This window comes from Rhinolophus sinicus, chromosome 17 (genome assembly GCF_057876585.1).
Source record: "Rhinolophus sinicus isolate RSI-liver-muscle chromosome 17, RSI-T2T, whole genome shotgun sequence".
Taxonomy (NCBI): Eukaryota; Metazoa; Chordata; class Mammalia; order Chiroptera; family Rhinolophidae; genus Rhinolophus; species Rhinolophus sinicus.
The window spans coordinates 208,462,847-208,534,935 of record NC_142517.1 but is presented as its reverse complement, the minus strand read 5'-3'; the positions used below and the strand labels follow the sequence as shown (position 1 = coordinate 208,534,935).

At 43.2% G+C, this 72,089-nt stretch overlaps 1 long non-coding RNA gene across 1 annotated transcript; it reads left to right on the top strand.

The window, feature by feature from the left end:
• Positions 1 to 36,887: 36,887 nt before the first annotated feature.
• Positions 36,888 to 60,748, top strand: LOC141568508 (uncharacterized). The gene is made up of 3 exons (XR_012491670.2): positions 36,888 to 37,017; positions 59,066 to 59,179; positions 60,131 to 60,748. It is a non-coding gene; the product is annotated as an uncharacterized LOC141568508 (long non-coding RNA).
• The last annotated feature ends 11,341 nt before the right edge of the window (positions 60,749 to 72,089 follow it).

Sequence of the window (72,089 nt, the reverse complement as noted above, 5' to 3'; positions counted from 1 at the left end):
TACAGCCTGGCCACCGGGCACAGGAACAGACTCCCAAGTCAGTCACCCGGAAGTGCCAGCTCTGCAGGGAACCTCCTGCCTATGATTTAAGCATGCCTGCTTTCCCTTCCAGGACTACAGACTATCTCAGTTATGAAAACAGGCACTAGCTTAAAAAATTATAATTAGTGGGATGAAAGGAATGGAGCCTACACTTAGACAAGCTTGGTTTTTGTTTCCAATTCAGAAGCTTCTAAGTCTGTGACCTCAAAACACTGTCAGCCTCCGTTTTCTCAACTGTAAAATGGGTATTCTTTTTATACTAGTTGCTCCTCTTGTTGTTGTAAGGATTAAGTGACATAAACCTGTAAACTCTTCTACCTAGCGCCTATCACACAATAAATGTTTAATAAATGTAAATGACTGTATATGTGTTGCACATATACTATATATGTGACGCATAGTAGGTGCGAAACAAGTGCTTATTTCTATGTAGTTATGAGTAAGGTAACACTCATACTCTTTTAGGGAGATACCACAAACCAGAATCCTCCCCCAGTTGCCTTACTGATAAGTTTACACATCAAAAATTCCGTTTGTTTTTGGGGGATATTTTTGTGCCTATAATATATGCATGGATGAAACGACCCTTTCTACATTTTCCCTTAGGACGCCAGAATTTAAATTGATGTTATGTTTACTTACTCTGTTGTTTATAGCATCCCCTGCATAACGGACAATTGCATTGCGCGATGACAAACCGGGGTCACAGCACTGAAGAGCATTGGGAACCAGCCTGTCCCACTGAACGCCTGCGGCGGGAAGCTGGTGTCTCTGGTTGGCAGGCTTTTCCAGAGGCAGGGGGAGGAGCCTGGACTTCTCTTTGTTTTGTGATTGATGTTTGGGGCTATTTGCAGGACACGGGGAGTAGTTAATGGGTAAAGGAAGGCTTAATGTTCTCAGTGAGAGCTTATTTTAAGCAGCTTGAAGAGGCCCTTTATTGTTCTTTGTTTTGTTTGCTCCCAGTGCTTTAAAGCTGGAGGGTTTTTCTTGGGAACACAAGAGGAGGTTACTAGAGCACAAAACAGTTGAAGGGAGGATGAAAATAGTGAGTAGACAGTGATCCTTGCTTATTGAGCGGCAGTTAGGGAGGGAGGAAGGGAAAAAAATAAACAATTGGTGTTGTACTTACAGTAAGAGATGTTATCTGACACGTTCACAGACTTGGTAAAGAAAAAGATGGTTTGTACCTCTGGAACCAAACCATCTCACACCTTCCTGAGCAAAAAACAATCACCTAGGGGGCTTGTTTAAAAGGCCCATTCCCAGGACCCACCCCAGGGGAAATGCTCCTTCCTGGGTCTGTAAGAATCTGCATTTTAACGGGACTACCCTTGACAAGTCTTAACTGATACGTTTGAGGACGTCAGGTCCTGGGGCACCGCGGCTGCCTGGCCACAGGCAGGTCACTGTCTATGTACAGCTTTGGGCTCCTAATCCCGGAAGCCCTCTGAGAAATGCTTGCCCTGGTTAAAGGGAGTTTGCACAAAGGAGGATTAAATTAAAAACGAAGAGCCAAACCCTGGGTCCATCCTTTCTGGAAAAATAGCTCCAAGCACAGGGGGCCGAGTAGCTAGCTGGCTGAGGTCAGGTGTGCAATGTGAGCCTTGGGAAGAGGAAATGGCATCGGTCCTCACAGGTAAATGACTCAGGCCAATGGCCTCAGGACTGAGGGGCACTAATAGTCCCGATGAGCCTGCAGGGCAGCAGATGGAAATACTCCTCCAAGAACAGCTCTGCGCAGCCCCAGGACCTTACCTGAGGAGTCAGGTAGGGTGCACACCGTACAGGTGTCCCTGAGAAACAAGAGTTCAGAGTCGAGAATAACTGGAAAGACTCATGGTTTATGAAAACAACAAAAGCAGAGACTGGCTGAACATAGATACTGTGAGGTCATATCTACATACAGATTGCACCATAAACGCAGTCACAATTATAAATAACGTCAAGTAATGGACATGAGGCTTTGCTATAATTTTCAATTCATAACTCACTGATGGAACGGTGCAGATTTTCTCTGAGAAGTAAGGGTCGTATGTTTTTCTAAGTGTTTTGCAGACCTAATGTTGTTAGACAAGAAAAGAATTATACGATAAAATGCCTAGAAAACTCTGGGTTAAACTAAAGTGAAATATGTTTTTTTATTGTAAGACTTCTCTTTGTTCATCACACGTCTGTGGATTTGACCACTAGACCCCTTTGGCAAAGATCATCTTTCAAAATTAGTGTCTCTTGGATAGGTTCTGGGAACACTGGACCACAAGACTCCAGGGGTCCCCTCCGGCTCTTACAACCACCAGCTTAGAAGCGAGAAGGTGAAAGGTACACAAATGCCCCTGTTTGTGCCACAGAATGATAGACGGCTGTCCGAAAGCCTGCAAGCAGTTATTGACATAAAACACTAAAGGTTGAAAAAGAAATCCATACATACCACTGCAAAATAATTGCCTCTCCAGAGCACACACAATGTAGAGAAGAAAACTGCTATTGTGTGTCCTCAGGAATCAAAATAAAAACCAGCCCAACTCATATTTGTGGTACAAATTACAAGAAGAAATTGCACTGCCATAAGAAAAAAAAGAACCCTTTTCGATAAATGGCAAGTCTTATTGGGAAAAAAATAGAAAAACAAAAAACCCACAGTGACCTTCTGTGACTTCCAAGTTCTACTGTCCTGAGTCTCAAGAAATCAGATGCAGTAATACCAGCAGCGATCAGATCCCAGACAGCAAGGTGGCCACTCCTCAGAAGAGTGCAAACCGCACCCCTTCACCCTCAAACGCAGGAGCACTGGGCATTCCAGGGCTGGAGAAGGGAGCCCAGAATGGGCACAGACGAGAATGCCTTGTACTTTCCTTGTGTGTTCTTTTTCTTTTCCATTTTTCTTATGTCTTTGTAGGCAATGACTTGAGAAACTCAGAATCCCGGTCAATAAATGATGACAAGTAGCCATCATTACATGACAAATTTAGTAAAAATAAAATCGAGAAAAGACAGTTTTAATGAAAGTGGAATTACTGCAAGGTTAAGTTAAATTGGAGAGAAAAAGAGCCATGCAGACCTCATTTTCTCAGGAGATGAGAGTTTTAGTTCCAGCTTGAACATAGGCAAATAACTTCATTTAGCAGAGCCCCTGATTTCTTCTTTGCATTGTAATGTCATCAAGAAACAGAAATTCAACAACTAGGGTGCCTTAAATATGAAATACTATTTTACTGTGAGGGAGAAAGACTATTTTCTTTAAAGAACACAATATCAATCTCAAAGCAATGATTAACATTACACTTATGCTGAAACGCTCTAGAAAGACCCATTAAAGATAAGACCAGGAAAGGATGCCCAGTATCAGCACCTTTTTAAAACATTGTTCTAGAAATGTAGCCAATGCAGTAAGACATGTGAAAGAAATAGTTTAAAAAAGAGAAATTGCTTGGGGCGGCTGGTTCGCTCAGTTGGCTAGAGTGCGGTGCTCCTAACAACAAGGTTGCCGGTTGGATCCCCACATGAGCCACTGTGGGCTGCACCCTCCACAAGTAGATTGAAACAGCTATTTGATTTGGAGCTGATGGGTCCTGGAAAAACCACACTTAAATAAATTTTTAAAAGTTAAAAAAAATAGAGAGAGAAGTTGCTGATTGCCTGCAGACTATATAATTATCTAGAAATCCCAAGATAACCAACCAAAATTAGAATTGTAACTTAAATAAATAAGTAAAACTCAGAAAGGCATATCTGATAAAGAACTGTTATCCCAAAGAATTCGTAAAGTACAAAGTAAGAAAACAAACAACCTGATTTAAAAATGGGCTAAAGACCTTAACAGACATCTCACCAAAAAAGATATACAGGTACCTAGCAAATAAACATATAAAAACATTCTTCACATCGTATGTCATTAGAGAAATGTAAATGAAAGCAACAATGAGATACTGCTACACACTGATTGAAATGGCCAAAATCTAAAACAGTGACAACACCAAATGCTAGCAAGGACGTAGAGCAACAGGAAGTCTCATGGCTTTCTGGTGAGAACGCAGAACATATGGCCACTTTGGAAGACAGTCTGATGGTTTCTTACAAAACAATTCTTATCAGACAATCCAGCAATCATGCTCTTTGGTGCTTATCCAAAGGTGTTGAAAACTTATGGTCACACAGAAATCCGCACACATGTGTTTATAGTGACTTTTTCATAATTGCCAAAATTTAGAAGCAACCAAAATGTCCTTCTGTAGGTGAATGGATAAACTGTGGTCCATCCAGACAAGGGAATATTATCAGTGCTAAAAAGAAATGAGCTATCAAAGCCACAAAAACACACGGAGGAAGTTTAAATGCATATTACTAAGTGAAAGAAGCCAATCTGAAAATGTCGCATACCGTCGGATTCCACTGTATCACAGTCTGGAACAGGCAAAAACATGGAGACCGTGAAGAGATCAGTGGTGTCAGGGATGGCAGGGGTGGGGCGGGGTGTGTGGAGAGGTGGGGGGTGGAGAGACACAAAGGGAGAGCAGAGAGGATTTTTCGGGCAACAGCACTGTTCTATAGAGGACTATGATGGTGGAGACATGTCACTATAAATCTGTCCAAACCCATAGAATGTACAATGTGAAGAATTGACTCTAATGTAAACTCTGGGTTTGGGGTAAAATAATATGTCCAGTGGGTTCATAGGTTAGAATGCCTGCGCCACGTTGCTGGGGGTTATTGATAATGGGGATGCCTGGGCGTGTGTTGGGGCAGGAATGTGTAGAAAACTCTGTGCTTTTTGCTCAACATTGCTGTAAACCTAAAACTACTAAAAAAATAAAAAATAAATTGTAAAAAAATAAGGTAGTTTGTGACACGTAACTAAATAAATTTGAACAAATTATTTACCTCCTTATTATGATAATACTTAGTGGGAGAAAGATCCACTGTGTATACGTGTGTACCTATGTGCCTATGTATATATGTATGTATACATATGTATATACAAGTGTCTATTTTATGTATATATGGACAAATACATACAACATATATCCAGGAATAAACTTAACAAAAAAATGTAAGAACCCATTCAAGAAAAAAAAAAAGAAAATTATAAAAGACATCTAAAGATGAAGAGACTTGGAGAAACTTATTATGTTCCTGGATGGAAAACTTACCAACATTGAAAATATGGCATTTTTACCCAGAGTTAATTATAGGTTTAATATAAGACCATTAAATTTCTATTGGGATTTTTTTAATATTGAAAAAGTGATTCTAAAGTTAATCTGAAAAAAATAAATAGGCAGAAGAGCTAATAATTTCTTGAAAAAATGAGTAATGATGAAGCCCTTAAAACATTTAATCTTAGAGTAATTAAAATATAAACACATCTAAATAAAGAAGACTGCTCAGTCATAGACAGAAATGTATAAAGACTTACCATTTGAAATTAGTGAGGAAAGAAGAATTATTTAATAACAGTGCTAAGAACATGGTTAGCAACCTAAAAAAATTTTTTTTAATTTTATTGGGGAAGGAGAACAGGACTTTATTGGGGAACAGTGTGTACTTCCAGGACTTTTTTCCAAGTCAAGTTGTTGTCCTTTCAGTCTTAGTTGTGGAGGGCGCAGCTCAGCTCCAGGTCCAGTTACCATTGTTAGTTGCAGGGGGCGCAGCCCACCATCCCTTGCAGGAGTTGAACTGGCAACCTTGTGGTTGAGAGCCCACTGGCCCATGTGGGAATCAAACCAGCAGCCTTCAGAGTTAGGAGCATGGAGCTCCAACCACCTGAGCCACCGGGCTGGCCCCTAAAAATTTTTTTTAAAAAGAAAGAAATTTAACCCTTACCTTATGTAGTCTAAAATCAACTGTAATTAAAGTAACAAAAAGTTTTAAAAGTACATATTGTAATATTTTCTTGATCTTCAGTTAGGAGAAACTTTCTAGGAACAAATGCAATGCAAGGATTTACAAATGTAAAGATGAATACATTTAGAATCAGAAAAAGTTAAAATGGCAAATTTTAAAAAATGAGAATGCTGAGAATGAAACTTACAGGCTGGATCTAATGTTACTCAGGATCAAATTTGTACCTGAAATTGTTTTAATATTAACTGAATAAATAATTAAAAGAAAGACACTAAGCATTTAGGAAAAGATGTTAGAGCAAAATTCAGGGAAAACAAATGTGAGAAAATAGTAGAAAGGAACTAATAAGCAAATGAACATATTAATAAATTAAGGGAAAATTTGACAAATAAATTATTTGTGGAACAATTAACAACGTAAATGACACTGGATTGTGTTTGCCTCAGGAAGGTAGGAATTCTGCCCATTTTGTGAGTCCTGGCATCCTGAACACATAAAATGTTGCCTAGAATTTAGTAGTTCATCAATAAATTACTTTTGAAGGAATGAAAATAAACAACTTGAAAACATTAAGAAAAGATGTCAGAAAACATAATCATACAAAATTGAGAAGAAAAATGTAGAGATACCATGATGGGGGGGGGGGTGTAAAATTAAAATCTTTCCTTAAACTTGAAAACCTTATGAAATAGAAAAATGTTTGTCAAAATAAAGTCAACAAGTAAAAAAATCCTAAACTAATATCCGAGGGAAACTTGTTTCAGTGATTTCCAAATAAGAATCTAAGGCTAGGCATTCAACCCGTGAGTATTATTTTAAAACTGGAAAAACCTGTAATATCCCTGCAAAGTAAACTATTCCAAAGTACATTTTTAAAAAGTGCCTGTGGGGGACGGGAGAGGGAAGGAGAACTTATGCTGTAAAAGTGATCAGGTCTGCATTTACGGCATTATAAATATTAGCTGTCTCATATCTTGTGCTTTAAATGTTTTGATGACCAAAAAAAAAAAAAAAAAAAAAAAAAATGTTTTGACGACCATCAACTTGTGTCAAGAAATGCCATCAAGAGTGAGTGAAGTAACAAACGTGGAAGATATTGGCCGTGCCAATAGACAATTAGGGACGAGGACAGTGGCTGGCTTTATTAAGGTCTAAATATACTCCTGATCCCGTGTCTCAGCTCACTGAGAGAATAAACATGACAAAAGAAGAGATGCAGCTCATTATAAACATATTGTTTAACGTCAACATCACTAGAACTTACGACATATTAGTTTAAGAGCAAGACCAAATTTGTAAATGTGAAAATAAAAGATAATACTACTCAACGCTGACCAGTGGTGGGAAATAGGACTCCCAGTTCCAGCAAGGTAAATTTGAACAACTTTTGTCGAGGGCAATTTGGCAACATGCCTTGTGGGCCTTGGTAAGGTTCACATCTGTTGACCCCCAAGTTCCACGTTTTGCAACAATGCCTTTTATCCAGTAATACCTCCTGGGGTAACCAGGTGCACCCAAATGTACCCCAAAGACGTTCCTGCAACATCATTTGTACTCACGACCCTAGGGCCGTGCCTGGCATTTTGTTGATATGTTTCAAAATATTTCACTCACATGTTCTCATTGAATTCTCATAAAATATCTTAGTGATATGTTTATTATGCCCATTCCCTTACCCTTTTGTTTCTAGAGCACAGGCTGGACGGGAATAAGCAGCACGTGGAGGCCATTGGTCCAGATAGACACAGGTCAGACTCATGGAGCCGAAACCTGCCTGCTCCTGGCCAAGGATGCTCCACCTACACAACGGTCATAATAGCGGGTTGTCTTCAGTGCTTTGTGAAGAGAGCCTCTTGATTTCGAGGTAAGTGAGAGAAGAGGGAACGGGGATCATGACCTGACTGCATTGGAAGTATTTCACCCGTGGAGGGCAGATTATTTAATCCCTGGAATAAAATGAACATGGTCTACAGACATGCTCCCTCCCTTAATTGGGTGTGGACTGAAACTGGTTTCTATTCCACTCTCACATCACGACTCGAATGCTGAGAGAGCAGGAGATGGAGCGACGTAATGGGAAGAGGGCATAAATGTGGCCTCAAAAAGTCCAGGCCGTGCCCTGGCTCTGTCATTTCCTGAGCGTGGGACAGCCCCAGACCCACCCGCCCTAGAAACTGCATCCTGGAAACTGGGGGCTCTAACTCCTGCTTCACTGGGTGACTAGAGATGAAATGAGGGTTATGTTTGTAAAGTAATCAGATTCAACCTTTTGTAAATTAGAATCCATTTTGGAGTTAGAGCCAAGAAGACTTGCTGAGGCATTGGAGGGCGGGGGGCAGCGAAGGAAAGAGGCAAAGGCTGCTCATGGTGCTGGCCCTGAGTAAAGGGCGATTGGTAGAAACGTCAAATGAACCAGAGACACAGGAGGGCAGACGTGGGGGTCCTGTGATTGCACAGGTACAAGAGGACAATGCTTCCTCCAGACGTCGCTGCCCAACGCCTATGTCACTTCACTTCTCCATAGCTCCTGTGTGTGTTTGCACCCCTTTTTCTGCCTCTGAGGGTTTTCTCTCCATCTATTCTGAACACTGGGCTTTGTCTGTTCTGTGGAATGTTCTGGGGTCATCCTGCCTTTAGGCCTCCCTGTGGGGTCAGCTGAGACCTCCCCAAGGCTGAGGTCTGCATTGCAGCTTCTTCCTCCACTGCTTGCTGACCCCAGGAGGCTCCCCCATTCACCCTCTGTGGTGGGTCTCCTGGGGGAACAGGTGGGTGGGCTTATGATAAGCAAATCCTTAGGCTACAAACACCCCAGGAAGGGGTCTCAGTATGATTAAAGTTGCAGAGACCATTGATTAACTTATTTACACTGAGAAACAAGCTCTCAAGTGGTCTGGAATATGAAGCTGGCTGTTTAACAAACTGTCACCTTTGTCCTCAGGGATGAAGGTGTTATCAGGTCACAGGGGGAGGAGGGAGGCCTGGTCCCAGTTGTCCTGATGGACAATGAAGCTGAGACAGCCCTCAGGCCTTCTCCTGACTTCTGGTTCTACTGCAAGCCCACAGTGTAAAACAAAACAACAAAACATAAAAAAGCACAAACACAAAACAGAACAAAACACTTGTCCAAGATATAAAACAAAAAAATCCAAAACACTACTGTCCATGAATGAATGAATATATGCCTTTTATTTATAGACAGTTAATTTCTTGATGTGACATAGAAAACATCCCAGTCTCATGAGCAATTTATCTGAGAGATAATTTCCTAGAAATATGACTAATGGCTGATTTGGGTGTGATCCATGTTTTCCTGGCCACACGACCATGGGGAAAACCAGGGTCAAGGTACTGGTCATAGCAGTTTTTCTAGGACTCCGTTGACACCCACTATTCTGGGAACTTCGTTCGCTCCTTCTAGATGTCTCTGTTCCCAACTCTTTTAAGAGGATGGCAGAGCATCTCAGCCTCCATCAGCAATACTGGAGGCGCCCCTCCCTCGTAGGTCCTCGGCTGTGAACTGTCACTGGGGCCACAAAGCAGAGCGAGGACGCTGCAGCTGCAGGCGGGCCCCAAGGGATTCTGTCTGCCAGTGCAGGCCAGGCCTGGGCTGAGGCTGCCACGACCAGTGTCAGGGACTTGGGACTGCCCAAAGACCCAGCCTTCTGGGGTGGGGTGGGGTGGGGGCGATGATGCCATCACTGAGGGACACCAGGTAAGCTCCCTCTCCACAGGAGCGCTTATATCCCTGGGTCTTTCTGCCTTTGGATTGGACCCCCACCCAATCTGACTCTTTGGGAGTCCTAAATACCCTCTTGTCCTAGAATGTTCTTTAGGAAGTATATAGCACCAAACCATAAAACCAGTCTAAAACCAGTCTAAGGAAGTCCAATGTAAGGAGTCTCTCTCTTTTTTCCATAACGGTGACTTCAATGCTTTTATGAAAATATCAGTTACCAACATCTTTCAATCCCATTGTTTTCCGCAGGCCTGCTTGGCTGGTGCTCTGAGCATGGGTTTCTCAGGTAATCAGCTCCACACACATTGAGTTCACGCTAAGACCCTCGTCAGATTCCTAAGCCCTTGTACACTGTTTTTGAGTTGTCCCCGACTTCGGTGGTACGCCTGGAGCCAGCACATGATGCCATGATCTTTTTATGTGATATTTTGATTTGTGTGTTTGAAAAGGGAACAAAGCCGTGTTCTAAAAAAATCCATGAAAACTGAGCAGCATAAAATAAAGTTAGGCCTCGATGGGCACCTCTGCTTCTGGTCCTTCTCTCTCCCCAGTGTGAACACATCACCAGTTTCCCGTGAATCCCCGCAGACGTGTAGTTCCGTGCACACAGGTGAGCCTACTCAGAGTTATATGCTCCATAAAGCATGTGGGGCACTTCCTGTGTTGACCTGGGCCCAAAGAGGCAGAGAGCTAACTGCCTTCTTGGACCAGACTCAAGGATACGAGAGACATCAGTGCCCTGTGTCACTGAATTACAACAGCAGATTTAAGTCGCCTATAATTTTGCCTCACAGTCCCACTCAACAATTGCTTCCTGTTTTTTCTTGTTTTCTATTTAAATTTGTAACTGAAAAATTAGGAGTATATGCTCTATATTGTTCTTAGTCTCTCTCTCTCTCTCTCTCTCTCTCTCTCTCTCTCTCTCTCTCTCTCTCGTTATCATTTCAACATTTCCCAGTGCCATTTCAGAGGCTCTGAAAAGATGATTTTCACAAATGTCATATCCTACATTATAGATGGCAATGCATGGTCTCAGTGCCTCAAAATCACTGACAAAAAATTAGAGCTCTCAGCATTTGCCAGGAATTAAACTCTTCTTCTTAATCTGAGTTGTTTAGAAATGTGCTTAAAGTTTTGCAATTATTTTTGTTTTGTTTTGCTTAAATTTTAACTATAATTCTAGTTTAATTGTATAGTTCATACAATATAACCACTTTTGTAATTCAAGGTTTTCCTATGCACTATTTACAGTCATTTTATAAATACCATTGGTGTTTGAAAAGAAGGTACATTTTTGTTTTGAGTCTCTATATTTTAATCACTATCCCTTATTCAGCTATTTTATTATCCAATTTTTCTATGCTTCTAAAAATTTTATATCCATTTCTTGACTTTCAAAGGAAACCTTATCTTGGTTTATTAAAGTCTCCTACTTCTTCCTTTTTTTTTTTTTTTGTAGTGAATTTCTTCTTAGATTTTTAACAGTCTTTGCTTTAAATATATCAGTGCTATCTTATTTGGCACATAAAGATTCATGATGATTGTAGTTTCATCACAATCATATCATTTATTATTTCAACCTGAAATAATCTTTCCTATTTAATGGTTTTCCCTTGCATATTATTTTGTCTGATATCATTTTTTAAAACACTGTTTTATTTTATTTGTTCCTAATATATTTTTTTCACTTAAAATAAAAATCTCTTCTGTTTTTTTGTTTTAGGTCAGTCTCCTATCAACAGCATACAAATTTTCTTTTTGATCCAGTCTTAGAGTCTGAAAAAGAGACTTTATTTCGTTAATTGTCTCAAAAAATATATTTGTTCTTACTTTTGCCATCTTAATTTTGTACTTTTTTCCTTTTTATGAACCTTTGATTTTTTTCCCTTTCTTTTCTGTCTTTCTTTATTGACTTTTTAAATTCTTGCTATAATTTCAAAGATATATATCCTATTTTTCACCTTACTAATGTTACCTCTAAGTCATAAGATACTTCACCATCTGCCCAAAACCTGGTGTCTCTTTATTGCCTTCATAGCTACTAAAATTACATCTCTCAGCTGCATTTAGAACCAGGCTCTGGAAGCACACTGGAGCTGAGCTGTAGAAAGCTCTAGCATCAGCCCCATGGTCCCCTCCCTGTCCACTCTGGTGCAGAGTCTTAGCAGGAGGGAAGGCCATTAGCCACATTTCTAGTGTAGGTAGGTGTTCAACGAGGCCCTTCCTGCCCGGAGGAAAACAGTATTGCCAGATGACCGTAAGTCACACTCTTTAAATGAAACAGATGAGCAGGTGTTCGGGAGAAGACGGTGACCCTCTTCACCTTAGCTGCAATGCCTGTCTGGCCTGCAGCTCATAGCTCAGGACCTGTAGCAACTCTGGAAGGCCTGCTCCCTTCTGTCTGACCTGGATGGAGCTCTGCTTCAGAAGCCGCATTGTGCATCAGCTAATGAGAGTCTGTCCTCATTTCCACCACCATTGGCAGAAGTCCCTCCTAGACTGGGGCCAAGCTTTAATTGATACCCTTCGCTTCTGGTGCACTGGCAATGTTGCAATTTTGCATGTGCCTTGCTGGGTCTTTTAGTGGGAGGATTTAACATTGTTTAGACCAGTACATCTCAATACCGTGCTCAGCTTTGAAACCTTTCTGTTAGGGCACCTGGGAATGTCTAACAGAACTGGTGGTTTTCCAGGATCCGTGTGGGGATCTATGGCCAGAGTGTGGGTACAAGACTGTGTGAGAGAGAAAGCAGTGCTTTCTCAGATCCCAGGTTTCCCCAAAGCTCTGGGTGGCATGACAGCCTAGTGAAGGACTAGCGGCTGTTGATCCTTCTAGATTATTCATATTAGTTAGACCTGCAGAAAACAAAATGCCTGGAGCACACTTCTTAACCTTCCACAGAACCAATTAACAATAGATTTTCAAACTTCATAGAAAATTAAGGCAGGAAGCTTTCATTTAAATTGCATCTCCGTGTCTTATACAAAACAGCAACTGAAAATGCTCTTTTAATGTTACTCAATATCCAAGAATAATTTTTAGAGATATACTGTATTTCAGCATAAGTGGAGTTTCATTACAAACAGAGATTAATGTGTCTGATTTCCTTTTCAACTATTCAGTAAAATCTGTGTTTTCCTTTTGGCCTTGGTTACCAGGAAACTCAGAAACAAACACAGTGGCGTCTTTTCTCCAAGTTACTGTCTCTAAATTATCTGGAAACACCCGTTTTCTCTGTTCATTTTGTATGATCTCTGAATTTTTTCCAGGTTTCTTAAGATGCAGCTGACATATAATATTGCGTAAGTTAAAAGTGTACAATGTGATTTGATACACGTATATATTGCAAAATGATTATCACAGTAAGAATAGTTGGCACACCCATCACCTCACATAGTTACCATTTAGTGTTTGTGTGTAAGAAGAAATTTTAACACTAACTCTTAGCAACTTTCAAGTATACAACACAATATTGTTAACTATAGTCTCTGTGCTGAGTATGAGATCCCCACCACGCATTCATTTTATAACTGGAAGTCTGTACCCTTTGACCTCTCTCCATCCCCCCGACCCTGCCCCTGGTAACCACCAACCTACCCTGTTTCTATGAGTAATCTCTGAATTTTTAAATCCTCAATTCTCCTATTTCACTTTATGATGATTTCTTATACCATCAAGAATCCCTTTAGCACTAAGTAATGTTTAGATTCTCTACCTTCATGTATTGATCAGGCAGTTAAAAAGCAGTAAGTGAAAAACAACTTGATTTATTTTTTAAAAAAAGGTAAATTTTAATACTTCCCAGTACAGACACAAAAACTAGGTCCCTAACATTGAAGCACATGAATCAACAGCACAAATAATAATGTTAACAATGAAAATGAATGCAGTAAATCTCATGTTTTGGTGTCAACAAAATCTTGAACTCTTTGGATTTAACACATGGACCTGGAGATCTGCAAGGAGTCAAAGTACTTAATGTTGATAATGTAATATTTTAATCAATTAATCATTGATTAATCATCATCAAATAGCCTTGTGCCCACTGGCTGGTCTTGCCAGGTCTGATACCCACGGAAAATCACCATCACTTCATTCATGTGGCAAATGGTGTATCACACGTAAAACAAAGTGGGATATTGCCAAGGATCATAATCTGGGTGACTTTTGTGGTGGTAACTGTCACACTAGTATTTAGATTTTTTTTTTTTTTTTAAAAAAGGATGTCCCAGGAATGTTTTTGTGCATGTTGACATTTTTTGGTTGAAATTTTTCTTTAGGATTAATTTTTAGGAACAAGATTATTGGATTGAAAATTGAGCAAGAGAAAGAGAAAAATAGAGAGAGAGAATCATACTGGTTTGCAAAAGAATGATGCTAATCACCGAGACCACAAATGTAAATCCAATCTCAGGTATACACGTAGCCATATTTATATACTAACCACAGAGGTTTTAAATGGTGGAAGTACAAAAGTTTGGAGAGAGAAACACTGAAAACACTTTTGTCACACTCTGAGTGCTTGAAATGAAACCTCTCAAACACATCTCCATAATCCAATTTTAACAATAGGAACCTTACAATAGAATTAATTAGCTCAGTTGGGAGGAACGTGTGCAATGGAGGCTCCCAAAGACAAGCTCACAGTTAGGAAGACCAGGAAGTGACAGGGAAATGCAACTACGCCGTGGTTGAGCAGGGTTCAGAATTCTTGCAATTAATATTTTGAATTTGCAAAAGCTAGCCTCACTAGAAAAAGCTGTAGAAGCCACCTAGTGATATCATTTTTATTTCTAAAGCGACAATAAACAGTATTTCTTGCAATGTCAGCATAATTAAACCAGGGTAATTAAGAAGTCTGTTGGCAAGGAAGACAGCTGGCACATTTTGCATTCAGAATGACACAATTCCAGCCATAAGCATAATTGATGTTTGTTCGGGAATATCGAGCTATGTCACAGAATCTGAGATGACACGTATCTGACAGCTATAGGAAGTGCAAAGTCAAGTACTAAGGGGGAAAATATGTTTCAAACAGTAGTAGATGTTCTTAGAGGAAATATTTCTGTGAAAACATCGAAAAAGAACCAACTGACGAAATAGCAGAGGCTATTTCGGTGGCTCACATCATGGTTTACAAAAAAGAAGATGAAGAGGAAGAAGAAGAAGAAGAAAAAAAAGGGATGGGGAGGGGGAGGGGAGGAGGAGGAGGAGGCGCCACCTCTCCCCTGAGCTCAATTTCATCATCTATAGTAGGAGGGCTGGCACCGCATCCTTTCTGAAGTCCTGTCTCTAGATGCAGCTCTGGGCAGAGGTAGATATGTTGTTACAGAAGGGAATATTTTACTCCTGGGACAGATGAGTGGTTTTACTACCAAAGAAATGAACCAGAAGAAGAAAAGAAAATGACCAAAAAAAGAAAAAAGAAAAAAAGAAAGAGTGAGGAGTATAATGGGGCAGAGGACATTGGAAAATAACTCTAGAGTAAATTTAACTCAGTTGTCTATTTAGAGTTGGGTTACCTCTTGGAGGGGTGGATGTATTGCCTCAAACATAATCCTCTTGGCTACCACTAAAATTTCATGGCATGTGACATTTGTATAGAGTTTTGTGTGAAAAATCAAGAATCACCCAGAACTGGCCTTCAAACCCAGGCATTTGTGCAGTCTTATGTTCCTCCCTACCTCCAGGCCTCCGCTACCTTCTAGGTGACACCCGGCCTTGAAACTTCACCCTTTCCTTCAGAATCTCTCTCTCTAAGCTCATGAGTGCTATACATGTTGCCCAAGACAAGACGTAGGGAGGGGGTCAGGGAAGGACCCAGTTTATGCCATGGCCTTTCTGGCCCTTTCTTCTCTTCCCTTCTGTTGACTGAACAATAACATCAGCTAGGTAGTCCATCACCAAAAGGATTTATTCGGGAAAAGGAAAAATAAAAAAAAGAGGAAAAAAATGCTGCCAATATCAGAATGGGCAGATCCAGTGAGCCATGTACACGTTCTGCTGTGTGTTAAGATGGAAGATTTATATACACTCGTACATATGGCAGGGAGACAGGAAGTTAAAACCATAGAGTTTTATAAAAAAGGAAGTTAGGACCATAGAGTTCAAGGAGCCTAGCTCTGCCCAGCTCTGCCCATGGACCTCCAGCCTGATCGGTTTCCTTAAAGTCCCATTTCATTTTGATCACATCCTACTTCTTCTCCCCTTCATCCAGTGGAGAACAGAAGCTCCAAATTCTTCTCCCCCATCCCTGCAGAACAGTTGACTCTACGTGACTCCAGGTGTGAACCTGCACATCCAAACAGATCAAGGTGCTCTGCTTCCATTTCCTGTTTGTCAAGAGTACTCTCCTTAGAGCCTGTTATGGTTCTGAAGACCAAAACATTCAGAACCATAAACCCCCAACAATGCTTTTGTTCACAGTTTAGTCTTTTTTTTTTTCGCCACCAGCCCTGCAATTAAGTCTTAAGACAAAGTAAATTTGGCATCACCTCGTAAAGAGATAGGCTGAGATGCTTTCCCATCAAATGCTCCTGCCTTTTTTTGTTTTGGCATCTGCTATCCCCAACTCAGCGTAACTGAGACTGCTAATGCCCCTTACCTACAGAACTGTTCTTGCCCCAGCTCTGAATTTTGTGGGAAAAAGAAAACAGAAGATGGCCATCACATCTCCCTTTTCATATTGAGATGAGATTAGAATGAAGTCACGTCCCCAGGCGTGGGACCTAGAAGCTCACTGGCCATCACTAGTGTTCTGGGTTGTTCTCCCAGTGTTCTTTACCAAGGCACTTTTATCATCTGGTTTCTCAAACTAAAAACCAGAGGCGAGGGGGGCATCACTTTTTTCAACTTCTTCTTCTTCAGGACGCTGACCACCATAGAATGAAGCATCTTGCCAAGTCTACCTCGAGGGCATATCCCCCACCCGTCCACATTTCTCCATCCCCAGTCACAACACTGGTTCACCTTTCACCAAAATCACCACGCTTATCTCCCAGGTGGTTTTTTCCAGGTAGACCTTCTCATCTATCTCACCATGACAAACAATTTGATCTTTTAAATAAATGCCATTCTGGTCATGTCAATCTTCTCGTCTCCCCTTCCATGTTTTCCATTGAGTTTAGGATAAAAGTGACTTTGCATCTGGCATTCCCTTTACCTGGAATGTGCTTCCCAAGCTATTCGTATGGTTTGATAATCTCATTTCCTTCAGATCTTTGCTCAAGTATTGCTCTCACTACTCTATGTAAAATTGCAACCCTCGTACCCTTTACCTCCTTCATTCTCTTTTATATTATATGTCCCTACAGCATTTATCACCATCCAAACCACTAGAGCTTTGTTGTTTTTTGTGGTCTCCTTCTTCCAGTTCAGCCTCCTCCCTCAGTGTAAGCTCTATGAATTAGGGTCCTTATACATTCCACTTACTGCTCCAATCTTGGTACCTGGAACGATGCATGTCACAGAGTAGGCACTCAACAAACATTTATCAAATGTTGAATTAAATCAAGATTTTAGTAGTAAGTGTTGGACTCAGGATTTAAATTCAAGCAATTTGACCCCAGAGATCTTAAGATTCACCATTAATGAGCGTCTATGTACCAGGCAACACAGCATCCATGAACTTAAACTAAAACACAAAATACATTTTGGAAAGAATCACGCATGGTAAAAGCCACTGTCAGATCACAGTAAGGCCACAAAAGATCATGCAGATACTTTTGAGACAAGTGGTAAAATGTGAAGTCATCTTGTAGCAATTACAGACGACTTCTTTATATACCACCGAAAGAAAACACAACTCAGTGAAAACCCATGCAATGATTTCAAAATTACCAGAAAATCCCATGCGGTAAAAGTTTTCAAGACAAACACAAATCTACTTATTAGGTTCTGGGGGAGGAGATAAACTGAACTCAAGAAAGCAAATAAACAGCAATAAGAAAACAAAAGAAAATGCGGTTGTCTGCACGTCCATCGACAAAGGCAAATGGTGGAGATGTGTGGGGTCCCCCAAGATCCCACTGGTGAAAGGGAGAAGGAAAGAATATGACTCTACCCTTTCTGCAACCCAGACAGGTTGTGGAGAGATGGGATTTGGCCTAAAGTCTGGCCTGAGCAATTGACTGGGGCAGTTTCCAGGAAGAATGAAAAATGCATGCACGTCAGAAGGAAGGTTCCCCAAGCTCCAGCCTAAGACAGGAGTCCCTCACCCAAAATGTAGTAACCATCATCTAGTCAGCAGCATGGAACCACCATCACGGTGATGCAGTCTCCATCACGTAACAAGGAAGAAGAGTATTGCTGGTGGGAGAAGAAAGAATCCCCCTCAGTGGACAAGTCCAGGTAGCCCAAAGACTCTAATGGAAGCTTCCAGAAACATAGACGCAGTTGCAGAAAGTAAGCTCCTCCCACCTGAAGGGTTTGGGAAGGAATCTCTTAGAGAACAAGCAGCCTTGTTATTACCTTGTACAGCCACACCCCAAGGCCTTGGACATGCCTTTCACAAAGAGACAAACCAGCAAAGAAAGGTTAAGTTCTCTACCCCAGTGCATTAAAGTAAATAATTAGCAACATTTTAAAATTTTGGAAATTTGAAATTAAAACAAAAACAAAAACAAACGTCTCCTAAAGAACAATTTGTGAATCTCCACCAGAATCTATAACATGTTGGCCCTTTACCCCACAAATTTGTTTCTCAGAAACCATCCTTCAGAAATCTCTGCTCTTGCACTAAGGTGTGTGTCCTAGGATGTTCATTGCTGCCTTGTCTGCAAAAGGAAAAACCTTGTGGGAAAGTCCAGATGCCATCACAGGGTCCAATGTCAATAAATTATGCAGCCACTAAAAAGAATTAGGTGACACAACTTCTGATGTGGAAGGCGAGCTCAGCGTCAGCTCCACGAGGGCCCGGATCTTTGCCTTGATCACAGATGTGCCCCACGATCCTGGAACAGAAATGGACACATAGCCATCTCTGAATAAACATTGATGAAGTGACTGGCTGCCTGAAATGTGTTGTTAACTGAGAATAGCAAGTCAGAGAGAACTGTATGGTATGAGTCATTCATGTTAGGGTCCATCACATGTGCATATGTGCATATATATGCACAGACGTGCTTAAGAAGCGGGCGGGAGGCGAGTACCCCACCTCCTGTCTGCAGTTACCTTTGGAGAAGGGAGGGGATAGGACTGAGAAAGCTCAGGAGCAGTGCGGGGAGGCTGCCCCTTCTTGTTCGAAACACTCCTGAGTTCTCTGCAACAAGAAGATTTTCATCCATTTCTAAAGACAGAAATGAAAAAGAGAATAAAAGAGAATTGATAGATAAAACCCAAAGCGGATTCTTGGAGGATTCATTGAAGAGAATTTTGGTAAATAGCATCAAGAAAACTGATACATGAAAACCAGAAACAAAAAAAAAATGTGGATAGTACACTCCATGGAAGACTGGGCAGAATAATATGCCAACTTCTTTTCTGCTCATGTTATTAAATGAAAAACTTTAATTCAAGTAGAAGCACAAATAGATTTACAATGATGAAAATTTTTTTTAAACAAAATCAAACAATAGAGAATTTAAAAAAATTTGGGGAGGCCCAAATTCTGGACTTAGATTTCATTGGAGAAATCATTTAAACTTTCAAGGAAATGAGACTTCATATATTTCATAAACCATTCAAGACAAAGTTAGAAAATGACACTATTCTTTTTATGTAAATAACCTATTTTCTAATACCAACACTTTTGTCAAAAATAATATTATTATTAGAGTTGGAAATATCCTAAATAAAGTGCTTGCAAATAAATTCATAGCTATATCACATTATGTCAATACATCAATGAAGGCTTATTTCAAGGAGACGGGTAATACAATGGTTGGAAATCCATTAATTCATACTTCAAATTGAAAGATAAAAGCAGAGAAAATATCAGTAGATGCTGAAGTTAATAAAGTTCTACAATGATTCTTGTTGAGGGAAAAAGAACCTCTTAAAATAATTAAGTATAACAAGACTATATCTTACACTAAATAGATAATACCGTGCTTCAAGGGTGAATTGCTAACAGCATTTCCAATGAGGTCAGAAATGGAGTCCTGTCACGTTTTGTTCTACTACCTAACATTGCTCTAGAAGTTTTAGAAACAACAAAAGTCTAATTTTTAGCGTAAGGAAGACAAAATTATCTTTATTTGCCTGTGATGATTGTGTACCTAGAAAACTCAAGAGTCACAAATTTAAAACTGTCGTAACTAATGGACGGACCCATTAAAGATGCTGGACTTCAGATAATGAGCACAAATCAATGGTTATAAAATATAATCAGCTCAACTTATAAAAACAGCTTACGTTGAGTGTTAGTGGTGAGTGGATGATAAACATGGGTTAGAAACGGGGGCCTCGCTGGACCCCCGTGAATAGAAAGGACAGTTGGGAGATGGGAGCTTGAAGCTGCCACTTACCGTTGGGCTTGGGCCCAAGACAACATGAGCTCTAATATTCTGGAAGCTTTCTCTCTTTTGGTTACTTGCATTGCCCTCTGTCTGTGTTTCCATAGAGCTTATCTGTTTACATAATGGTAAGAAAAACAACCTATTGGCTGGTCTTCTGGCCATCCCAAGATGAGACAACAGGTGTCTTGCTTGGCACCAAGAGTACCAACCCCAGAAGACAGGTTAGTGTAACCCCACCTGAGCCCTGAGGCCACCACGGGGCATTGGGGGTGAAGGCTTAAGCCCAAGGGCGTGGTCCTGGGAGCCCAGCAGGGGAAAAGGCCAGGAGATTTCCTGGGTATTTCTCTTGCAAACCTCCAGACAAGCTCAGTAACTTCGGAGATGAGCTTTCCTTAAAGATATCCACCTGCAGCTGGTTCTGCCACCTCCCTCCAATGGTAGGTACCTTTAAAAGGTGGCTGGGCTGGGGCTGGCCAGTTAGCTCTGTTGGTTAGAACATGGTGCTGATAACATCAAGGATGCCGGTTCGATCCCCGCATGAGCCATTCTGAGCTGCACCCTCCTTAAAAATAAATAAATAATGGCCATACTGTAAATAAATAAATAAATAAATAAATAAATAAATAAATAAATAAATAAATAAAAGGTGGCTGGGGACAGAGGTGATGGCATTGTGTCCTTGGTTTCAGGCAGGAAAAAGTACATTCTTGTCCAGTGTTGTCTGAAAGAGAGATTTTCTAAATGGTGGGTTGTGACCCGTTGGAGGATAAAGAATCTATTTAGTGGATTTTGAGCAGCATCTTTTTAAAAACCAAACGAAATGGAAAAGGAGAGAATATAAGATGCTAGAGGATCTCACATGTAGTAGAGTATGTGCAGTTCTGTGACATTTCCATTTCAAGGCCGCGTGTGAGTGTGTGTGTGTGTGCGTGTGTGTGTATTGGCTCATGACGTAACAGTATTTCTTACTGTGGGTCACAATCAAAAAAGGTTTGGGGAGCGTAGCCTACTCTCCCCTTCCTTGGGGTGGGATCTTCCCATGCTTATTTCCTGTCTCTCACTGTCAATCATCTCCTTGCTGGCAGCATTTTAAGTTTGCAGCTAACCTTTTTGACATGAAAAGTTAAAACTGTCTGCCATCTCTGATTTTGGAGGAAGGAGGAGAGGTCTGTGACAGAGGGAGGCACAAGCCCACAGACGAGAGGCTCCAGGACAGTTAGTCGCCGAGTTGAGAAGCTGGAAGCATCAGGCCCCTGCACAGCTGGAGGTACAGGGACAAAAGGGGCTCAGGCCACACCCTGGGCGTCATCCTTGCCTGGCCTTTTTCTCTCAACCTACATCTAAACCGAATGCAGACTCTGCCGGCACGGCCGTCAGTTCACATATAGCATCCAACCTCTGCTCACAATTCCCTCTGCAAACAGGGAGCCAATATCTACGGCAGCTGCCCCATCAAAGCGGCTGGAATTCGGAGACTCTGGGGAAGCCCTCTTACAGCCTTATTCTGCTCATTTACAATTAAACTTGTGAGCCCGTGAAATGAAAGCTAGCGTGCTTGCAGGAGCCTGCTTTTCATGTCTATATTTTTAACTGAGAACACAGCCTCTTTCTCTGTGATGCCACCACCCCATGACTTCTGAAAACTGGCTCTCCCGTGGGACCGGGACGCATCAGCCTGGTGGCTCTCCTGCTTACACGTGGGGTCGTGGCTGTACCCCCACACTGTCAGGGTTTGGGGTTTTGTGGCCGACTTCTGCCGCACAAGCCTGAGCAAGTCGAGCTGTCTCAGCTCCTGGAAGGTTGACGTGATTGTTCCACGTGACCGGGGGAAGCTGCCTTGTTCGTCCGTACTGTGGTTTCTCCATTTTTTTAAAAAAAAGGAAAGCAGTTATTCTCTGAGTCACGTTATATTTTTGTGACCGATGGTAACACCCTGAGAAATAGCTCAGAGTTACATGGTCCACATCAATAACTTACACCATTTAGCAGCATGCTACGTCTCCTTCTGAGAAATCTAGACAAACAGCATCAGTTTTTGGGGGAGAACTTGCCAAAAGGTTCTTCAGAGCAGGAGCTAAACTTGCACCTGTAGTCAGAGGGTGAGGAAGGCCAGCGAGGCACCAACCACGGGTCTCACCCACAGCCCTGCTTTATCTGCATGAGCCCCCGTATGACCACACCCGCCCTCTCCCTATTCCCAACCCCTGGCCACCATGAATGTTTCCTCCACGTCTGTAATTCTGTCATTCCCAGGATGTCATAGGGAAGCATAGAGCACACAGCTTTTGGGAATGGATGGCCTTTTCCCTCTTAGCCTTGACTACCAGGAAGGTGTATGTACGTGTGTGGGGGGAGGTGGGGGGAGGGGGGAGCAATAAGCTTGCACATAGCACAGTTAGCTGCTCCCCAAGACAGCCGGCTCAGCACAGCAGTGGTTTCCTTATTTTGTTCACTACTGTCAGTTGCTTTTGGGCTTACAGCAGTTCTCTATTTGACAGACTCAAAATTGCAGAGAGAGGTCAATTACGCAGAAATTATGTAGAAATCACAGGCTCTTCTGCTTCTCTTTGCTGCCCACATCAGAGCTCCTAACCTTAGTCCTGTGCCAAATATTATTGTAGGAACAAAGAATCTTACAAATGACGTACAATCGAGATGCACAGAGGACTATAAAAAAAAGAGGATGACTGGAAAAACTGATGTAATGTTAAGCATTTTCTGAGGTCTGGAAACTCGGGTTTTGAATGTCCAATATCTCGTGCTCTGTTTTGTTGTATGATACGACAGCCAAACAGAAACAAAACAAGAGTGAAACCTTGTGTTTGAAAAACACCTTCCATGTATTTCATTCCATTTCATCCTATTCAGAGCCTCCGGTGATCCTGGGGCTTCTAAGTGGAGAAAACCAAAGAGTGTATATTACTTTCGTGAAAACAACCAACAAGCAAGGAGCAGAGTCCTCACTGAAAGCAGATCATCCGCCTTATAATTTAGAGTTTGACTCCTGCCCCCTGACTCTTCTAATGGTTAATAAAAAGTTCACCAAAGCTATTGATTGTAGAAGTGACATCACAGAGAAGCCTGAATCACCTGTGTTTCCACGAGCCCTCCAGGTGAGTCTGATGCACGTCCAACTTTGAGAATCTAGAAGTTTCCAAGTCACTACTAGCCTATTGGTGACGTCTCTGGTGGTATATGAGGCCACAGAAGCATAGTCTTTAGATACAACAGGGCGTCCTCCTTGGGTCCGCAGTTACTGCAATCAGTCAGGAGAGGAGAAGGTGGAGGGTGGATTTATGAAAAGACATTGGAAGGTTTCTATGTAGTGACTGCTTATTTTTGCACTTGGTGGCCGCAGGTTGAAAACTATGCAGAGGGATGTGGAAAGACTGGCTGGATTGTCCCACTGAACAGCGGGACAAGATGATCAAGATTGAAATCCATTTTATTTTAGAGCATAAAACATAAACCTACTCTTCCTCAGTTCTCTCTGGCTCTTGCCGTCCTAGGTATAAACCCTCGCACTGGTCCCTGTTAGCTGTTATCCTCAGTTGCCTTATGTCTGGCACGGAGCGTGCCTCACTCCAAACAGAACATGTCAGGTCGTGTGATGTTTCATGCTAAGTGACAATGTTGATCTGCATGTGTGTCCTTGGGGATGGGAGGTGCCCCCCACCCTCATTCTGAAGATGCCAGGAAGGAGAATGTCAAGGTGCGTCAGCAGAGACAGGACAGCCCAGGGAATGTGATGCTGGCAGCTTCACCTGATACTGTTCACTGTCGCCTTAGAGAATCAGTGTGGATCGCCTCTTTCGGGAAGGCCACCGGTGCAGGCTGGGCTAGTGCTCCATCCCTGCATCCTCTGTGTGCACTTATCATGCAGTGTGACAACCTTCGGATTGTTTATCCATCTCCCCTCTGCTCTGGGTCCTTGGGCATAAGGTCCACGACTCACTTTGTTTTCCTGCTGAGTGACAGCCCCCGGTGTGGTTGTACCTCCGTTTGTTTAGCCATCTATCCCCCGAAGGACATCCAGCTTCACTTCTCTGGGATAGATGCCCAAGAGTAGTCACCGGGTCATCTGGTAATTGCACATTTAGTTTTATAAGAAACTGAGTGGCCTCCTTTGTAAGTGGTTCTTATGTCCCCTGGAGGAAGAGAAGATAAAATTCTAGAATTGACATCAAACCCTCACCCTGAGACATCCCCCAGTGGGCCCTGGGTGCCCAGACAGCAGCAGAGACGAGACTAGGTGAGGTGCCAGGACGAGAAACTTCAGGGGGCTTCAGTCTCTGGGCCATGACCCTGCCCTTCCCCCATCCTGGAGCCTCTTCCAATGCTGAGTCAGTCAGGGCCACCTCACCTGTGACACCCAGGCCCTGCCCTGGAGGACACTTTCGAAATAAACACCTGGAAGCACCGGGTCCTCAGCCAGGTTTGAAAAATGGGCGGCAGCAGTCACAGGTTTCCAGCCAGGCAGTTTTAGGATTCTTAGGGAGATTTTTAGGTGGTTTCTTCCCCAGCTCCAAGCCGCCATTCCCTCACCGAGGTGGTGAGGGCACAGTGGATGGTGTTTAAGGATGAGAGCTGCCAAAAGAGGGCTCGGAGGCTCTGGGTGCCACTCACCTCTGCCAGCCCGGTGTCTGCACCCACCGGCCCTGCCCAACCCTGGGAGCCGGCTGGAGAAAGGGAAAGAGAGAGTGTTTAACTGGACCAGCTCTTTTTCTGAGCGGGGGCTCAAGAGCTGTGAAATGAGAGGAAGAGGGGGCCCAGGCGGTGAGAGGGTCGTTTGTGGGTGGCTTTGTAGCAACATTGTGTGGCACTGGGAGGGAGTAGGCCCTCTCGTGCTTTAGGCATCCCTGGAAGGAAGGACATGTCCTGGGTGTGTGCCTCTTTTTCCAGGGCACCCCCATCTCCACCTGGAGAACCCTCCACAGTGGCAACTGCCTCCACAACATAAATGACTAAGGCACCAGTCCCTGGAAAGCATAACCATTAGAAATACCGTCCTGTGCGTGACACCAAATTTACCACCCTGATGCCAATCTGTGTTGGGGCCCCTCCAGGACACGGGGTTTCACCAATTTCACTCTTGCGTTTATAAAGGAAAATTGTATAAACCACCCATCATTGTGTAAATTTCCCAATCCCAGTGAAGCTGCATCCACTTGAAGCACAGAGGGTACCTGTCTCTTGCAGGTGGGAAGTTGAACACTGGTACCCCAATAGCCGCTGCCTTCTCACCAATGTGGGAGCCATAACCTACATCCCAACACAGTGGGGCAATCTCCATGCAGGAAAAGCCACCATTGATAGCAAGGTGACTGGGCTAGACGTCGTGGTTTTTTGTCTGGTGGAGGGAGTCTGGCTCCCAGGACTGCGGACATCTGACCCCACGTGGGCCTGGGCAGTCGGGTGTGGGGTTCGCTTGACATCTGGCGCCTGGAAGACAAGCAAGGACCTTGGCTGGGAGTGAGGAGGTGCCATTGAGTGAGGAGACGAAGCCACACGAGGGACTTGTGCTCCACCCTCGGATGTCCTGTCAGCCAAGTCCCCGCTCAGGCCCTGCTGAGAGCTGGCACCAGACTCTCTGGGCCCAGGCGCCTGTTGCTGCAGCTGTTGGGCAGTTGTCACTCCTTCAGAACTATAATTATCAAATTTTAAAGGAAAATAAGGGAAAGTTCAGCAAAGAGCTGGGAAATAAAATCTACAGGCATAGCTGACAGGAGACTGTGGGTTGCAATTTCTGCTGAGAAGATGTATGCATGTGTGTGCATTGGAACATGCGTGTATATTTATGTGTGTGTGTCTGTGTTTGAGAGTAGGTGTGTTTTTGTTTATATGCGTGTGTATATGTGTATGTGGATAGGTGTGTTAGTCTGCATCTGAGTGTGTTTCTATGTGTGCCTGTGTGGATGTGCCGAAGAGGGGTGGGTGCACGCGTGTTAGACGTGGAGGCAGAAACAAAAGGCAGCTATAAATACAGTCACTGAGCAAAGGGCTAAGGGAAGTGCTGGACCTTAGAGCAGTATGGCTTCAGGAGAAGGATGTCAAAGTCCAAAGTGAAAACTCCCTTGGTTTTCTTGCTGTGACATTTGCTGAAAACCACAGCCCTGACACCAACGTCACATGCCCTGCTTGGCTGCTTTCTCCCTGAGGAAGTGAGAAGGAGGTGAGGTCCTTTAGCTCTGATCTGCAATCACCTAAACGCCTTCCCCACGCAAGCTGTCCGCCCCCAGACTTCCCCTTTTCTCCACAGTTCCCGAGTCTCTTTGTGACCTAAGAATTGAACCTCTGTGGCCAGAACACGGGAAATACACTGAGTCTCTCGTTTGATTGGCAGGGCTTTTTACCAGCCACCTTTCCAGTCCTTGTTTTTCTGTTTGGGGAAGGCGTGTGTGTGTGTGTGTGTGTGTGTGTGTGTGTGTGTGTGTGTGTGTGTGTGTGTGTATAGAAGCGGGAGAAACGGAGAGACACAAATGGGATTAACTGTCAACAGACAGGCAGAGGGATCAAGAAACAACCATTCCTCACTCCAGGTACTAAAACTCCTGCTGCTGCCGTCTTTGCTGGCTTCTTGTTTAGCTCAAGAGTTTGGGGCCCACGCTCTGTTTGTCTTACTTACAGGAACATCGGTGTATCAGTTACCTACTGCCACACAAATACAGTGCAAACATCAGGCCAAAACTCAGTGCTGTATTTTCTTTATCATTTCATTTATTTATTTTCAACAATTGGGCCTAAGCCAATCAGATGAGTCCTTACAAAAAACTGGGACCTTCCTGAAGACATCGTGAGAGGGACTCAATGTGAAGGAGCTCAAATGCTGGCCGTGGAGATGGAGGCCACCTGACGCGGAATGCACGTGGCCTCTAGGAGGTGAGTGACCCCTCATTGACCACTGTCAAGGAAACAAGTATGTACCACTGCAAGGAATTGAACAACCTCAGTGAGTTCGCACGTGGGTTCTCTCCCAGAGTAACCAGACATAAATGCGGGCCGGCAGCCACCCTGATTCCAGCCTTGTGAGACCCTGGACGGAGAATCCAGTTGAGCCCTGCCTGGGCTTTTGACTTATAGAACTGTGAGCTGTTCAGTGGGGTTTGTCTTATACCACTAAGTTGGTGGTATTTGTTACACACAGACTGGCTACTTTCTTAGAAGGAGAAAGGAAAACTCCAGAAGGAAAAAACACAAGTTACTATCTCACTGAAGTAGCTTGCCACACCTGTAATGAAACTTGGTTCCCCCCAGTGGATAGAAGTTGCCTAAATTACCATATCTGCACCAGCAGTGAGTTTTATGATTTTATTTTACTCATTGACAAATGAAAGTGTCAATTCATTATTTCAATTTGCATTTATTCCTTTGCCTTCTCATGAGAAACCCCCTTTTTCATATGGTTCTTAGCATAACAGCTGTTAGGAGCGTGCTTTCTTCATTTCTAGCTGGATAGATTTTTCTATTTAACTTTCATGGCTAATTTCTCAGTTTTTACAGAACCCCTTCCCCCCCACACACACAATACGTGCTAGAGAAATATTTGCTGAATTAACGTCTGAATTAACAAATAAAGAATAAGTAATTGAGTCTTCAAGGGCAGGCAGGGAAATTCAAAATGAGCTGCTGCTGAGAAATTCAGAATGTTGGTGTTAGAACAGGACTGGAAGGGCCCATTGGAAACCGCTCCATAAACCAGAGACCCGCCTGACATTCAAACGCCCTTGGCCACGTCAGCCTGTGAGGCAGCTGGCCAAGCAGTTGCCAGCAGGGAAGAAGCCCTTACAGAGCAGATGAGAGGATAGGAAATCAGGCATATGACTGGTGGTCAGAGGGCTGCTCTGGGGGGGAAGGGGGCTGCTCTGGGGGCATTGTCTACTGCCTTGCGTCATCAGATATGCCAGATTAGGTCCGGGCTTTGGTTTGTTGGAAACATTTCTTATTATTTCTTTGTTAAATGTTTATTTCTTTGGAAACTATTACTACAAAAGTAACCTATTTACTGTTTAAAATACTTCACAGAGTTTAGAAGGATATAAAATACAAGATAAGAGAGACTCTTTAACCCTCCATCTCACTTTCCTCATGTGATGAACTTTGACTTACATACATAATAGTCAAAGGAAAAATGGGCTGAGCTCAACACACTGTCTGCAGTGTATTCTGTTTTCACTTAACAAAACATCTTGGATATATTTTCCTGAACATGAATCTCAGATCAGGAAACTGGGACCCAAAGATTCCCAGAGGTCTCCATGAATAGACTTTGTACCTTCATAGACTCTGAAATTTTAGATGTATTTTCCAGAGTTTGGGGGCATTCTATAGGTCTCTGAGACTGCTGTCACCCCAAAGATAGAAAAACAAACAAGCCCAGCCTCATTTTTTTAAAGTCTTTTTTTAATATTGTGATCATTTTGTGAAATTGTGATGCCTTTTATGAAATTGCCTCTAGAGGTTCAAAACTCTAATTCCATAATGTACACAAGCCTCATTACTTATCCTGGAAGATTAAGAATACCTATTAAGCAGAGATAAAACCCCAACCTGTTAGTCCCTTTCATATCTACTGCTGAGTATACCCGAGGGGACATAGCAGGAGCTCTTTCGGTTCCTCCTGGGTTTTCTCTACCTGCTGTGACTTTTTGCAGGTGTGGTTGTTTCTATCACAGTGTGGGCACCACTGGTCTTTCAATGGGCAGTGGACCAGTCATCAAAGCTTCAGTCCTGATTTACCAGCTCTGTGAGGACTTCAGAGATCTGCATGCTGTCCCCTCCGAGGGCAGTCTCGTGTGTGACCCAGGGGGCTGCCACCACATGAAAGACAGGCACGTGTGGTCATCTGTTCCCTACATGTAGGTGAACCAGACTGTTGAAGGTGGGGGTAAGAGACGGCCAGGAAGGAAGTAGAATAAGGGATGGAGAGGGAGCATCTCCTCAGGAAATGCTAGTTCGAAGAATCTGTTAATTAACATTTGAGGCTTGGGTTTTGTTTAATTATCCCTTCGTGTGGGACAGTGCGTTGGACTAGGTACAGGACTGCTGACTCGAGCAGCGGGCCCCTATTTGGGAATGGGAGTGCTTTCTGGGGCACCTGGAAAAGTGTGGCCTCAGGGCAAACACTGTGGAAGACCCAGGGCTGCAGCAGGTTCTCTCGGAGGGAGAGGTGAGCATCTCCATTGGGACGTAGGTGTTACATCAGTGGGCAGCCACTCTGCTAAGATGTTACCGTCACGGCTAGAATGGACCCCTCAACCCATCGTGGCTGAGGGGTACCTGGCTTTGCCGAAGCTCGCAGAGCTATTCTGGGGGCAGGTGATTATCTTGTGTCTTGTCTTCACAGTGACGTGGGGACTCAGGACCTTGACCAGGGGCTGGCTCTCTGCCGTCCAAGTCCAGAAACACGAGCTGCTGACCAGTGCTGAAAGTTTCCCACGTGGATTGTTTAACCCTCACGACCTGAGAGGAGCTGGGCACTGCTTCCACCCTCCCTGTGCAGGGCTGACATCTGATGCACGGGATGGTGAGTGACTTTCCCAAACGGCACACAGGAAGGGGGAGCTGAGGTCAAACCCAGACTCCCTCCATCGGAAACATGTGACTCATGTTTGTTCGATGCATGAAAATGTTTAGAGAAATGCAACCTCTGGATAGCACAAACCAGAATGCTGGGCCACCAATGCAGAGATAGAGGCTGGGGTGAGAGAGGCCACAGCAGGACCCAGAGAGGCAGGCAGATATTAGAAATCAGGGTCTGGTAAGAGCGAGCCAAGTCAGGGTGAATATGAAATACATTCATTCACAAAACACACTTCCATCGAGGCCCCTTGTTGTGGGCAATGCCCCAGGCACTGGAGATAAACAGGCTCTGCCACCCAGGCTCACAGACAAGGGCAAAGCAGCAGCGTCACAATGTGGAAACCACGCTAAGGAAGCCCTTCACTCTGCCTCCGGGGACCAGGGACAGTTTCCTGTGTGAGAGGACCACGTGGCAGATCTGAGGGGAGAAATGGGTGTTTGCAAGCAGGAGAGACTTTCCATGTAGAGCGGGCAGCACGCGCAGGCCCGGAGACGCACCTGTGGGGAGGTCTCGTGGGGTCGACTGCAGAATTGGTGACTGAAGAATGGAGGGAGGTGAGGCTGGGGAAACGGGCGACGGTCAGAGCAAGATGTCTTTACGCCGTGGACGACCACAGGGGGAGCATCTGCGGCTGGGGTGGTTATGGTACCCCAACTTCATTGGGGGAGATGGTTCATGACTAGGGTATGGATTGTGACCTCTGCCCTCAAAGCCCCTGAGTGTGTGTGTGTGTGTGTGTGTGTGTGTGTGTATGTGTATAAGTGTGTATGTGTGTGTAAGGGTGGTGGTGGGGAATGGACTGGCATTCAGCAGATAAACATGTAAATAAATACTAATCACACAGGGGCGTGGGATCAAGCACTCCTGTGCGTGATGGACAGGAGACCTGATGATAACGCCCATTAAAGTCATGACCAGGTGGCTTCAGGAGACACCTAGGTTTCAAAGGTTCCTTCCGGCAGCACCTGCAGGATGGAGGCAGAAAGTGGTGTGCGCAGTCCAGGTGGGTCAGGAGAGAGGCCAGGACGCAATTGTTGGCAGTGGGGACGGAGAGAAGCAGGCTTGCGTGGGAAGCATGAAGGGAGCAAGAGAACGATGCTGTGGCTGAGAGGAGAGGAGGAATGGAAAACGGAACCAAGCGTGTTCCCCAGGGTGGGCTCTTCCGGAGAACTCTCCCGCTCCCTGGGGACTGACCAGGGCTCAGAGGCCGTCTCAGCCAGCTCGGGCTCTACAACAAAATGCCAAAGATGGGCGACGGAGACAACAGAGATTTATTTCCCACAGTTCTGGAGGCTGGACGTCTAAGCTCAAGGGGACATCAGATGCAGGTCTATGTGAGAGTCCCCAGCCTGCCATGTAGATGGCTCTCTTCCCACTTGTCTTCACATGGCCCCTTCTTTATGTGTTGGAAGAGAGAGAAAGAAAGATCTCATGCCTTTCTTATAAGAGCACGGCTCCCACCATGACAGCCCCGCCCTCATGACCTCGTCCAACCCTAATCACCTCCCAGAGGCCCCATCTCCTAATTCCCTCCCATTGAGGGTTAGGGCTTCAGCATATGCTGTGGGGACACAAGATTCAGTGCATGACAGGGGCTTCACCTGAGCAGGAGAAGAGGGCAGGAGGCCCGTGACTGTATCATGCAGAGGATGGAAGAACCAAGCAGCAAGAGTGAGTCCCCTGGGGTCACAGCATTGAAAGGAAGAAGCCAGCACTGGAGACCAGGACTAGAGCCCAGAATAGCAAGAAGGGGACCCTAAAGGCCTGGGAGTAATGGATGTGGGAGGGAAAATCCTCGTGGGCATCCATGGGGACTCCTTAGGTCGTAGTCCTGTGAATGGGATAAAATGAAAGCACGTGTTTAATAGTTTAGATCAATAATTTCATGGCTTTCCATAGGCTTCCAGCCACCATGCCTAAGAGTGCCTGATCCTACAGCCCTGCACTGGCTTTTGTGTTTGTTTCGTTTTAAGTGAAGTTTTCATTGACCTGTGGCATTGAATTAGATTCCTAGGGCTGCCATCACAAATTACTATAACCAGATACTTACTCTCTCGCAGTTCTAGAGGCTGGAAGTCTGAAACCAAGGTGTCGGCAGGGCCACACTGCCCCCAAAAGCTCTAACGGAGGGGGCTCTCTTGCCTCTTTCTAGCTGCGGGTGGTTGGTGATTCTCAGCATTCCTTGGCTCATAGGCGCATCCCTCCAATCTCTGCCTCCGTTGTCCTGTAGACAATGACCCTCTCTTCTGTGTCTGTGTTTTCCTTCTGGATTCAGTTCTCTAAACCCATAACTACTGTTATCCAAATTCTGATAACTAATGCTGTCTAAATCCGATAACTAGCGTTATCCAAACCTGCTAAGGCTATTTATCAGATTTAGAGCCCGTCCTAATCCAGAATGACCTCTCTCGAGGTCTTTAGCCTAATCACATCAGCAAAGACCCTTTTTCCAAATAAGTTCACACTCCCAGGTCCTGGGGGTCAGGACTGAGACACATCGTTTTGGGGCCAACCACTCATCTCACTACAGACATACATACTGAAAAGTCCACAGATTGCAAGTGGGTAGTTCAAGGACCTCTTATACACTGAAGGTGTCCAAGTGATCACCACGTGGGACAACAGCAGGAACACAGAGTCCCCACGGCGCGCCTTTGCCTCACCATCCCCTTCCCTTCTCCACAGAGGCAGCCTCCATCCATGAGGTTTGACGGGCCTTGAACTTCATGTAGATGAAAAGATGAAAGGCTGTGTGCTTGGCCCTGGGGGTATACCAGCTCTCCACCTTCAGTTTCTTCTAGCAATATATCTAGAAACTGAAGAAAGCCATGTAATAGCTGAAGAAGTAACTAGAGCAGTTAATAAAGTAACCAAACTCAGCATAAGTTCCCCAAAGTAAGTAGCTTTTCTGTTTAGAAGCATTTAACGAGTTAAAAATATAATGGGGGAAAAATCCCACTTACAATAGCGCCCACGCATAGAATAGCTAAGAATATCCTTAGTAATCAAAATAAGAGGTCAAAGAAATGAAACTAAAAATTAAGCTGAAAAGTACTTTTGTTTTCAGACAGAGGCAGCTATGTGTTAGGATGGGAAAATTATGTTTTAAAGTGAATAACTTCCCCCAAATGAAACTGGAAGAGTAAATAAGTGGAAAGACCTGAGAAAATCTTCTACAAGAAGAAAAATGAGGGACAATCTGCTTGCCCCACCAGGTTTTACGTGGCGTGGTGGGTCTGAAATGAGTGACTCTGAACATTCCTGGTACAAGCAGTGGCAGACTGATGAAGAGTGAACAGCCAAAAACTGATCGGTATTTAACAATGATAATTGGGTGACATTCAGCAATGGGAAATAAAAGATTTCTCAATCAAGGATGACACGATAATTGGCAAGATATTTGGGGACATTATCTGCGGTAACTTCGCCACACACCCAAATAAACTGCAGATTGATCAGAGCTCAGCTGTTTTTAAAAATACGGTGGAACAGAGAGAGAATAACTCCTTCGTTTCTGGATGGAGTAAGGACTTCCTAAGTTTAAAACCAAGGGAAGGCAGTAAAAAGGAAGATATAGGTTTGAATGCACATCAAGAGTCTATGTCAAGCATCACAAAATAAATGAAAGGCAAATTACAGGCTGAAAAAAATCTGGGTTTTTTGCCATAAAGATGATTGAGAAAGGATTTAAAATGTCTATAAATAAATAGTTCATATGAATCAATGAGAAAAGCTGAAATATTCCATTAAGGGAATGGGCAAAGAAAAAGCTTAGAAACTCAGATGAAATGCAAGAACCTTACAAACAAATGACAATAGAGTCACTGTTACAAAGAATTTAAAAAAAAAAGATCAAGGCTGAAGAAAAAGACCATTTTTTGCCTCTTGGACTAGTAACTAAAGCTAGAGTTGGTGAAGACGTTCTCGATAATCTAAGCTGTGAATTTTCGTATCTAATGATGGGAGGGTCAATTTTTACAACTTTTTTGAAAATAAAGTTAGCAGTTTGTGTCAAAAGTTTAAGACATTTTAATGTACTTTGGGTGTAAAAAAACCCCCAAATCCAAGGAGTTTAAATTGTGTATGTGTGTGTGTAATGTACATAAAAATCCTAGAAAATGAAGAAAATATACTCAACTCTTGCAACGTTACACTCTCAGTATTCGGTGTTCTCTCCTTTGATGTACTCTTTTCTAATTTTCAAATGACTTTTATTTTCAGGGAAAGAAAATAATTACTAAAACAAAGAAACCGAATGCTACGTACATTCTATGCACAACCCCAAAGGAATCACTATTGCCACCTCGTTGCAGAATCAAGGGCTTAAGATAACAAACAAGGGGAAACAAATGTATCTCTTTGCTCATGACAAATCCAGTGACAGCTTATTAACCCAATCAATAGGTGGTTATTTGGTGATCTCCAAGTAAATGAAATCTCCCACTAAACAGAATTGACTCTACCTCACTCAGCAGGGAAGTTCACGTGTAGGCTAAAAGGTCAATGAGCTGGACTTTTTCAGGCAGAAAAGCAAGGGGAAGGCTTCAGTCCAAGAAGGACCACAGGTGAAGACCAGAAGCCTAATCCAGCTGTGTGGATGGGAAAGAAGGTGGAGGAGTGAGGATACGGCCAAGAAGGTAGCGGCTGGACTGCTAGGGGCCGCAAAGGCCTTTAGAACTGGTCCTGCACAGAGGGGAGCAGGAGTGATGGGGACATCGGATGGATTTAGAGCATGAACGTCACATAATCAGATGTGTCTGTTGGAAGGATTGACAGTGCAGAGAATAAACTGGGGGTGGGAGAAAGACTGTAGAGAGGCCGATGGATATAGCGGTCCTTCTGGAAGGTAATGGAATCCTAAACAAGGGCAGTTATACTTGAGATGAAATGGGGGATGGATTAGAACATCAGCTCCACAAAGGGCTTTTTTGGTCACATCTCTTTTCCTAACTCCTACAAAAATAATTGGCCAATAGCAGACGATCAATTATATTTGTTGAAGGAATGAGCCAGTAAAAAGACACAAGATATTTAGAAGGCAGCTAGAAGGACCTTGGATGTAGAAAATAATGGTGGAGGATTTTGGAAAGGATATAATCAAATAATTATACCTCAAAACAATCTTATCTCTATAAGTAAATTCATCCAATGTTGCCTCATAAATTTCCATAGATTTGCAGTAATTTGGGTTATAATTGTATAGGCCATCAAAATATTTTCAAGGGCTACATAATGTTTTTCTTATAAATGTAAACATGCCCATTCTATGGACATAAACTCCTTGCTAGGATTAATATAAAAGCATTTTGTCCCTATCTGGTTATTTGGTGAGAGGTTTTTTTGTGTTTTTTTTTAAATAACAGATATTTTACATTTTTATAATTTCAAAAGTGACAATATATCTATTTAAAGAAGAGTTCCTCAAAACTGAATCATTGTATCAAAGTCAGTTTCCTGGTTGCGATGTTATCCTGTTTGTGCGAAATGTTACCTAACTGTGAAGGGACCCCTCCTGCTATTTCTTACAACAGCACGTGAATCTACAGTTATATCAAAATAAAAGGCTAAAAAAAAAAACCCTGAATGACTCATCTTCCTCACTGAGGATCTTTTACACCATAATGTCAGAAGGAAATCTTGGATTCACACACAACCAGGGGGAAACGGTTCCTTATCTCTATTTTCTTAAGAGATGAGCCCCGAAGATTGTCGCTCCCCTCATTGCAGCTTTTCTGTTTCCAGCTGTAATTCCAAAGTAAACACACCTATTATTTATGGCTTCCAAACCACGAGATTGTCGCCATGGTTATTCTCACCGCTCCTCTGAGCTTTATCACTTCCTCTCCGGATGAGGTTTGCTCTGCCTGTAAAGGGTTTGCCGACTTTCAAAGGAGCGAAAAATGGACCATTTTTGAGGTCTCTGTGCACCAAAATAGTGCAAGTCGGTCCAAACCGGAACTCTCTCCACCGGGTTTGGACCGACTTGGACGTTGCTATATAAGTCGGTCCAAACCGGATGGAGAGAGTTCTGGTCCAATCAGCGTGGTCCCCTCACTGTGGTCGACAACTGCAGGCACACAGTTGCCTGGCTGTGTGGATGGTGGAAACAGCTCCATGATGTTTGTTATCTTACCTGTGTGAGGTGGGGGTGGGGGAAAGCAGGGAGCTGGTGGAATAGCGAGAAGTCCCACCTGAGCCTCTTCCTCGCCCTCTTTGTCCTCTGCAGGGCACCTCTGGTGTCAAGGCCTCCTGTAGCACAGATGGGCACCCCGCCACCCCAGACCTCTTCCATCCCCAGGCTGATTGTTCCAGCATCTGACCCCTAGGAGGCGCTCCACACTTGCTGGCTGCCTGAATCTGGTTTCCCGGTGCCTTGCGCAGGTGTTTCTATTTCTGTTACAGACACCCATCCTTCTGTGGAAGGATTGCACAGACTCCCAAACTAGTCTCCCTGCCTCCCACTTTGGCCCTTCTCCAACTCATTCTCTGCAGGCAGCCAGAGTGATCTCTTTAAAACATCACCGCACTGCATGCTTCATGCCTTAGAGAATCTGACGTACCCTCAGGATAAAATTTGAAATATGGCATATGCGGCCCTCCCGGACCTGACTGGGCACACCTGCCCGTCCTCTCAGCCTCTCTCTCTGCAGGCCATCCTCCAGCTGTATGTACAAGGTGCGTGCATGTCAGCCCCACTTAAAGGGTCCCTATGGAGCAGACACAGGCTCCTTGGAGCCCAGGGGTTCAGAACTGGGAGCAGCGGCGCTTGGGGTTCTTGCCAGCTGACTCTGGGAGAGTGTCCTCACACTTGCTCCACTTCCTCCCAAGGTGTCTGGGGCACATTACCTGCTGGATGGTGGGATACCTGGCTGGCGTCAGAGTTGACCTTATGCAGTCGCCATCTTGGTGAGGTGGGGGAAGCAGGTCACATGTGCAATTGTAAGGCACCAAGAGGCCACCTGCCCTAAATATTTTTTCCTCCTGACTTATTGAACCTGAAATCACCTCTGCTAGAGCAAACACAGGCACCACATGGCCCGGACACAGGTTTCTAGCCACGAGTTCTCTGATCCAGTCTCTGGACCTTTCCCACCCATCTCCACAGCCTCCCTGCTCCTCCCTGTGAACAGGTGCCCCCTCCAGGAGGCACAGTGTGAAGGCGAGAGCCCAGTGGGGTAGAAACACCTGTGAGTGGGGCCTTGAGGAAGTGCGTCCTGTGTGGGGGGAAGGGAGACGCCAAGAACAGCAGCAGGTTTGAGACTGCATTTGGGGAAGGACAGAGCGGGGATCCAAGTCCCCAGGCTGCGCACAGGCAAACATCTGGTGACCTCAGGACATTGGCCAGGACCTATTGTCCCAGGTAGGTGAAGAGAGGTGTGAAAGAGTCTAGAACCAAGTAACTCGTACAGTTTGGCATGTCTAGGTAAGCGGGCTTAGAAATCAACTGAAGTAACAAATGAGAAACAGAAACTCATAGACACAGACAATAGTTTAGTGGTTACCAGAGGGTAAGCGGGGGAGGGGGGTGGGAAATGAAGGTAAGAGGGATCAAATATATGGTGATGAAAGGAGAACTGACTCTGGTTGGTGAACACACAATGGGATTTATAGATGATGTAATACAGAATTGTACACCTGAAATCTATGTAACTTTACTAACAATTGTCACCCCAATAAACTTTAATTAAAAAAAGGGAAATCAGCTAACGTAACCCTTCATTTTACAGTCGAGGAAACCACGGTTCATAGAGATTCTGAGGTCTTCCCTGTGTCACAGATAGAAGAGGCCAGGACCTTTAGTGAACCAGCCAGGGCCATGGGTCACATGGCTTGATTGCTGCAGTGGAGCAGGGCTGCTGTTTGTGTCCATTCAGGCCTTTTTTCTTTTTTTCTTTTTGCACTTTGTAGACTATAGTATGAACAACCCCACCTCGGGGTGTGCAGTGCACATACTGCGCAACTGTACAGAGACGCTCTGAGCCAGACTCAGGGCAATAACCAATAGTGACAGAGAGGTCCGAACCCTTGAGCTGGGTCCCTGATGAAAATCAAAGCAGGAGGACGACCTGGAGCGCAGACAGCAAGCAGGTGTCAGGGCTTTTCCCCACAGAAGAATGTTCATTTGGCCTTTAGTCCTGAGGCAGGCTCTGGTTCAAGAAGTTGATTGCTGAGCTCAGGAGCACCTGGCCAGGTATCCAAGGCCCTCCCTCCTAGGCTGTGGGTGGCGCCAGAGCCCGGCCCTGTGGTCAAACTGAGTCAACTGCAGACTCCAACAGGCCTTTGGGATGAACAGGCCTCCGGAGCCCAAAGGTCAAGAGCAGGGCTAGGCCAGGGTCACAGTACCACAAGCAACAGGAGGCCAAGACATCTTTGAGAGGTGAAAGGCTGGGGAAAGCAGATGTTGGCAATTTATGACTCATAAAGAAAGCACTGGAGAATGAATGGACCCTCGTATTCGCAGATCTGTTGTCAGGCTACAAACACTTGTGCAAAACAGCTTTATTTGATCCCACAGGAAGCCTGTGAGGAAGGTGTTTACGTCCACAGGTTCTCCACGTGGATTTCGCAGGTTACCGGACAAAAAGAGAGCTTGAACCCAAGGCTCATGACTTTCGGAGGCCAGCCCTGCACCATAGCGCCCCCTTCTGGCCACAGAGAAAACTTAGTTCCGAGGCTCTGTGGCTCTGGTTGGGGAGTCTAACGGAGGAGCAGGGGGGTGTGGGCACTTGATCCCGGTGACGTGGGTGAGGGGTTCGTAAGTGGTGCAGAAGTGAAGCAAGACCTCCTAACAGGTGGACCCTGACCATGGAGACAGAGCACTGTGTGTCTCAATCTCAGGGCACCGTTCTGCCCCCAAATGGGCGAGAGATCAGTTTCCTCCACACTGCGGCTCCCTACTCATCTCTATGTGTTTTTCCAAGGCCATCTCCCCCGTGGAATATGTACCGACAGCTGAACCCTTTTGTTTTCAAATTTCCTTCTCCCGGGCAGGCCCCAGCACCAGCCCAGGCCAGTTCTCTATCTTCTCTGTTTCTACAGACCTGTATTTTCCTCCATTTCAGACGGGATTAATTTATGATTTTTCTTTTTATTAAGTATGTTCACCTTGCAGATAATGTGGAGAAGGTACAAAAGTACAGAGGCAAAACCAAAGTCACCTGCAACCCCAGCCCTCAGGACAGAAATCCCATTGCAGTTTTTACCATCTCCTTCCCGAGATCGAGTATTTAAGCAGAGTTATACTTTCTTGATAATGTCACATTTTTTTGTTGTTGCTTAACATTACATTGCAGGCATGTGACGAAATGTTTTCCAAGCACTCTTTTTAATGGGCTTGTTGCAGTCTGTCCTGTGGCTGGTCCATAATTTATACAGCCATTCTCCCTTGCTGGGCATTTCGATTGTTTTGAAGTTTACTCTTTTTTTTTTTAAACAGGACTTTATTGGGGAACAGTGTGTACTTCCAGGCCTTTTTTCTGAGTCAAGTTGTTGTCCTTCAATCTTAGTTGTGGAGGGTGCCATTCAGCTTCAAGTTGTTGTCCTTTCAGTCCTAGTTGCAGGGGGTGGAGCCCACCATCCCTTGCGAAACTCGAGGAATTGAACTGGCAACCTTGTGGTTGAGAGCCCACTGGCCCATGTGGGAATCGAACCGGCAGCCTTCGGGGTTAGGAGCACGGAGCTCCAACCGCCTGAGCCACTGGGCCGGCCCTGAAGTTTACTCTTTTGAACAATGCTATAAGGGAAAGCTTGTGTGTGAATCTTTGTCCCTCCCTGGGGTGGAGTCCTGCAAGTGAAATCACCACTCAAAGAATCCTGACAGTTTTAAAACTCCCGCAATCAGGACCCAACTGCACCATCGGCTGGTGTCAGCGCACCACCCACTTTTCCCACTCCACCTGGAACAGGTGGTCAGGTGGGCGTGGCCTTTCACTTTTGTTTTCATGTGGATTTGTTTGATTAGCTGTCACATTGAGCATCTTCTCCTGCATGTCTGACTGAAATTTCTAAAGGGGCTCAATAAACAGCAGTTATATTTCTTCCCTCCATCCCAACAATTTCAAAAATGAGACCAGAGGGACAGAAAGGCTAAAATAGCACCTCTATTCTTAATGAAGATGGAGGTGGAGGAGGCAGCTTCATGTGGCAGCCACATGGCCTGCGAACTGAAGTAGGAATTCAGCGACACCCCTCCTTTGTATCCTGGGCAGTAGAGGCTGGACAGATGGACAGACAGAACTTCCCAGCTGTGGGCACTGCCGGTGAGTCCTGGCATGGATGAGCAGAGGAGAATCACCCCCTGCAGACATCTGGCTCCCTACAGGAAAAGGGGGCAGCTGAGTGAGCACCCCTACTTTGCTTCTCTGAATGGTCCTCTTCTCTTAGGGAAGAGATAAGGATGCAGAGAGATCAAAACCCCATTTAGGATGTTTGGAGGGTGGCAAGAGCAATGAAACACTTCTGTACAGCTCTTATCTGCCCATGCAGTTTCTTCTATTAGTGTTTTTTATTCTGCATATTTTCTAGTGGACTTGAGATGCAAAATTCTTCGTTGAACCATTTTCATCCTATTTGTATTTTTCTCTTCTGTAAACTGATTTTGAACTATGAAGTTTTAAATTCCTATTGATCCAAATCCACCATTTTTTTGCATGCCGCCACAATCCTGGGAATCAGCCTCCATCATCTTCATTATATTTGAGTGCATTCTCTGTGCCAGGCATTCTGCTAAACCCTGTGCACGTATTTTATCTCCTGAAACTTTCACAGCAGCCCCTACCAGGAAGGAACAATTCTCCAAACCAAGGTTGTCAAGTGGATTGACTTGCCAATAGGGCAGACGTGGCAGGGCCAGGGTGGTCTGAGTCCAGTCACTCTGTCCCCAAAAGCTGTGTCACCCTGGAGACAGGAATCGTGGCTCCGGGCTCACATTCCAGAGCCGTGCTTTTGGGAAATGAAAACGCTCATTTATTTGGGCTCCTAATTACTATGTCAGGAAGTGAGCATGTTACTGCTGACAATTTGGGGTAGGAATGATACAGATTCCAACTTGGGGATGATAAAAAGCTACAGGAGCGGCTGTGACTCATTTAAATGCTCTGTTTTGAGAAATATCAAAGCTATCACGGATTTATCTGTCTGCCTAGAGCCTCAGCTGTTCCCAGAAAGTATGTCCTCATAGTTGATACAGTTGGTGGACTCTTTTCTTTCTGTTCTACTGTTTTCCTTTCAGTTACATAAATAAATCATATTCATTGACATTATTCAAAAACTATAGTAACGTGTTTAAAAAATAGTTAATAGCCAGCTATCCCTCCTTCCATCAAGCTTTTAAAACAATGCCACCTGAATAATCATAAACACTTAAATGATGAATAACTTGAATAATATTCTTAAATAATTAGTACTTCAATAATAATAATAAGTACCACCATTTGTGCGGTGCTTACTATGTGTTAGGAATATCGCTTAATTCAGTTCATTCACAAAATGGCACTCTGAGTTAGGCACTGTTTTTATCCCTGTTTCACAGGTGAGGAGACCGAGGCACAGAGAAGTTAATAAATTGCCCAAGGTCCCATAGGACGAGTTAGAGCTGAGATTTCAACATGAATGTTTGGCTCCAGAGCCCATAGCTTTAATTACTTTACTCTGCTAATACTTTGGGGCAAAAATTATGGATGTGTACATGTTCTTTGCTCAAATAAATTCTCTTTGCTGTTTGGTTCATCCATGTACACGTGGATGAACCAATGTAGGTCACACTACCAACTTTTCTTTCTTTTCTCTGCTCTTTCTTTTTTTCTTTATAGCAAAATTACTTGTTACTTGACAATGTATTTGGACATCTTTCCAGATATAAACATAGAGAATTAAGTGAATCTTTTATAATCGTTGTCTTATAATTTGTGGTTAAATATATATTTAACAATCTTACTGCTTATAGGCATTTAGGTTGTTTACAAATGTTTTTAAATGCTGGCATAAATACCCTTATGCACAGAACTTTGTATAGTGTGCTTTTTATATCAATAGAATAGATTGCTAACATTGGGGTTGCTACATCAAAGACTTACGTATTTACAGTTTTAACACATGAGTCCCATGTGGTCACAGGCTAATTCTACCAAACTTTTAAGGAACAAATTATTTTAACTTTATACAAACTGTGAGACAATAGACCAAGAGGAACTACTTCCAAACTCATTCTATGAAGTCATCATAAGCTGATACTAATATAACACTATGACAGTGCAGAAAAGGACTATTTGGGCCTATGGAATTCATGCATGTGGATACAAAATATTAGACAATGGAACCCAGCAATGTATACAAAGATAATGCAACATAATCAATTTGCATTTATACCAGTTATGAAAGGATTGTTGGATATTATAAAAGTCGTAAATAAAATTTACTACATTAATCCATTTACATTTAAAGTAATCGTTGATAATTATGTAGCTGTTGCCATTTTATTATTCATAATTTTGATCTTGTTTTTTGTCCTGTTCTAAAGAAGTCCCTCTAAGATTCCTTGTAATACTGGTTTGGTGGTGATGAACTCCTTTAGCTTTTCCTTGACTGGAAAGCTCTTTATCTGTCCTTCGATTTTAAATGATAGCCTTGCTGGGTAGAGTAATCTTGGTTGTAGGTCTTTGGTTTTCATCATGTTGAATACTCGTATTTCATGCCAATCCCTTCTGTCCTGCAAAGTTTCCATTGAGAAATCAGCTGACAGTCTTATGGGGGCTCCCTTATAAGTTGCTAGTTGCCTTTCTCTTGCTGCTTTTAGGATTCTCTTTGTCTTTAACCTTTGCCATGTTAATTATAATCTGTCTTGGTGTGGGCCTGTTTGAGTTCATCTTGTTTGAGACCCTCTGCACTTCCCGGGTTTGCATGTCTATTTCCCTTGCCAGGTTAGAAAAGTTTTCAGTCATTATTTCTTCAAATAGGTTCTCAATCCCTTGCTTCCTCTCTTCTCCTTCTGGTACCCTCATGATGGCAATGTTGTTATGTTTGATGTTGTCCAGAGGCCTCTTAAACTATCCTTCTTTTTTTGGATTCTGTTTTCTTTTTGCTGTTCCAGTTGGGTGTTTTCTGCTACCTTGACTTCCTAATCGCAAATTGCTGATTCAATCCTCTGCTTCATCTAGTCTGCTGGTGATCGATTCCTTCTAGTGCATTTTTCATTTCAGTTATTGTATTCTTCACTTCTGACTGTTTTTTTTTTTTTTTTATGGTTTCTATGTCCTTTTTTATGCTTCTATCTCTCTGTTGAAGTTCTCGCTAAGTTCCTTGAGCATCCTTATAACCATTGTTTTAAACTCTGTATCTGGTAGGTTGCTTGCCTCTATTTTATTCAGTTCTTTTTCTGGAGCTTTCTCCTGGTCTTTCATTTGAGACATATTGTCTCAGTTTGGCTGCCTCTCTGTGTTCGTTTCTGTGTATTCGGTAGATCTGCTATGTCTCTGAGTCTTGGCCAGGTGGCCTTATGTAGTAGCTGCCCTGTGGGGCCCTTGCACAATCTCCCTGGTCAGCTGCTCCAGGAGTGTCCCTAATGTAGGTTGTGTGTGCCCTCCTGTTATAGTTGAGCCTTGATTGCTATTGGCACCTCAGTGGATGGGATTGACTCTCAGCCTGACTTGATGTGGGATTGGGCCACAATCACAACTAGGCTGCTCTGCTGGGGGCTGACCTCACTAAGTGGGATTCACCCCATGGGCTCTGGTGCCTGTTGAGATAGCCATTTTTGTGTGCCGCTTGTGGGGCTAATTAGGTAGTGCGCTGCTGTGGTCTGAAACCATCCTCCAAGTATATTGTGGCCTCATGGGAGGCATGTGGGAGAGGCCACACTGTGAACCGAGGAGGGCTGACACCAGTACTGGGCCTGGGGTAGCTCTGCAAAAAGCCAGGACACCCCAATGCCTGCTGCCACTTGTCAGCTCTCTTAAGCATCAGCCACTGATAAAGCCTCTTGCAGTATGTGAGTTGAGTGAGGCGGGGTCTCAGGGAATCACTAGAGTGGGAGGGATGGTGGTCACCAGGTTCACGTAGATTCTGATTTGGTGCCAGTACTGAACCTGGATCTACTCAGCAAAAGTCTCAGAGCACACCGAGGCCAGTCACTGCCCACCTGGGGCCTGTGGACTCTGATAGTTTTCCATGAAAGAGTGCATGGAGGTGGGGCTAGCTGCTCGTAGAGAAAGTAGATGTCCTATAATTAAAAATATAAAGAAGAAGCCACATCGAAACTGGTAGGAGGGTCAGAGATGTGGAACGGGCCTCAAACCTCCATGTGGCTGTTGAGAATCAGGAGGGATATCTTGGCAGTGGAGCTTCCCCCCAGAGGAGCGAGAGACCCCAGGCTCACACCAGGCTCCCCAGCCCGGGGTACTGGTGCCGGGACGAGGAGCCCCTACAACATCTGGCTGTGAAAAATAGTGGGGATTCCGACCATCCAGGAGGGACAGAAGGCTGCAGGAAACCCAGACATCCTCTTAAATGGACCACTCACAGACTCGCTTGCAGGCACTCATCCTGGGCTGCAGTAGAGGGACAGTTACTTGGGGGCCTCAGAGACATAAGGGGGGGGGGGGGAGACAGGTGTGTGGCTTCAAAGTGAAGAGTGGAGGACAGTCGCCATTTTCCCTGTGAAAGGTCCTTCCCCTGTGCAGCCATCAGACAGGCGCCTTCTTTCTATTGCTGAGCCGGCCCCCACAGTCCAGTGGTTTGGGAGAGTTAAAAACTTCTTTTTATTTTGACTTTTGGGGAAGAAATGGGTTTTTAAAAGTACACACAAGTAATACATGTATACATTCTTATTGCAGAAGATTCAAAGATACATTATATGCTGAGCAAGGGGGCAAATTCACCTTTCCTTCTTCTGCCTAATTCTACTCGCCACCCTAATCCACTGCTAATATTATGCTTTACATCTTTTCAAGGCCACTTCTAGGCACATACACACACTTAAAAAAATACTTCTTATTTTGAGATATACTAGAGTGATATGCTGTTGTGAGAGCCTGGGTTGTTCCCCCAAGGCTAACATCTTGCACAGTAGACTCTAATGTCACAGCCAGGAAGCTAACAATGACCCTGTGCTGACCTTGTTCAGATTTTGTCAGTTTCATATGCACTTGTTTGTGTGTTCATGCATTTACTTCTATGCATTTTTGTAGCATATGTAGATGTGCTTTACTCCCACCAACATCAAGGTACACAACAGTCCACACACACTGAGCTTTTTATTGACGTAGAGTATAAATGTAGAAAAGTGTTCATGTCATAAGTGGACAACTAGATACACTTTCACAAAAGAAAACTCACCCATGTAACCAATCCGGCGACCAAGAAAAGTGACATTTCTAGCAACCTCAGAAGACATTTTCGTATTCCCACCAGTAACTGCTAATTGAGGGAAAACACGAGCTTGACTTATAGCAACACAGAGTATTAACAGTTTTGCCTTGTTTTAACATTTTAACTGAAATTGAATTATATGATATATTCTCTTCTGTGTATGGCTTATTTCACTGAATATTATATTTGTGAGATTTTAATGATATTCTTGAATGAAATTGTAGATCATTCATTTAATGACTGGGTAAGAGTCCACTCTGTGAATATACGGCTGTTTATTGATCCATTCTACGTTGATGGACATGTGGATAGCATTATCCAATTTGGGGCTCTATGAATGCTGCTTCTAGGAATATTTTAGTAAATGTCTTTTGGTAAATACATGTGCACATTTCTGTTGATATACTAAGGAGTGGAATGTCTGGGTCGTGAGGTATACGTAGTCAGCTTATTAAAGTCTGATGATCACTTTTCCAAATTGTTATATCATTTACCCTCCCACCAGCAGTGCATCTGAGTTTTCAGTTGCTCTGTATCTTCACCAAATACTCAGTATTCCTGTCTTTCCCCCCATTCTGTTGCATATGTACTATTATCTCTTTGTGGTTTCTTTGATGACTAATATAACTGTACACCTTTTCACATGCTCGTATGTCATTTGAATATGTGCATTTGTGAAGTATCCAAGTTTTTTGCTGATTTTTTCTGTTGGGTTTTCTCTCTGTAGCTTATTGCTGTATAAGTGTTCTTTATTCCTGAAATGAGTCCTTGGTGGGGGATATGTATTGCCAATATCTTCTCTCTGTCTCTGTGTCATCTTTTTCACTCTCCTAAGAGTGCCTTTTGATGAAAAGAGATTCTTAATTTTAATATAGTTCAACTTATTGAATTTTTTTACTTGAAGGTTCGTGATCTTTGTATCCTATTTTTTAAATCTTTGATTATTCTAAAGTCATAAAGATGCACTCTTTTGTTTTCTTGTCAACGTGTTATTATATTATCTTTCACATATGGATCTTCAGTGTATATAGGATTGATTTTTTTATATATGATAGAGGAATCAAGATACATTTTTCCCATACAGAAAAACCAATCAACCCAGCAACATTTATTGAAAAGTTTATTAACCTACCAACTCCCTTGTTTGTCACATTGCCTTTACCATAAATCAAATGACTAGATATATGTGGTCTGTTTCTGGACTTTATCAGTCCATTTGTATATCTTTTCACACATCAGTGCTACATCTCTTAAGTACAGCTTAATAGGTTTTGACAGCTAGTAGTTTAAGTCTCCTATATTTATTCCTTAAGATTGCCTTGGCTGTTTGGTGAGGCGCAGACCTGGTGGGGTCGCATGGGACCAGTTATGAAGGTCTTAGAGGACTTTAAGACGTGAATTTGAGCATATCTGAATTTTTAAAAGTTGGCTTTGCTTTGGTCACAGTGAGGAGAATGTGTGTGTGTGTGGGGGCGGGGTCAGACCATGGGGGCAGCTGTTGCTACAGTCCACGAGTGTTGTGATAGCAGCTGTGGAATGCGTGTGTCACGGGGTCACAGAGGAGTCCAGCCCCTTTCCAGACCCTGTGCTCCTTGCTCTCTCTGTCCCAGCTACACTGGCCTTTTCTCAACCTCTCTCTCTCCCCATTTCCTTCCTGCCACTGGGCCTTTGCACATGTCATTCCATCTACCAGAAATTCTCTACCCATTGCCCTTGGTCTTGTTTACTGTGCCTCATCCTCTGCATCTTGACTCAGATGGCTTTTCCTCAGAAAGCTTTCCTTGAGCATCATAATGACAATGATAACAAAAGTAATAGCACATTTTTATTCAGTGGCTACCAAGTACCACAGTTTATTCTAGATGCTAAAGAAACAGCAGCAAACAAAACAGATACAGTTCTTTCTGATATGTGTTACATTCTCATGGGAGAGATCAACAACAACAAAAAGAACATCAGTAAATATTGATGGATACTGATAAATCCTAAGAAAGCATAATCAAGCTTTCACTCTCTCTGGACTTTAAGCCAGTTACTTAGCTTTTTTGACACCTTCCCTGTCCAAGTTACAATCTCACATTGGGGATAATGTGAAGAACACACCCTCACGTGTTTTTAAAATGGTTAAGTGCTATTCTCAAGGTACGATTAGCTGAGTGTCCGAGTCCAGCAGCTCGTCTGTGACAGATGGCTATTCTGTGCTCTGCTTCCCAAATCCCTTCTAAGTGGAGGGTGTGCCCGTCACGTGCCCATCCAGGTTCTCAGGTACAGTGGTGCCCTGAACAGACACAACCTCTGACCTTGCAGCGGTCCCAGCTCACAAGCCGGCCATTCCTTCAGGAGCCAAGTGTTGGTACCTGAGATGACCACTGCCCAGCCGGGCTGTGCTGGGGGAGAAGCAGCTTGACACATTGTTTTATTTTCATTTTCTTCCGGTTTCTTACAGGAGATGGAAAAGCTGAACTGCTGAGGGTGTAGGTTTATTTTTCTGTTTTGTGCTGCTCTGTGGGATGCTTTAAGCTAGTCTTTGAGGGGGAAAAATAACTGCAAGAAAACATCTGCTGGTGTTGAAAACGCTAGGGTTTTCATGTGATAAGATGTGGCGTGAAAGCATAAAACAAAAAAAAAGATTATTTTAAAATTTTCTTTGTTTCTGAATTTTTCCAAGCAAAGGACATGTGTACGTGTAGTTTCAGGCCCAGAACTGAGGGTGTTCACGAATGAGCAATGGTCTGCTTCTGCTTCCAGTTCAAGACTCTTGGAGACTGGGAAGGAGGAGCTGGAAGGAGCCTTCGAGCTTCCATGTCCAGCTCAGGGAGGGAAGGAGCCCTGTGTCACGCTGTGCCCTGCACACCTGTGTGCTTCCCTCCACCCTCCTGATGACAGGCTGAGGCCCTTCTGGACCTGGCCTTGATGGAGGGTCTGTCGTGTGTCAACTTCCGGGCCAGCTTGGGAAGCCAGACCTGACTCCTGAGAGCCGCGGGAGAGGGAGCAGCTGGGCTGAGGTCTCGCACAGAGGCACCCCTCCCGGGATGGTTTTACTCCCTGGTTGCCTGCTGTGGCCTGAGTAGAGCAGGCCCCAGCCTCTGGCGTTATAATGTATGTGAACCTGATCCTGACGTTACTGAGTTAGGAGTCCCTTGACCTGTTTGTGCTTCAGCATTCATCCCCTGAAAACACAGCCCAGCACCTTGGGCAAAGTGTGTGCAGAAGACGTGAGTATTGGTTGAGTGAATTAATTTTGACTCTGATCTGAAACTTCCCTTCTTATCTGAATCTGTCGTTTTTTGGCATCTATCCGTCTCTAACCCCAACTCAGCCCCAAATAGCCATGGTGCACGGGTCTCTGTTCATGGTGTGTTCCTGGGGTGTCCCCTAACCAGAGTACTGTCAGGGGAAGTTTTAAGAACTCAAATGTCATGAGCCTTTCATCCGCCTATTGCATCCAGTGGATTCCAAACACTGGTCCTTATGGTATTTCCAGGAGGGGAGGGGATCGGCTGAGGGCTGAGTGTGACTTGCTCCTGTTACAGATAAGCATCAGCAGGCCCAACATCTGTGTGTTCACACTTCCAGCCAGGGCCTGTTCTGACACGTTGCTCTGGCTGCCAGTAAAGAGGATTCTGGGTGTGTTACTTCTTTCTGAAGTGAGTGGAGTTTGCGCCGAATAGCTCCTTTCCTTTTGCTGCAAACTAACGCTTTTCTAACATGCAACCACAGTTTGCCATTATTCAAAGACCCAGGTCAATTGCCACATGTGACAAACTGAAACATGCACTCTCAGTTGATTTTCTATCTCACTGCCTTCGGATTCCCCCAGTCGAAACCCGGTGCTTCTGGTCTCTAGGGAAAGCCACTTGGTCACTGATCCATGTCATTGAAAAGTCGCCTGATGGATGTTAAGAAACGAACACATCCCCTTTCTCTCCTCTGCTTCGGACTCGTGGCCATGTCCCGCCCACCTCCCGCCCCTGCCCTCTGCCCCTCTCTGTTTCATATCCTGTGACTCACAGGACCTGCAGCTGAGTCACAGCCTAGTGCGCGGCCAGTGCCAGGCATCTTCCTTGTCAGGACAGTTCCCCCACTTGCTCCTTAAACTGGCCAGAGCAAGACGTGGGGGACACTGCTCTTTCTAATCTCTCGCCTTGAGAGAGTATTCTGTGTTGAAGCCCTCACAGATCCCCCTTCCCCACAGACCTCAGAAATGCTGGCTCTGAGCTTTAGCTCTCTCTCTTCCCCACCGAGTGACATTCTCATGTCCACCCTCTTAGCTCCCAACAGAAGGGATTTCCTAAAGACAGACAGCTCTGGTGGGAGGTGGATTGTCCTTCAAACTCCGTCTCTCCTCCTTGGCAGCATTCCAGGATGCTGTCTGCGTTTTTCCAGCTCCAATGGTGAGCAATTACATCCAAGTTCAAGAGCTGGTGATTTCTGGCAAAACCCAGGCAACGTGGGTTGGTTACTGGAGGGGATTTGCAAAACTCATTCCCTCCACAGCCCCCAAGTGTTTGTACCTCTACATGAGTGAAATTTTCTTTGCTTTTAATATTAGAATTAAGATTCTTGAGGGCAGGGCATGATCTTGCCCAACTCCTTGAGTTATGCTTGGCACATATAAGGGCTCTGCAGATAATTGTTTGTTCTGTTGGCTAACTTTTCAAAATTAACATGGAAATATTCTGAGCTCAGGAAGATAATGGAACCTTCTCTGTTGCCTCCCCCACCACCTTGAATCACCCATACTCTCGCTCCATGCTGATAATAATGATTGATGCGTTTTACGTGCCAGGCTCCATGTTGCACACTTCACCATGGAGTGTCTCGTTTGGGTCACGTAAAGCTTCATGGGCTTGACGCTGTTATTATTTGCATCTTTGCCACCCATGAAACCAAGGTTTTCAGGCTCTCCCGCCTATCAGTGGATGAGCGGGGGTTTGAACCCAGGTCCTGCTGACAGCAAGAGTCTGTATCCATCCCCAGGTAAAATGTTTCACCCATATGGTGACCTGAGAGAAATGGCTTTTCATTGAAGTTTCAGGGGTGGTGAAGGCAGGAGAATCACATCAAGATAGCCAGGACTTCAATAATCAAGAAACCCATGAGGGGGGTCAACCTGAGACATCTCAGAGAGAGACCCACGATCTCCTGAGCGGCCCGAACGTGACCAGGACTCCACCAAGTGGCGTATCCCAGGGATGCTCGCCTGGTGAGGTCAGCACTCGAGGCCCCACGGGCGCAGGGTCTTCACCTTCACAGGAACACAGACTGCTCCCAGCCTCGCTGACTGGTAGCAGCTGTCTCAGGAGCCATGGGATGCCTCAGTCCAGCCCCGCAGCTTGCACCAGGTAAGGACAGACGTGACCTACACCCCCATCTCCTTCGGTCTTCTGAACTTAGTGTGGGCAGTCAAGGACGACTTTTTAAAATGAATTGCATTAAAGATGAATATTTATATCTATTATATATATCTATGTAGATATATATACACAATAACACACACACACACACACACACACACACACACACGCGCACCCCTACTGAACCCAGGTTTCTTTGCCCAATATAACCAAAGACCAGCAGCATCCAGCCATAGTGTGACCAGGCTGGGGACCAACACCAGCACCTAGCCCAGCGTTCCTCTTCTTCAGCCTTGACCCGGATACAGAAAGAACAGGTCCGTGGCTGATGGGCTTAGGGTGCTTGTAACAGGGACATTTGCTTCGTTTTTGGAATTTCTGCTCTTCAACAAGAAACTTCTCGAGCTTCTCAGGTTCCTGTCCACATGGTTTGGCTTTGAAAGGTGTTTCTGGCAGGGTCTGCAAGGGGTCCTCACGGGGTGTTTTCTGCAATGGCGCCGCGTACCCGGGCTCCTCTCTGACGATGCCGGGTAACCTGGCTGGCTTATCCGAGTGGCTTCAGGTATTGCCAACGTGAGTCACATCCATACGTACATTTTGAATGCGTGACTGTTACTTCTTTGTTCCAATAAGTCTGCATTTCACGTATCCATAGTTCGTTGTTCAACTGACAAGTCCAATGGTTTCTTTCGAAAAAGGGCCAACTTTAATTCTGCAGACTATCCTGGTTTACATATATATTTTTCATCATATTGTACAGATTCTTGATAATCTAATCCGTCTAATTTTGGAGCTGCCTGAATAAGCATATCCTAATCTTTCTTTCATTGTGTGTATTCTTGAATGTTCTAAAAATATATACTTGGCCTCAAATATATTTCTACTCAGCCCCAAACAAGCCCCAAATCCTGAGTATGCTCCAAATCAAAATTGTAATGTAAAGGTGAATCGCAGCTTCATTGATATTTATTTTGTTTTAATAAACATCTCCTTTTTCCACCAAAATAACATAGAGAGCGATTGGCACGCAATAAGCCTGCATACTGGCTCGTTTGGCCAAAGCACAGTGCCGTCTGCACCCTCTTTTGTTTAGCCAAGGTAACTCAATTTGTTTCCATTAATAACAATAAACAATGAAACCTCATCTGTTTAGGGAATGGCAAAAATGGACTTTGAATGCAATTATGTGTTATAGTTATTAATCACCTAATTAATTGGCTGAGAAATACTGTTGCCTGGAGCAGTATGAATTATTTTGACCAAACAGAATTTGCTTAATCAGATCTTACATGTCAACTAACGGAAAACTAAATCAATGTGCACAAAGCTCTCTCCTGGACACGAGGTGACTGGAACCCGTCCTGGTGTTTAAGAGTCTTACCGTGTAGGTGATGAAACACAATGCGGGTTTGCTGGCCAAATGATAGACACTGTTGTCATCTAAACAACCACAACATAAATCACCTGGAATCATTTTTGAAACCTGTGTGTTTCCATAGTGGTCTGTGTGTCCATGGGTACGTGTACATCTAAAAACAGGTAATAGAAATGGTTTGTTTCCTCACTGCAAAATGAAAACCGAGCCATGTCCCAGAACCCCGGGGCCCCTTCTGCAGACACCACCTGGGCAGGACTAGACAAAACCAGTGGCTCAGACACGCGTCATATCCAGAGATGAACGTGCTGGTGAAGCAGGTACACTAGGCCCTGGCAATGCCCACTCGCGCCCTCTAATTTAAAATGGGCTTTACAGCCAAGGTGGGGTTCTCTGAAGCCCCCAACTTGCCTTTGCTTCCCATCTGCCCAACAGAGGCCCTGAAACTCCACCAGGGTGTGGAGCTTGCTTCTGATGGGCTGGCCTTCCAGGCAGAGGGTCAGGGTGTGTGTGTGTGTGTGTGTGTGTGTGTGTGTGTGTGTGTGTGTGTGTGTGTGATTGTGCAGGTATGTGTGAGTGTGCTATTTGTGTGTGAGGGTGTGGCCATATGTGTGATTGTGCGTGTGTGTGCAGGTGAGTGTGAGTGTGCATGGTAGACGTGAGTGAGCATTTCTCCCAGAGCCCCCATCAGCTTATCTCCAGGAGTCAGGCTGGGGACAGCATGAGATGAAGCTCCTGGCTGCCTGCACTGCCCTGTCTGTCTTCATCGACCCCCCACCTTTCACCCCAACCCTCAGGCTTCTGGATACCCAAATGGGCAATCCCCTGCCAATGCCTCTCTTGCCTGCGGTAGACAGATGAAATACAGGACGTCCAATTAAATTTGAAATTCAGATACATATCTAGAATTTTTAAATAAGAGTATGTCCCAAATATTCCATAGGACATGCTTACACCAAAAAATTTTGCAGTGGTTGTGAAATTCAAATTGAACTGGGCGTCCTGTTTTGTGTGCTTGTTTCTTTGTTTTTGCTCAGAGCTCCACCCCTGAATAACTAGGATGGCATCCACACTAGTCTCAGCAAGGCAGAGGATTAACTGCCTGGGCCTTTGGAACAAACCCCACCACTTACGGCTGCAAAACCCGGGCAAGGCCTCAGTTTCCTCCTCTGTAACATGGGGATAATCATAGCTCCCCTGATATTATTATTGAGTCAAATATCCATAACAGGAAAACAGGGTGGTTCTCAGGTTGGTTGAGGCTGGTTTTCATTCTGGTGAAGGATGACAGGCACACACGATCTGTGGGGCCAAGGTGAGGTGCCAGCCTGACCACTGTATATTCCTAATGTACCGCACGTTCAAAGGCATACCGAGACAATATAACCAACAGGGGCCGTCTGTGTCATTTTTTTTTTTTTTTTTGACAACAACAAAAAGATGGAATTGACGCATTGTAATATAAACAGATACAATCGTCCCGCATGTTGGTAGAGCTGTAGCCCCACACGGGTAAATGTTAATGGAAAAATAGCAGGTACACGCTTACCACGTCGATTCCCACACATGGGCCTGCTGGTTCCTTGGCAGCCACCCCGGAAATCGTGAAAATGACTGACACATCCATTTTCACATGTTTGTCTGCCAAGAATGAGTCGAGACTAAAACAATTGGATTTTTTCACTGCAGGACTTGGTTGCCCAGTGCTGAGAGGGAATGGAAGGGAGGAGAAGGTGGTGGTGTTGGGGACTGTCTCGTCTTACCCACGGAGCTGACCGCAACGTGTTTCTTCCCAGACCCAACCATCCCTCGGGAATACAGATCTTGTTCATGTCCAATCTCTGCATGTGTGTTTATAATTTCTGCCGTCTCCTCCATTACTCCTTCCCTAACACACACTTGTGTTTGAAAGCCAGTTTAATGAGTGTCAAGGGCAAAGTGATGTTGAAAAGAAGGTTGGCATCTCACCTGAGTGACGCTCGTGAATAAGGAATGAGCAGACGCACCACTCAATTTGTCCATTTCACAACCATTTCTTGATCCGGCCTCTCCACCTGGTATAGGTGGTGCTAGGTCAGGTTGACAAGTGAACCAGACAGACCAGGGAGGATCACATTCTAGTTGGTCAGAAAGAAAACAAACAAGAAAAGAAACAAATGAAATAACATAGTCACACATTTACATTTTCCTGGGAGTGCCGTTGATGGAAAGACAGGGGTTGAGAGGCAGGTGATGGGTGCATTTCAGAAAAACCGTAGAGAAGTTACCTTGCTCGTCAGCGGCCTCTGTACCATGTGCTCCTCTCAAAAGCAAACAGGGATTTGTGTATGATGTGTTACTGCGAAGTAATCAGATTATAATTGTCACATGCCGCTCATAAAAACAAGCCTCAAAGCCGCACATCACACAGGAAGCCCGTCCAGGTTCACTTTCCACAGCGACGGCTCATCTTTGTGTTCAGCGATTGGGCTTCCCGTTTCACACCATCACTCCTTGTTTTATAGTTTAGTGTTTTAAAGAGAGGTTTCTTGTAATTTAGTAAGTGTTATGTTTTCTTGAATCTTGTTGAGAACAAGAATTGGGCATTTTCTCTATTATCATTATTATTATTATTATTATAGTTGTTATCATTGTTATTATTGAAGCGAAGTTATTTCAAAGCAAGCAAGTCCTCTGGGTCTGCCAGAACCTAACTGGTCTCTTTCTGGAACAATGCTGTGCTGTCGTGGGCTTGAGGATTCTTTGGTCAGCTTGTTGGAGCAAGCCCTGTGCTGGGCCTGCATTGACTTACGGACAGGTGAGCATTCAGTGAGACTCTGCCAGAGATCACTGTTGATTCTGCCAAAATCCTTCAAGAAGGAGCTCCAGGTCAGACCCAGGAAAGCAGGGAGGGGAGGTGTGGGAAAGGTCGAGGGTTATTAATCTGTTCAGGGCCTGGAAAGCCAGGCGTGAGCCTTGACTCGGAGTTTCATACTTGGCTGTTGGTGTAGCCAGGATTCCAGAAAGCTCCCTCACTATGCCCGGCTCCCTGCAGGGTACGGTGGCCTGGACCAGGAGCACACACCGGCCAGGGCGATTCCAACGCTGCCTGTGGTGAGAGGTGGCAGGGCTCATGGCTGCGTAAACTGTCATCCCTCTTAGCCTGGAGCATGGCCGCTTTCCTTACTCTGGGATAATTCAGGGGACAAAGATGGTCACTGTACTTTCACCAAGACCTCTGGTTTCTCTCTTTTCTCCTCCACTCAGCCTCTGCGTCCCTTTATTGCCCTGAAGTGGGGAAATGGCGTTGAGGCCAATCTTGTCACAGCCTGAATTAGGGCCACCTTTGTCCTTCCAAACAAATGTTGCAATTCTGGAACTGTGAGGACTTTTTAAATGTTCAGGCTCCAAGCCTGTTGCATTGGCACAGAAATTGATCATGGTGACCTAGAATTATCCTTTCATCTTTGGGGTTTTTTCCCTTATTTAAAAAAAAAAAAAATGTATTTTCAAAATATTGTGCATACTTTGGCAAATACAGATCAATAAAAATCAGTCGTATATAAATCACTGCCGAGGGCTAATCACTCAAGACTTTGATGTTTAGTGTGTTCTGTCACCCATCCATCTACATTTCCTAAACAAACATGGACCATATCCTGTGTTATGATGGGGACTAATACTTGACAAAGACTTCCTCTAGTGGTGACTTAAAAGTTCTGCCACCATTTCCGTGGTTACAGGCATAGCACACTCAGTCTTAGATCAGAAGAGGGGTCCCTGGGAAGACTTTGAGGCAAAGAGGTCGAGAGAGTTAGTAGGAAAGATGCACAGTTTCGGTTCAGAGGTTGACCACACTGTGATGAACTATTGACTGACAACTAATCTCTGCGTCTCTGAGACCCTGGGACCATCACAGAGTCTTCAGAGTCCCCACACCCATGCCCTTGTAGAAACCTACTCACCTACAGCATTTCCAGGACAAGGAACGTGGCAGAAGGCAGGTGTCGGGGGGTAAATGGAGATACTTGTATTACCCCCTCTTTTATGTTTTTTTTTTTTTTTTTTTTTAATGTTAAGACGGGCATATCTACAAAGCTGTTGATTTGGTATATGTTGAATCCAGCTGATTTAAGTTAACCAGTGGTCCGAATCTACCTTGCAGTGGGCTTCTCCATAAATCCGTTCCCCGTCTCAAGCAAGTCTCACCTGTGGACAAGCCTCACAAAGCATAGTGTCTAGGGCCAGCCTCGGCAGGCTTGAGGATCAAAAGTCAGGCCCCTTGGGGGTCCTGGTGAACTTGCTGTACTAGAACAATTAACTTGAAAAATAAGAGTTGGAGTTGGAATAATAAGGACAAAAAGTGACAGTGTAAAGTCAATAACAAAGTCAGAACGTGTTTCTAAGGCCTTGGCAACCAACCAGCCTCAGGGTTCTGGAAACTGATTCGTGCTCTCATTCCTGTTGTTAGAATATTTCTCATCGTGAACACTTGTATTAGGTTGGTGCAAACGTAATGCAGTTTTTGCAATTATTTTTAACCTTTTAAACCACAATTACATTTGCACCAAACGAATAACTTGTCAGGGCTCAACCCTTTCCTCTAAATAGTTGAAGAATGAGTTGTCAGTTAAAAAAAAGAAAGAAAGAAAAAGCTTAATGAGCGAAAGGGCTGTTGCCTCACTCCACAGTTTTAAGTATGGTGGCATCTCTTGTCTCGAATCAGGTTGACAGAAAGAAAACCTTCAGTAGTTCCCGTATGTCAACTGGACGGCAGATAGTGTGGCACGTGGAAGTTTCATCACGCCAGGTCAAGGTTCTTGTGTAACTACTCTGGGTTTCAGTCTGTCTGCAGTGAGCCCTTTCCCCCACCCATCACCATCTCGTGTGTTCTCCAGTGCATGGTGACGTTTGCTGCATATGTGTGAGATTGCTCTCTAGTCCCAGGAAGAACCACGAGCAGCCCTGAGCCCTCTGTGGTGGTGGAAAATAAATGAAACAACTCGCACATGCCCCAGGGAAAGAGGAAGAAATCCTTGGAGGAGAGAGAGAGAGAGAGAGAGAGAGAGAGAGAGAGAGAGAGAGAGAGAGAGAGAGAGAGAAAGAGAGACTAGAGTTGCTGGAAGTAGGTGACCATACACTTGGCACCAGGAAGGAGAGTTTTATTGCTTCCAGAGTCAGGAGACAGAGCTGGATGGAACAAGAACCAAGATGTTCGAGAAACCCAGAAGGTTGGCTTCTGGAGAGCTGCTTTGCTAGAGACCGGAAGTCGAGGGAGAGAGAGGGATTCAGGTGGAACTAGACAGGATGCAGGCTTCTCAAGGAGCCACGATGTGGAGAGGCCTGGGCTCACGCACTGGACGTGGGTGAGATCTCTCGTAAGACGTGTTTTAAGGCTGAATAGCAAACCTTTTGTATGACTTGAACTAGTGGCCTTCTTATAGTTTGTGCCCAGATAAAGTCTCAGATTTGTTGTGGAATAGTTCATTTTGCACCATTTAAGACCAGCCTAAAGGGTTTCTGTTAAAGATGTAATTCTGAAGAAAAAAAAGGAAGAAATAGAAAGGTACCTTAAAGAAAAAACACATAATTTTTCTTCTGATTTTTCTCCTTGTAGAAAATTTGGAAAATGCGGGAAAACTTAATGAAGAAATATAAAGTAAGCATACATATACCAACCAATGACAATGAATTTTATACTTTTCTGCTTTTGTCCGGTGGATTTTAACATAGTTGTTATATTAAAACTATAGTTTGTATCTGGCATATTTTTCTTAATACTGAAACACACATATTTTTCTTTGCCATTAAAATATCTCTGAAAAACACAATTCTTTTTTCTTTTCTCTTTTTTTTAAGGAGGGTGCCGCTCACAGTGGCCCATGTGGGGATCGAACCAGCAACCTTGGTGTTGTTAGCACCGTACTCTAAGCAACTGAGCTAACCGGTCACCCCAAAAAACACAAGTCTTAAAGGCCATACTCCATTTCACTCTGTTGAACACCAAATTATCTTATCATTACAGATTATTGACCGTTTAAGTTACTTCTGATAATTGAGTAACTTAAGTAGTTTTGTAATAAATCTATTTATGTACAAGCTTTATCTATAATAAAGATTATTTCTTTGAAAGATATCCAAAGAAGAGTCATTTACTATAAAGCATTTTGAGATTACTCATTTATATTACCATGAGAATGTCAGTTTCCTTCTAGACATTACTCCCTGCTATAAATAAAATCCTAATTGACCATACACAGTAATCTGCAAAACAGTTAGAATATGTGTATACTCTATATATCAGAAATTCTGTTCTGACTCAATAAAGGGAACCTGTTTAGTAGGGGCTTAAGAGAGTTTATTTGTTTCAGGCAATAAAATGGTGGAGGGTAGGACATCCAAGGGCATTATGGCAGCTCCACAAACTCACGGGGACCCAGGCTACTTTTGTTTTCCTGCTTTGTCATCTTTGTTATTTGTTAGCTTGTACCTTTCAGTCTCATAATCACAAAATGACTACTATCCTCCCCAGTCATCACACATTCCAGGTGAGATGAAGGGCAGGCTGAGGACTAAGGAACTCATCTCACAAAACTCGTTTATTACACAAAGTAAGCCTTCCCCTGGGGGCTTTCATTTGATTACATGGCCAGAATGTGCCCCGTGGACAGCCCTTAGCTGCAAGGGAAGCTGAGAAGAGAGCGGGCACATTGCCATTCTGAACAGAATCTGTCGGGATGGAAGAAGAGGCAAACAGTCATTGTGTATAGATACCAACAGTGTCCGCCACAAATGCAATGTGTGGTGTGAAAAACTCTAACAACACGCTTTCTTTTCAAAGCCAGATAAATAGAAAGAAATGTAAAATGCTTGTAGATGTTTTGAATAATTGATCTAAAACTATGAGCCATCAATAGGAGGAAGGAGCCAACTTTCAGTAAATCAAATATCAAGAATTTTTGGAGGCAGGAGGAGACTTGTGAGAAAAGTAAAAGTGAGAAAATATTGTGGAAACAGGTAGAGAGGAATGTGAACGTCTAACTGGAAAGAACCGCAAGTTTCAAGACAAAAGTCATCCATGTCCTGTTCCTACAACCATGCCCTCTGTTGTCCCTCATTTTCTCACTAGTATGGTGAGTTTATTTTTATAAAGTTCTTCCTTCATTTAATGTTTTTCTCCATTTTCTCTAAATCAAAGCCTCTCAAAAAGTTCTGAAATATTGTATCACCATATCTCAGCAATTAATATAGTTTAAAACCACTTCTCTGCACGAGCACTACATAGCTCACCCTTAAATACCAACTCACGGAGTTTTTTAACTGCATTTTTATAGAAATTGAAATTTGCATTGTGGACATCGCTGAACACAAGAGGGACCTTATCGTCTGAAGATTGGGACGCTCTGCATATTTATAATGTCTACCAGCAGCTGCCAATTGGGCTTCAGGTACTTTCCTTCTCACTATGTTACTTAAAAGTCAATTTTAGAAGCTTACTCTCTTCCTTCCTTCTTCCCTTCCTTCCTTCCTAACAAAATAGTTTCAACCTCTGTTGTTGAAGAGTTTGTTTACTTGGTTCACAACTAGCTGAATAACTTTAAGAAAGAAACTCCCCACACCTTTCAAAGTCTGGATTTCATCGGATATAAAATTAAAAGTTTTGGATCAATCTTTACTGCTCCTTATATTATATATATGCAATATAAGGAGGAGTAAAGATTAGTCCAAAACTTTTTTTCTTGCAATTCTAAGGCTAGGAAAAGCCCTAGAGAGAACCTTCATATTTGAGCAAACTGGGATCCGGAGAGCAGAAGTGACTTTCCCAAGTCACGTGACAAGTCTGTGGCAGAGTTGTGATCAGAACACAGGTTTCAATCAGCCAATGTGGATTTGATTTTGCCCGTTTTATGTCCTGGACTTGACTCATTAAAAAACGCACTCTTGATTTTAATAACAACAAAATTAACGTTGTTATTACAATTTCTCATCTCTACTGTGTTCATTATTCAAATGGAAAAAAATGAGCTTTTTATCACGCTATCCAGCATAAACAGAGGTTACCTCAGGTTATTTCATCTCTTCTCTTATTGTTAGAGCTGATGTGATTGCATTTAAATGCTCATTGAGCATAACACTGGAGAAAACGATTTTGAATAAGTGTTTGAGATCCTCTTGAGTGGTTAGATAATGTAAAGTTTAACATCTTTCTTTTAAATCAACACTTGAAATGTTTAAGACTTTCCACTGGATATTGGCTTCTTTCAGTAACATTTCTGGAAAAAAAAGTCATTTATGAGTCATCCCGTTAGTATGTCATCATCCATAAAGAATGTTTCTGTGTGTATTGTTTCACCATACATACAGCACTTTCTTCCTTTCTTTCAATCTCTTCCTGACAGTGTGGCTTTCTCAGGAAAACAGTAATTCACCCATCATGCTGCCTTAGCCAAGATTCAAAGTCATCGGAGCACCAAATCCAGCAAAGTCTCGGAAAAGCCACTGATAACCACTGAACACTCTGGGGGACGTTTGTTCAAAGACCAGCTGGCTCGATTTCCATGTTCTCAGCTTCTGGTCAGTGAAACTCATTCTATAAGGTACATTCTATAAGGTACATTCTACAACCCACCAGGAGGAGGCTGCAGCGAGCCTGGAACTCAGGGAAATACGGACGGTCCAGGGTGGTGAGGCCCCTGGCTGCTGGCAGAGCAAGTCCTCTACAGACAAAAACATCCAGAGCATACTCCTGGGCGTTGCCTCAGACCACGTGCAGGTGGCTGCGAAATCAAAAGTAACTGCAAAACACGCAAAGAAAGGAGCCACCGTCAGTGAAAGCATCGAACAACAGCATTAGTTCCCCAAGTGCTTCAACTATTGGAATTATCATATACAGACCAGAAAAAATTCTTCAAATTTTTATTTGAAGAAGTGAAAGAATAAAAGCGATCGCTCACAAGGGACGATTAACATTTCCAGGAATATTTTAAAGTAATCAAATTTTACAAATAAAATTATAATTAATAAAATGAAAAACTCAACAGGTGGGTTATAAGTAGGTTAAACACAGTTGAAGAAAGAATTGAAAACTGGATTTGAAGAAATTTAACACAGAGAAACAAGAAAACAGAAAATTTGAAAGAGACCCGAGTAAATACAAAGTAGAGAGTGAGAAAGTATAGCACGTTAGGGTTAGGGTCAGAATTCCAGAATAGAGAGCATGGAAAAGGGGAAGTATATGGCTCAGGACTTTCCAGAATTGATGAGAATATGAATCACCTCTTACACAAAACATAATGAATCCCAAGTTGGTTAAATAAAAAGAAATCCACATCATGCCAGATTATAGCGAAACTATAGAAAACCCAGTGAAAAATAAAAGATTATAAAACAATCAAAGAGAAGAAATATGTTACTACAAGTGAAAATTAGATTTACAGACTTGTTATTAGCTGTGTGGATGAAAAAGGGGTCACATAGTAAACCTGACAAGCTCAAGGGAGGCCAGTATGGCAGGCCCTACAAACTCAGAGACCTAAAGTAACAACACAGGATGGTCTGAACATACAAATTCCTAACTCAGATCAGTCATGCCTGGTAGTCAGTCACATCCTAGGCCTGTAGCTTCCTTAGCAAAGGTCAATCTTTACTTTAAGTGAGCCAGTCTGTTGTATTTTTGCATCTAGGATAACAAAACTTTGAGATGTCCGAGTAAACTTCTTTTCTAGACCCCTCAAGCCACAACTACAGAGCTCGAGACCACTGAGCCCCTCATCGTTATCCTGTTCCCCAAATACCATCTCTATGTGCTGTTAAGTGTTAGTTATTAACGATCCTGTACACGCCCATGAAAAAGAAGTGTGTGTCCCTCCATTTTACTTTTCATCCAATCCCAGAGGTTTCCCCGCTTTGCTGTCTCCCACCCCCTTAATCTACCACCAGCGGATTCCACGTAACCCTCCTTACGTCTCCTCCTTTGACTCTAATGTATAAAATAAGCCACGAAACTGCCATTCTCTGAACCAGTTTCTCAATCCATTGAAATTTGTTTGGCTTCCCTGCAGTTCTCGTCCGTTTTACTCAAATCAACTCATCAATATTCTCTACAGGTTTGGACATTTCTTACGTCGACAGCTGCAATGGAAGCCAGAGACAGTGTGATGACCTTTAAATTACTGACTCAGGATTGTCAACCCAGTAAATGAATGCTTAAAAACAATGGCAAATTGAAGAGACTGTTACAGACAAACAATGGTTTGAGCACTAAGAAACTTTAACCAAAAGGATTCCAAAATGTGTTCTCTAGGCAGAGGAAATGATCCCAGAGGAAGGTCTGATGTCCACGAAACAGCGAGTAAAATAATTTTCAAACAAATGGATACGTCTTTTAAAGTCTATATAAAATAATAATAATTTAAACAAAGAACAAAATGCTGAAAAACAATAGCAGGTAAGTCTGGAGGTAAAGTGACCACATGTAACCATTAATTTTTTTTAATTTAAAAAAGACTATAACTTTCAAATTGGAAAAGGGGGGAAACAGGAGGAGGAGGAGGAGAAAAAGGTTTTTTGCTGCAAGAGTTCTCTAATATACCAATGTGTGTCTTGCATGTCTGAGTAAAGATGTTTTACGCTGTGTTTCCTATGTTTATTTTATCCACTTTCTACCCATGGAGTAACACACGGGGTTACACTGGTGCTCTGTGGAACACTTTGGGGAACACGGCTGCCTAGCAACTCTGGGGCATACTTCACACAAACCGCATCATTTTTATTAATCCCATCTCACTTTCTCCAGCAATTGCAAGGCTGATGTCACACGACCCAGGATGCATTCTAATAAAACCACAAGCTGATGCCTCAGTGAGAGGAGCAAGGCTAACTCTTACACAACACACTGCAATCACAGCACACGGGGAGGAATCACTTCGGCAGGAGAAGGCCTGCGAAGATAGGAATGTTTCTGCTTGGAAATTGTCCTCATTTTTCAAAAACATTCGAGCTGCTCTAATCCATGTCAGAGCCCCGGGACTCGCTACACAATGCCTTCAAGTACTTCTCAGGCTTGTCAGGACAGCCGTGACTGTCTTGGGTTTGACCCTCATCCAAGAAAAACCTCACTTTCTAGACAGTGAAGAGACTTGACTTTCTTTCCAGATCAGTGAGGCTGTGACAGGACGATGAATCATTCTGCAGATGAAGAGTGTATCCATCACGGAGCCCGGAGCCATAAACCATTTCTGCCCCTTTCCAGGTCTTTCTCATGCACCCTCCCTCTGGCACTGAGATAATTCATTAGTTCTGCTTTGTCAGGGGCCCACCTGTCTGATGTTCATGAGCAACCGGCATTGATCAGAGGGATGGAAAAGCCGTGAACCCGCTCTGGGGTACGGGCTGCTCTGAGGAGTGGGTTTGTTTTGCTTTTTTTTCCTACGGGAATCTTACATTCTAGGATATAAAATGAGCTCACACGTCATGAGTTCACTTGACAGTATTCTCACGCACTTGAGGAGATATGTATGTTAACCCAAGATGGTGATTTTTTCAAATGTGTCCAAAAATTCTTGATGTTTGTCCCTTTAAGAGATGGTGCTTAATTCTCCCTCTTGAACGTGTGGGCTGGACTTTGGGACTCACATCTAATGATTAGAACATGGCAGAAGTCAAGGGGTGGGTTATAAAAGTTGCCCTGGGTCCCATCCTGCTCTTCCTCCCCTTGGGTCTCTGTGGGAAGCCGGGTCATGAGTACTGTGTGGAGGGGTCCACGTGGACGTGGCAAGACGTTGACTCCTCCTGCAGCAACTGCAACAGTGAGCTTGGAAGTGGGACCTTAAGAAATGGCTGTTCCTGTCAACAGCCTGACCTCCACCTCCTGAAAGTCTCTGAGCCAGAACCACCCAGCAAAGCTACTCCTGGATTTTTGATCCTCAGAAACTGTGGGAGTTAATAAGAGCCTGTTGCTTTAAGGTGCTAAGTGTTGGGGTAATTTTTTACGCGGCAACAGATAACTAAAAAACCCAGTGAGCAGAGCCATGTAGGGCACAGGGAGGCCATGACTAGGTCATCTCAGGTCATCTGTAGCTAGTCCTATGGCGGGGACTGTACTGGGCTGGTGGGGAAAAGGCATTCCTTCTAACTGGAACGCTGCATTACTGGGGAGGTAGCGAGGGGTGAAGGAACCTCACAAGATACAGGAATGGTCCTACAGCTCAGCTCTCTCCCGAAGGCAGGCAGGAGGGGGGAGAGCTTGACCATGTGGACAAAGCAGTGAGGTTGGCAAAGTGTCGGGGGAAGATTGTCTTACCTGCTGCAGAAGGGAAAGACCCTGGCGTGGCAGGGGTGTGGAGAAACCTGAGTACCAGCATTAGGTCTGGTTGGCGGGTGACGACGGCTGTGCTGGTCAGCCTTCACCATGGCCTTCGGTAGGTTCTGCCAAGCAGTGCCCGCACTGAGGGCATTGGCAATGACGGTGCAAAGAGCATGAAAAGAACTAGGCTGACCAATGCCGAGCGCTTAAACTAAAGGATTCCACTCTAAAGGGAGGTCTTGATTTCTCTTGTCCACAGAGGATGAAAAGTTCCCATTTGGGAACTTTGGGGATTGGAATTTGAAAGTTAAAACCTGACATGTACCTATCCTTTTGGGATTGGAATTTACTTAAGATACTAGGTGGAAGGGCTCTTTAGCTGCTCTCCAATAATTTATTTTGGCATTTGGTAAAAGAAAAATAAAGCAAGAGTTAGAAAATGTTTTTTAAAATCTTTAAGAAATAAATAAAACTTTAAGAACTTACTGACACAAAGCTTTCCTTCAAAATTCTTGTTTCATCAACATTAATTCTAATCGGTGTTGTTATGATGTCTCTCTGAGTAAAAATCTTTCCATTCCTGATGTGTTAATTATTCAAGCACTGTCAAGCTGACATTGTAACAATATTTTTCTGGGTAAAGTAACTGAGTCATTATTTTGAAACCTGATCTGAGAATAGGTTTTGCATTAATGAACTGAGTTTCACTGACAACCCAAACATAGTGACTCTACAGTATAATACCAGAGTATATCGTACAATAAAGGAACAAATTTATTTATTTCTTTAATAGATGTTTACTGGACATCCACCACATGTTAGCCAGGGCACAAAACACATAGGAAGTGAATAGTTAATAGCCTGAAACCAAAATATGGTTTTCCAAAGGAAGGCGGTGGTGAAGATGGTGGCACTGCTTCTGATGACGGTGATAGGGTAGTATTTATTTACTACCTTATGCCTAGAGCTGTGCTAAGTATGGTTCAAGCATCAGTTCATGAAATTGTTGTAACACTATGAACTTGTTACTACTAAGATCCTCATTCTGCAGACGAGGAAAAGAGGCCTGCTAAATTAACTTGCCTGAAGTAATACAGTAACGGCTGGAATCTATATCGACAAACCATCCAGATTCCAAAGCCTGCATTTTTAATTTCCACATCAGCAGGAGAAATAGGAAGGGAGCTGCCTACACTGAGAGAATATTATTAGAGACGCTAGATAAAATTTCAGAATTAAAATCTGCACATGGAGGCAGTAAAGAGAATCTGTGAAGGGGAAAACCAATTCCCCCTCAGCTTGTAAATGAAAAAGACAGAAAACAAACAAACAGACCAAAAAAAAAAAAAAAAAAAACAAGCAGTGGAAAATGTGAAAGATAGAAAGGTAGTCGGGATTTCTGTGGAAAAGATCTGAATCCATGAGAGAGAAGTAATAATATACGATAGGATAAAAATTCCTGTGTTTAAGAAAAACCTGATTCTGTAGTTTGAAAAGAGTCACTAAGTACAGAGTAAAATTACGGAAAAATATAAACAATAAATGTATTCTGTGTAAATGCTTTTATTTTTAGTGAAAAACAAGGAAATGCACAGACCTTAAGTGTTTGGTTCTACAAGTTTTGACACACTAACAGGATAGAAAATAATCCCCAAACGCTCGTAAGTTCCTCTGCACTCCTTTCCAGTCAATCCGCACTCCCCAAGGCAACTGCCGCCCTGATTCCTCTCACCACAGATTAGTTTTGCCTGTACTTGAACTTCACATAATGGAACTATACAGTGTGTTACTGTCTGGATTCTTTTGCTCACCAGATGTCTCCACAATTCACCAGTAGTTTATTTCTTTCTATTGCTGAGAGATATTCCATCGTATGAATAAACAACAATCTGTTTGTCATTTCTCTTGCTAATGAACCTTTGGATTTTTTTCCACTTTTCGGCTATCATAAATAAAGTTGCTATGAACGTTCTTAGGCAACGCTTCTTGTAGACATATGTTTTCATGACTCTTGGGTAAATACCTAGGAGAGGATTCGCTGAGACAGGACAAGTTTATGTTCAACTTCATAAGAAACTGACAAACAGTTCTACAAAGTGGTGACATCGTTTCACACTCTGGCCAACAGCCTGTCAGATTTCCGCTGGCTTCACATCCTGGTCAACATTTGGTGCTGTCAGTATTTTTCATTTTAATTGGGGTGTGAAGTGGTATCTTGTCGTGGTTTTAATTTTTCATTTTCCTGAAGACGAAGTTATGTGGAGCATCATTTCGTGTGCTTATTGGTCATTATCTGTCTTCTTTGGCGAAGCATCTGTTCAAATCATTTGCACCTTTTTAATGAGGTGGCCTCTCATAATGAGCCAGGTGAGAAATTATGAAGACCTGAACTGAAGTAGTGGCAATAACAAGGAGAATATGTATTCAAGAGGTATTTAGGAGGTAAAACTAATTGAGTGGCACGAGGCTGAGAGGGCATAGTACAGGCTGGCCACCGGATTTCTCGTGTGAGTGGATAGTGGTAATAGTGAGTTCATTCAGAAATGAGGAATGTGGCTCTCATCATTTTAACACTCCTAACATGACTCAACAGACATTTTGGAGAAGGTGTGCTGGGGTCAAGACTTCTTCACACCTGCTCTTCACTCAACATCCAGCCCCAACCTCCACTGTATACATCACTTCTACACTTGGTACCCTCGTGGGAACACACCTAGAGCTAAAGCAACCACATTAAATTGTAAACATATAAGTTGACCGATTACATTCTCATGAATTTTGAGGCAGGACATGAAGCCTAGGAAATTGATAACCCCCTCCAAGGCACAACGTGAGGCGCCTCACTGGTTATACCAGCATCAAACTGAACGCATCCGGGAACTGCAGCTGGAGAAAAACAAGCACCTGTTTCTTCCAGCGAGGCTCATCCCCGTGACTGAGACCTGACCTTTAGCTAATTATAATGTCACTATAATCTCATTTACATTGTGGTTACTACAAAGAGACCTTCCCAAAAGCTGCTCCCAGGTGGTATAAATATCCACAGTCAGGATTTCCTTGGTGCAACTCTTCTCTGAGCTCACCTGCACTTTCCTCTCAAGTGTGTACTTTCGTTTGCAATAAATCACTTTCTCTTTCCTGTATCTGTCTCGTTCTTCAGTTCTCCCTTGGGTGGAGACAAGAACCCAGTCACCGCTGCTGCAGGTTGAGTCCTTTCTTGGACATTCCCGTGAGCCTCTGGCGACAATTGGAAGTAACCTAAATGCTTCATTGGCTCAGAAGTTTCTAGGAGATCTCCATGGGAGATTAAGAAAAAGAAAGGTATTAAGTTTTCAAAGTTAACAAAATGCTAACCTGAAGTCTTGTGTAATATTTATGCCCACTGACACCCAGGTTTAATTTGGTTTGAATTTTTGTAAGAAACAGATTTCATCATCCAATCTCCAAAAAATCTTGCCCTAGAACACAGCTTATGGGGATTGTTAAAGTCATGACTCTTCTATACTCCAAGCAAGCATGAGTGACATTTTCTTGGAGTTGTTTGCTATATACATATAGTGATTCTACACATAATCGTCACAGGGGCCAACTTTTGGCTAGAGTACATCCACCGTTCAGTTGACCCAGAACTCCTGGGTCATGTAAGTTTTATGCCTGGTTTAGACCGTGCTTAGTCACAGGGTGGTTGTACTTCACGGAGCCACCACAAGAGCTTCTTTCTAGAAGTCTGCTCTGAATCATTTCTTGGGTAGTCCTGATGCCTTTGTTGGTCTTCCATGTTCCATTATTTCCCTTCATTTGAGTATTTGAACACATGACTTATTACAAATGCTTTTAGGTGGAAGTTCCCAATGCAGGAAGCATAAATGACCTTGGTCAGCTTCATTGTATATTTTTGTTTTCACTTGGTTATTAAAGTGCAAATCATGAGATTTGTTTCCTAGTAATCACATTGGTTAAATAGAAGAAATAAGTCTGTACAGAATGCAATAAGTATGAAGTGAATTTTGGATGGTATAAAAGTAAAGGAATAGCCTGGGATCTCTTAGATTGTAGCATATACTCGTATACCATGGATTCATGAGTTGTGATCTTGGTGTCATTTTATTTCTGTGGAATCTTGTTTCATTTTGCCCTGGGAAGTATGGGAAAGATATGCATTACTAACCTGTAATAAAATACTGTATTAGAGCAGTTCATTGAAAAGGAAAAAAAAAGCATGAGCTTCAGAAAATAGAGACAAGAAACCAACTCTAAATATAAAAGGAATTCTCAGAAGCAGGAAATGTTGCAGCAGTGGAAGCAATGGTCATAGAAATAATACAAGAAAAGTTCTCTTAGCTGAAGATACATACAAGTTCTCAAACTGAAAGGCCCAGCAACACCAAGAAAAATAAATGGAAGAAGACCCATAGCTAGTGATGATGTTTTTCAAGGGTAAAGAGAGTTTCTTTCTAGCATCTAGGAAAAGCATTTTAAAGGTAAACAGAGTCAGATTAGCATCAAACTTACTTTCGTCAGACAAAGTACTAAAAATCAATACATTGATAGAGCCACAATTTTGAGGGAAAATTATTGTAACCCAAGAATTCTATAACTCATCACACAATATTTATGTGTGAGAGTAACATATAAATTCTCAGCTATAGAGAAATTGAGAAAGTATACTGTTTTAGTTCCCTATTCCTGCTTTAACCAAGTACCACTAACTTAGTGGCTTAAACAATACAAATGTATTCTTTACAGTTCTATCAATCAAAAGTCCTATCATCAAGGTGTTGAGGGGCTACATTCCTTCTGCGGGGTGTGGGGGGTATTTCATTTCCTGCCTTTTCCAGTTCCTAGAACTCACCCACATTTCTGGTTCCTTCTTTCATCTTCACAGCCAGCAAAGTTGCATCCCGACCGTTCTTCCATTGTCACAGCTCCGACTCAGTCTCCTGTCCTGCTTCTCTATTCCACTTAAAAGAACGCTTGTGATTACTTTGGGCCTGCCCAGACAATCTATTAAACAATCTCACCATCTTGAGATCCTTAATTTAATGACATTTATAAAGTCCCTTTTGCCATGTAAGTTAACATGTTCACAGGCTCTGGGGATTAGGACATGGGCACCTTTGGGGTAGGGGTTGCGGGGCATTATTCTGACCACCATATATACCAAAAAGGGCCCTTTTTGAAACAAAGTAAAGATCATATAAATGTAAAATTAAATTGGCACAAAACACATAAGGACAGCCCAAAAAAAATTGAAAACAGAAAAAGTAATGCTTGGGACATGCCCTTATAATCTTTAAAATTGTAGAGCTACAATGCTATTAATACCAGAACAAATAGATTGTCCACGAATAGGCCCAGACATCATATGAATTTAAATCAAAATGAGAAAGAAATCCAATGCACGTTGTTAGGAAAACTAACAAATAATTTGAGAAATAAGATGTTCAGTTCCTAAACTCAATTCTTATGCCCACAGACAGTAAAGTATTAAATATATATATTTTAAAAAATGAATCCATGACACGATTAGGAAAATTTTTAAGTGAATATTTCTGCAATTTTAAAGTACAGATGAATTTCTAAACATAATTCTCAAGCTATAAACCCCTAAAAGAAAACAACAGGTGTATTTGAAGACAATTAAATAATAATAAAATGATTTTTATATGGCCAAAATATCTGTTAGTAATTGAAAAGCCAATGATAAATTATTTATAACAAAAATAACAAAAATTAATATTCTTCATATATTAAAAAAACCTTTGTAAATTGGTAATTAAGAGATAGACCCCACGAGAGAAACTGACCAAAGGATCTATAAATAGACACTTTAGAAAAAGAATTGAACAGAACCAATAAACATAAAAAGAGCTTTACATACCAGATTAACCAATGATTTTTTATTTATTTTTTAATGATAATGTTCGGTTTTGGTGTGAGCGATTTTAATTGGTTCAAGCTTTCTACAAGGTAATTTAACAACATGTACCAGGATTTCAAGTTTGCATATTCTTTGCAGCAGCAAGTACAACTCTTCACCAGCTGGCTGGAGTAATGCCTCCCCAGCAGGGGCTCTCCCCTCTCTCAGGGATGGTGGGGGGCCTTGTTCTTACTACAATGCTACAGCACTGTCCCTCGCTCACTCCCTCCCTTCGTCTCCCTTCCTTTCCACTCCATCATATGTGCTGACCCAGCAGACCCTTTTAATGCATGCTCCATTACTGCAAATTCAGAGGCTGGGGTGAGCATGGCCCAGCAAGGCAGCATGAGTGTGGGTGAAAAGCCCTTCCTCTGGATTGATAGCTGTGACTTGCCTGAGACCCTCTGTTAATGCATGAGCAGTCTCTACTCTTGTTATGTCCCCACACACAGCAAGCCCCTTTTTTCTCTGTGTTTGACAGATTTATGGCAAATAAGTTCCTCTCTTCTCTCTTTGTCTTAGGAATATTTAGGGATTTCTTGCTCCTTGACCATCAATAGAAAAGAATGGAGGGGAGGGAGGATACGAATCTCTTAATTAAAGTTGAAATGCAAATCCAATACTTTTAGATAAACTCTAAATCATAGCATTTGCCATTCCCAACAGCCTGTGGTTTTTATCTCTGGAGTTCGAAGTCTACACTTTTGCAGATGCAGGCCTGGCCTATGATGGGGAAATTGTGTCTTGTCTTGAAACATGAATTAGTTGCCACTGAGCCAGCACACGCCAAGGACATAAAATATATTTAAAGTAAATTAATTCCTTCTATCACTAAAATATTAATGCTAACTGTGGGATATGTATACTCACACATACACACACACACTTCCCCAAATACCAGACAACATTTTTCAGTGGCAACGTTTTAACTTCAAATAGATACAACAGATCCATATTTACAGACTCAAAGTCTAAAACATTGGGGCACTGATGCCCAGTCTTTCACTGCCCATTCTGTCTCCAGGGTATTTCCCGCTGGCGGTCAGACCCTCACCAGTACCTCTCACCTACCCCTGTCACTTCCATATTGAATGCATATTTTTGATTACATTATTTCATTGAGATTTACTTGAAGTACCTAAATAACACCATTTTTTTTTTTTGTAGAAAATTCAGAAAAACCAATGTAAGTAACCAAAATCTTTTAGCATCCTAGAGGATCAAACACTGTTAACATTTTAATGACTAGCTTATCAGTCGTTGATAGAGATCATTTTTTTCCGAAAGTAAAATCATGGCATTTGAAACTTATTTTTCCAACTGAATTTTGATGAAAATTTTCCACGACATTACGTATTTTAAATTATTTTTTATGGATGGATTTGTTCCAGTCTGTGAATTAACCCCCGACTCATTAAATATTTTGTGTTTTTAAGTTTTCACTACTCAGTGCAACCCAGCTAAACGTTTGTGCACCTCCATGCTAATTCATCTAAGATAAATTCCTAGAAGTAGAATGTTTTAAATGTTACATGTTTCAAAAATATTTTGTACATTGAGCAAAATTATCCCCTGAAGATCTGTAATAACTGACACTCCCAAGCCATGTGTCAAATTTCTTAGTTTCCCTAAGGCCTCTCCACCCCGGGTATCATGTTTTAAATCTTACCTAATCTGAGAAGCAAAGCATTTATTTACACACATTTTATCGCTGACTCTACCCTAAGAATGTTTCAAATTGAAGGACATGAATTTTGCATTTTGCATAATTGATATACTCATCCAGGATATGTAAGCTAAAATAATGATGCAACTATATATATAAGAATTAATAACCTGTATTTATTGGCTGACCTTGACTTTATGTCTTTGAACGGCCATGGTAGTGAAGTAACAGTCGTGTGTTAGTATAACTGGTTATTTCTGAAAGTGAGGAAGAAAGGGATACCTTTTCTCAGGCACAATTCTATGTGTAAAAATCTGACTCTTCGAGAAAATGAGTAATGCAATTTGCCGGAAAATAACGGACTTTGATACTATTTCAAAGGGTTGTTTCTAAAACTTCAAAGTAAGGATGATGAGTTCCTGGCGTGGAAAACGTCAATATCTGACTTAGTTGCCTCTATGGAAATAA